This window comes from Coffea eugenioides, chromosome 6 (assembly GCF_003713205.1).
Source record: "Coffea eugenioides isolate CCC68of chromosome 6, Ceug_1.0, whole genome shotgun sequence".
In the NCBI taxonomy this organism is placed as follows: Eukaryota; Viridiplantae; Streptophyta; class Magnoliopsida; order Gentianales; family Rubiaceae; genus Coffea; species Coffea eugenioides.
Genome location: NC_040040.1, coordinates 2,389,010 through 2,459,211, shown reverse-complemented (window position 1 = coordinate 2,459,211; position 70,202 = coordinate 2,389,010). Strand labels below are relative to the sequence as shown.

Below are 70,202 nucleotides of genomic sequence, written 5' to 3'. Positions count from 1 at the left end.
AATTTGTTTTGAGAATTTTGATAGTACGAGTTCTGCTTAGACCCAAAATTCTAGTTTAGGAGGAAGTATCATCAAAGATATAATAGGAAAAAAATAAGTTCTATAACAAATAAAAGCATATTAAATGTAAAATAAAAATTCAATAGATTAAAATTGCGGATAAGAAAAATTTTAAAATAAAGAAAAATATATACAAAAAAAATGGTGAAATTAAACTGCACCATTCTATTTACTAACAATATGAGGCATTCAAAATAATGGTTAAAATTTTTAATTTGTATCATATATATATACATAATCATTTAAAATTATGTAACATATACCGTGTTACCTTAGTTGCTTTTTAAAGTTATAATAATTAAATCAATTAATAGTTGGTTTGTTACAAGAAATTTGATTAAAAGACAACTTAATGTTTTCATAATTGTTATTCAAAAGTAGTGCTGATTGTATGGTAAAGTAGATACTAATAGAAACTTTTGTAGGGAAACTACTTGTTAATTTGGTATAGGACACTTTATCAAAAAGAAAAAAAGAAATTATACAAAACAACATAAAGAACCACTGATAATTATGCTTAGGAGGAATCAAAGTAATATAATTCTAATTTGACAACTAAAATTACAGGAAAGATTTTAAAAACATTTAGGAGGCGGCTGCCATTGCCCATCTTTCCTATGTCCGCCCCCGTCTGTTCATCCCCTTGCCCTTGTTTTCTTATGATAGATTCGGATATCTGCCATTTCCAATTTTGTTGCCACCGCATGTTATGCACACTAAAATAGTAAGTATAGATGCTAAAATAACAAATATAAGGCTCTGTTTGGATCATTGAGTTTTTCGAAAATTAGCTTTTTAAATACTATAAAAAATTTTAAAAAATACTCTAAAAAGTAGTCTTAATTTTTTTAATATTTAAAAAATATCCCAAAATATATTCTAAAAACTCTACTACTCTTAAATATTCCAAAATATACTCTAAAAACTCTGTTACAATAAACTTTTTAAAAACACCCTAAAAAACTGATAATTCAAACAGAGCCTAAGGCATCAACGTACAACGATAGAACTAATAATTATTGAAAATTAGTGTGTTTGGATTGTAAATTATTTGAGATAATTTTGTGAAAAAAGTATTGTAGCACTTTTTTGACATGATATATGTGAGATAAAAAAGATAATTAAAAAATATATTGATGATTCAAGTAAATCAGTATATGTAAATAAGAAGGTTTAAATAAAGTGAAATAGAAAACAATCCAAACACATCGGGCCAGTCATCAATTGTGTGATGTAAGCGCTTTACGAAATGAGATGAGAAAAAGAACCTTTGACACCCCCAGTCCAACTAGGCAAGATGATGACATGACGTGTAACATGGAGGTGGGATTGAATTGGATAACAAAAGTTTTTGTCAAAAAGAAAAATGGTTAACACAACAAACAAGCAAACATGGAAAGACAAAATCCCACTTCAGATGCCCCATGGAGAGCATAAGAGATAGAGAGAGACAAATGTGGATGCTTTGTTTATATTGGCGACGCCATGAACAAGGATGTGCGAAGGAAAAGGGAAGGATTGAAGACAGGGGATCACTTTTACGCCTCATTGTCCCGTCCTCAGATACATACTACATTGCTCTGTAATATTTTTTTTAAAATATATATTTCAAATGAAATTTCTATGCTAATAAAATTGTAGAAGATGTGTCCTCTGATTATATGTATGCGGGGGCGTGCGTGTGAATATACATTTTTTTAATAAATTTTCAAATGAGGAAAGACAGCGGAAAAACACAGCCGCGCAGGTTCAGACGTGAATCTAGAGCCTAAGCAATGTGTATTATTTGAAATAATTACTGTAATACTTTTTATGATGTGATGTATGTGAGATAAAATGGTAATTAAAAATATAAAATAATTGATTTAAAAAATGTGTTTATGATGCAAACGAAATATTACTTAAAAAAATTTAGCCATTTGAGCGTGTTTGAATTGTATTTTTTTTTGGCAAAAAAAAAATTTGCTTATGTGCATTACAAACATATTTTTTAACACACTTTTTATTTTTTCAATTATTTTTTTATTTTATATGCTTCATCACTCACAACATAAAAAAAAAAGTGCTACGTTAATCATTTCCAATAATGTCTTAACCAAAAGACACCCATGTAATTAATCATGTGCGACAAGCATTACTACAGTGGTAGTTTGGTCATTAGGGGTAGTACATGTCATTGAATGATAATTTCCACCCTGGTGCCCCCACCAACACACCACCACGCAGCATCCAGCAGCTATGGTTGCTTTCTCTCTTTTTCTCTCTCTCTCTCGCTGACTGTCGCACGCCATGTGAATAAATGAGAGTTAATGGGCCCGCGTGATTTTTAACCGAAAGAATGTGGGCCCCGACATAATCTGAGAGGACCGAGCAGCGAGGAGGACCGGAAGAAGCCGGCGAGCTTATCTATCTCGTGAATCAGCGGCGGGTGGGTCTCGTCTCAAATCTCAAAACTCTCCTTCCAGTTCCAGGCTCGGATAACCTTTCCTCCCACTGTGTGCTCAAGGCAAGGCCCATCATTTCATTAAGGGTTAAATGCAGAAAACCCCCTGAACTCTCATATGAGTTGCACAATACACCCCTAAATATGTTTATAGGCACTTTGCACCCAAACTCCACTGAAAAGTAACGGATATTTACACACCGTTTATTTTATGACCCAAATGACAACTTTATCCTCAGATATAACTGAACGGACAAAGGCACCCTTCTTCTCCTCCAAACCCATTATGTCGAGTGGAAAGTACAAGGCAAAGTTGAATCTTGAGTTTGCCAAAATTTTTTGCCTTTTACTTACGATCGAGGAAGAACCAAGCCGAATGACTGCAGAGGGTAACTAGAAGTGGGCAAAAGACGGTTTGAAGAATCTAAAACAAGTGGAATATTTAGAGTATCTCAGCAAATCAGGTCATATGCAAAGCCCTAATTTTTTCTTTATTTAATCGACTTTTTACCCTTTTTGTGTGGATCTGGATGCCCAAACTTATAGTTTTATGCCCTCATTCTGCTGGTAGTTCATTGTTGTTTTTTACTAGTTGGTTTTATGTTCTCCTCGCCATGATAAATGAATGATTGAGAGCAGTGGTCGGCGGTACACGGTGAAGCTTGCAACTTTTTCCCTTTTGTTCGCCGTTGCTTTCAATCAGTAGTAGAGTTCAAGTTGTGTTGTTTAACGATTGCCACTGGGTTTGTTCCGACGTCTAGCATTCATGGGTGAGTTTTTATTATTACATTTTTTTTCTTCATTGTTGCTTTCTGAAGGTGAGATTTTGACTGTTGAGTTTTGCTATGCTTTTTCCTTTATTGTTTCAGGCTTTTATTTTTTTGGTATTTCAAGTAGCTCAGAAATTTGTTCATTTTTCTCTGTAATTTTTTTTTTTTTAGTCTTTCATTTGGTTGTTAGCTAATTTATTGGGTTGGCTTTGGTTTTTTAATTTGTGGCTTTGCTCTTGCGCATCTTCTTTTCACTTTTTTTTTCTTTTTGTTCACTGTTGGAACACAGCTTTTATCTGACTGCACTTCCCTTGGTTGAGGCTTGAGAGACCATTTGTATTGCTTGTGCTAATTTAGAAGTTTTTGCTTTTATGTAAAGTATTTTGAGTCAATTATTTTCACCATGGTCAAATCATTGTTCTACGGTTGGATGAAATATTTTTTGAGATAAAGATAAGCCATATTGAAGGATTAGATCACTTGAGCTGCAACTATGTGGACTGTGTTCCATGTGAGTAGAAGAAGAATTGTGCATCTGTGAAGAAGAGGAAATACAAGGGGGGAAAATGAGAAGTGATGGTAGGTGGTTCTCATTTATATTCACTGGAAGGAGGGCAATTCTGTCAGCAAATTCAACGGACAGAAAGTGGCTTCCACGCGTTTTGTTTCACCGTGAAATGTGTGAACGATCGTTTTCTCAGGGTGCAAAATGCCTATAAACATATTTCGGGGTGTTATGTGCAACTTCCATGAAAGTTCGTGGGTGTTTTCTGCATTTAACCCTTTCATTAATTCATCCCGCACTCAGGTTCCAACCCTCATTTTTCCGTATGCTCAAGACAGATTTTTGTAACTCACACGGTTAATTAACTTTGTACAACTTCGTAACTACAACCGTGCAAATTAGATTTGTTTGGATGGTAAATTATTTGAGATATTTTTACTGAATTGTTCATAATGATCTCATGTAATGATATCCGTTTCTGTTCAGTAGAGACTATAATTTTACAAAGTAGCTAACGGTGAGTTACAACCTGGTGAGTTATATATATATATACACACACACACAAATACAAAGAATCTAAGACGCTAGAGAGGCTATGCGGTCTAAAGTCTATTCCTATTCCTCCATGAACGAACACATTCATGACAGGACGAGACAGTACTGGACACCCGCACGCACGCACGCACACATGGCAGCGTAGGTAAAGTGCAGGTCTCAGGCGGACGGGGAAGTGGGTGTACCCTTGCCTTTTCCCCTGACCTGAGAAAGATGTTGTTAGATAACGTAAACCATACGCAGCAGACACGAGTGGCACTCATGTAGTAGTAGTAGTAGTTACTATATGGTAGTTAGTAATCACCATGCAGCAGGAGCAGGAGCAGTATTTAGTACGGACTGCCATCCGCCTCCGCCTTTCAAGAAGCCCATGACGCGGTATTGAAGAAGCCATGGAGATGAGATTTGGAGGGGTGAATTTGGATTTGGGTACGGGAACCGGGAAGCGAAAATTACCAATACGGTCTCTCACATTCTCGGAAAAAACTTTTTTTAGCCGCTCTTATATTTAAAATCAATCAAAATAGTCTTTCATATATAAAATTTTGACCGTTTGATCCCAAAGTTTTTTTTTTTTCTTACTTTTTCTGCCAAAAAAATGTATTGTTAAGACAAAATAGAAATAAAATTCATTACTCTTCACCCAAAAAAAAAAAAAATCCAACCCCTCTCTCCATTTTCAATCTCGATAAGCCTATTTCTAATTAAAAATAACCAAACCGCAAATCCCAATAACAAAACTTTGGCAAATGCACCTTCATAAAAGGTTATGATGAAAATGTCACAGGGATCAAATTGAAAAAGGGTAACAATGATCGAGAAGTACCAATGAATCATCACACACGATAAATTTTTATCTAAATAACGTAATGCTGTGATTGTTGCGTGTGCTATGTAATATTAGGGTAAGACTACAACTTGCTTAAAGTTTTGTTGTTGGTAAATTGGGGTTTAATGGTTGAGAATTAGAAATAGGGTTTGGTGGATAAAAATTGAGGGAAATGGGAGGTCCTTTTAAAAAAAAAAAATTGATGAAAGGAAATGAATTTTGTTTCCATTTTGCTCTTAAAATTATGGGTACATGAGATAGGCGTGCATTTTTATATGAGTTTTCGGACTAAATGCGCAAAATTTTTATATATGAGAAATAATTTTTGCTGATTTTAAATGTGAGGAACGGGAAAAAAATTTCTAAAAATATGATGGACCAATTTGACAAATTTTCTTCTGCTAAATACCAATTAAATGACTAGCCACCGCCACGAGCCTACGGTAAATTAAAGAGGCTGGGAGCCCAAGTGTTACTTCTGTAGCACTCTTAACACATACGGTGTTAGTACAAAAAAGTGTCAAAGAGTAGTACTTTCAAAACTTTTTTTTCCAATTATTTTGAATATAAATGGACATACAAGTATATATATATAACTATGTATTCTCCTTTTCGATATATCACTTTCATGTTGGCTTATATGCTAGGGGAATGCAGTAGGGTTTTTTTTTTTTTTTTTTTAAATACTCCTCCACTATGGAGTATAGCTGTCAAACAAACCCATTTAACTAAATTTATCAACACCTGCCCATGAATAGATGGGTATGAGTATCTTAAATTTTTGCATATGAGTATAAATGGATTACTCAATAATACTCATTTATTAAATATATATCATTAGGTAACCCATCAAACCCATTTAAAATTGTCTTCCCCCAAACCTCCTCTCTTCCCCCCCTCCAATTTTTTTTTTCCAAATTTTTCATTTTGTCATAATGTTAACTACTTTTGTTTCATTATTAGTATTATTATTACTATTTGTTGATTTTATCTTATCATTTTATTTTCTTTTAGTTTGTTAACTTACTCATTTTTCAGCATTACTAATTTATGACAAGTTTTAGCTTTTTTTCATACTTTTCCAAAATGAAAATTTAAATTTACACACGAAGAAATACTAGAGGTTCAAAATTTTTGGATTAAACTTTTATGTTAATTTTTATAGTACTTAGTTCAATTTTTTATATTCTTATTGTTTAATTATTAAATAGTATGTAATTTTGCGACATAGAGTACAGATGGAAAAAAATTTGATAATTAGGTTTATTGAGCATTATAAGTAAATATTTAAAATTAATGATGGGTGTAAAGAATGGTATAAATTGATAACTTAGTTAACAAAAATGAATTTACAAAAATTTAAAATAAATGGGTTATAAATGAATAATTGGGTTACCCAATTCATTTTTTGACTTACCCATTTATACCCATCTAATTAAATGAGTATAAATGGTTGACTCATTTATATCTATTATCCATTTTATCCAATCCAAACCCGCTCAAATCATCCATTTTAACACCTCTACTATGGAGGAAGGAAAAGAACCCAAAAGGATCACACGGGAAGTAAAAGAGGAAGACGCCACCTCCAATCCAAACTACTGGCTGGAGCGGTGGACAAACTCCAGGGGCTTATATGAGGGCATGGAATAGCTCAGAAAATGTACAAGGAGGTAAAATACGTGACCTGTGGTGTTTGATCCATTAAATTGTCGCTTTACTTTCTTGGTCATGAGGCCGATTTGAGGCATGCATGCAGGAGGGGGATGTAGTGTTGGGATTGGCAGGACTCGGGACCATAGTCATATCCTTTTCTTAGCGACTCCCCAGGAGACACAGTTTGGACCAACCCCTCCCACTTCTCTTCATTATTCCTTTTCCCTTGTTTTTTCACTCTTTACTATAATTTTTGAACTTTGAACCATCCTTTGTTTGTTTTTCACCCAAACTTTCGCCAACAACTTGATAGGTAGGAAGAGCATTTTACCCCGACTTTTACTTGAGCCCATCCAATAATTCATTCGAGTACAAAAAAGCGGTTTGTTTTAACAGTTTGCGGTGATGGATCAGCTCATCAAATCTCCTGCTTTCCGTGGACAGAGCTGGAAGCTTGCACCCCAGTTACCTGTACTTGGAACAGCAATCGAGGGCGAGGGGGGGAGCATTTCCTTTCTATTCCCTAAGTTTGAGAGCCGTTAATCGGCCATAGCCATGATATGGTGGTATGTGATGATGGGATTGACGTTGTTTGAAATCATAATAATGTATGGTATTCTAAGCGAAGAAGAGACGTTCTACCAAGAAGTTAGACAACTCGAAATTTTAATCTTTTCATCAATTACCATCAAAAAGTGACCTTGTTTGGATTGAAGCTTTTCAAATAAAAATTATTACATTTTTTATTGATCACAATTTTTAATTATTTTTCTTATTTTATATACATCAGATCAGATTGCTGTAATATATATATATATATATATATTTACAAAAGCTTTAGAAAATATTTATCTAGAATTTTTAAGCCCCAAATTGGCATAATTTTATCCATCGCTTTTCTTTTAGATACCATGCCACTAGGATAAAAATTTTCCTAGTAGTAAAAACCGTGAGGAGTCAAGTCGTTGGACTGTGGATCCAGTGCTCATGCCCCACCCCCGCACGCTAGGTGCACCATGAGGACATATATTTTGTCTTTTTTTTTTTGGTGTTTTTTTGGTTGGTCGGAGGATAACCTAAAAATGGAAACATTAGCCGAGCTGAGCCGAAGAATCCTAAATTCTCATTTGTCTTTGCCTAATCGAACCAAGCCAAGCTGTGGGAATGGAAGCGTGTTCCCGCAGGGAGGCACTACTGTGTGAAAACTGAAAAGAGGCAGGTGGTGGAATATCGGTACCCACAAAATGATGGTAAATCCGTATGAAAACCCCACAAATGATGGAACTCAAAAATTTGGGTGAAAAATAACAAAAGAGACGAAAAAAGAAACCTGAAAAACAAAAAGGAAAGCAGACGCCTCCAGAAAAACCCAAAAAATAAAAAGGTAAAAAAATAAAAAAGATAAAAAGCAAAGAAAGCGAAATGAGATTATTGTGATTTGTGAGGGAGAGAGAGTGACAGAAACAACAGAGGAGGGGAGACATCTCTAAACACAAATGGAAAGAGAAAGCAGGGAGAGTGACATCCATCTCCCCAGTCTCAGTGATGGCGTGATTTACTTTTGCTTTTTCCCTCGACAGGAATCTTTGAAAATCGAAAGCACCCCCCAAAAAACAAAAGATGGACCCAAAAAAAAAAAAGAAAAAAAAAACATTTGCTACCTCAGATTTCAGAACTAAAGTGAAAGAGGTTGTTTGCTTTTGATTTGAGCGCTCCGCCAAAGTGGTACTACTACTGGCAAAAGACTCTGAGTACCCGCCAAGAGAAAAAAGAAAAGCAAAATCAATTGTCACGCAGCAATGGTGGTAACAGTCTACGCACTTTGGATCTAGGAGTTTTTTAAATACATTAAAATTTTAAAAAAAGTAGTATAAAAGGTATCCTAAAAATAGTCTAAATTTTTTTTAATATTTAAAAAATATTTCAAAAAATATTTTAAAAACTTTATTACTCTTAAATATTCTAAAATATTTTTTAAAAATATCTCAAAATATACTCTAAAAACTCTACTACAGTAAAATTTTTCAAAAACACCCCAAAAAACAGGTAATCCAAACAGAAGTATATTTTTATGGATTTAGAGAGAATGATATTTGCATGGTCTTTTCAGAAAAATTTTAACTTTTTTTTATGAAGATATTTTTACCTTACATGTATCAAATTATTATAGTATATTTTTTTACAAAAATTGCTAAAATAAAAATCCAAACAGGAGTAGTTAACACTAGTGTGTTTGGATAGGAGATTATATGAAATAATTATTGTAGTACTTTTTATGATTTAATATATGTGAAATAAAATGGTGATTGAAAAAAATAAAATTTAAAATTATGTTTGTGATATGAGCAAATAATTTTTTTGCCAAATCATGATTATCTAAACACACTCGCTCAGTTAAACCAAATTATGGCGTTACAGTTTGCGTATTGTTTGTGAAAGTCAACTTCGTTTCTCCATTTCCAACCGTTTTGAATTACATTAAGCAATTGCTGAAAAGACTACCATTCTTTAAAAAGTATACCAATATAATGAACTTAATACATTTTAAGCAGTAAATATTGAAGAACTTTCAGTTTAAGGCAAAAGATTAGTTCCACAAAAACGAAATATAAATGCTTTATTATCACACGAATAACAAAGGGAGTGTTTATATATCAAAATTATCTCAAATAATATTTCGCTTGCATCACAAACACATTTCCCAACCTATCTTTTTATATTCCCAACTACTTTTTATTTCACATATATCACATCAAAAAAAATGTTACAGTAATTATTCCAAATAATATTTCAAATAATACAGTATCCAAACAAACTAAAAGTCATTACGTGAATGGTTTATCTTTATGGGTTTGGTTGACTGGTGCCCATGAAATGCGCATTAAGAGGGATTTTATGTGTGCATTATTTTGGTTGACAAGTGAGTTTGAGGAAATATCTACATGGCAATAAGAATGTGTTTTAAGTTAAATATAACTTAGATTGACCAAATGTTTGGGTTGTCAATTGGGTTATATGAGCCAAATTTTAGTAAGCTTGAACTCAACTAATGAAAAGGTAAAGTATTAGGGCTTTTTATGTCCCATTTGGATTGTTATTTTTTGAAATTTTAACAGAAAAGTAGACTATATTGATTTGATGCATATAATATAAAAATGTATTCACGAAAAAAGGTAAAAAAAAAATTTCTTTGAAAAGCTACAATCCAAACAAGGTTTCGAGCTCACATTACAATACTCATGCTCGGCTCACATATACATTGGGACTTTGAGCTTAATTTGAGCTTGGTCCAAATTTACCATCAATATATAATAACTATGTGTTTAATATTTATATTTTGTTGTGAAAAAATTATAACATTATTATTATTAAATTAAACACATTATTATTTATATATACATGATATATGTAATTATATAACTTAATTTCACAAGTTGGCTTCAATCGAGCTAACTCTTAATTAAATCGGGTATCATATTTAGGCTAAATTTTTCTTGGCTTACTTATATAAAAAGTATTGATTCCAAAATTTTCGGTCCAAATGGGCAAATTCATTCATTTAAATACCGGTAATTATTATTATATATATGTTTTTGTAACGATAACATTTGTATAATCTAATTCATCATATTTTAAGAGGAGGAGTTTAAAGAGAACGTATAAAGGACTAACAGGTTTATGGATTCGACTAGATTAAAAAAATGTTCTGACACTTGTTTTGAATTTTTTCATTATAGAAGGGGTTTAAACCCTCCTGACCAATAGGTGGCACGGAGTCAAAACTCGGTAGTTAAATACTTGTTAATGAAGTATTATTAGTCGCTTCTTATTTACTCTCTCTGTCATATTTTGATGGTCATAGTTTTTTTTCACATAATTTAAGAAAAAGTAGTTAACTTTGTTGAGAAAATAAATTTAGATTGTTATTTTTCTAAAACACCCTTACATTAAATAAAGTACAACTTTATATTAATCATTCATGGAAACTTGAATTAATGGTTTATGGGAATTTGAATTGATGATCAAGAAAGAATCAATCATCGTTTTATATTAAATGGGATAGGTTATATTCAATAATAATTTATATTAAATAAGGTAGTTTATATTTAAAAAATTTTTAAAAAATTATATTCTTTAATTGAGAAGTAAATTATAATTTGAGACAAATGAAAAAGAAAAACAGGACTGAGGGAATAATTATTACAAAATAAATGGACTATCAAAATGTACTAGCAGTCTAGCACTACAAATCTCTCTGTCTTTGGATAAATAAATGGATTGATACGTAGTACTATTTTGGTGGGCGGTGGAATGGGGAAGTAATTAATACTGTCCTGTGTCCAAGAAAAGAAGCCTCCCGAGCGGGCCGCAGGCATTGACACTTGTGCCTACTGCTCAAATGAAATGCGAGTGAAAGAGGAACAGTGGTGGAATGCACATTGAATGCAGCAAAAGGGATAAGAAAGTCTATTCACGGCTGGAGGAGTGTCCGTAGCCAAGAAAAAGCATCCTAAGGGAAAAGTAGAATTTGTTAGAGAGAGAGAAGGGTGAAGAAAAGGAAAAGAAAAGCAGCCTACTAATTAGTGAGTGAGATTTTCCCTTTGATTCTTCTTCTTCTTTAATTTCGTCCTCTCTCCTCTCTTCTGTTGAAGCCTAATTTAATTAGAGAGTCTCGAGTGTCGAGTCCTGTCCTGTCCTGTCGTCCTCCTTTCCCTTTCCCTTTCCCTTGGGGGAGTTTTGTTTTGTTTTTGGGCCTTTGACCTCTCTCCCTTCAATTCTCTCCGTCTCCTCTCTAGACTCCTCGTTCCCTCGCTCTACTCTACTGGCCGTTAGAAAAGAAAAAAAAAAAAAAGGAAGAAAAGAAGGAAGGGAAAAACACACAAAATCACATTCACACGCACAAATACACGCACAGACCCAAGAATCCTAACCAAAAACATTCTCTTAAATTCCAGAGTTAGATGTAGCGAATTTATGTGAATGTAAGCAGTTACAAATAGTAGTATGAGCAGCACTAGACTGGGCGGCATTTCGCACTACCACCACCGGTTATGAATCCCACTGCTGCTGACCCAGCACCTCCGCCTCCTCCTCCGCCGCAGCCTCCGCGTTCCTCCTTCAGCTGTGACCGCCACCCTCAGGAACAATTTACCGGTTTCTGCCCCTCCTGCCTCTGCGAGCGCCTCACCACTCTCGACCAATCCTCTTCCAATCCTTCTTCCTCTTCTCGCCGCCCTTCCACCTCCTCTTCCTCCGCTGCCGCCGCCCTTAAATCCCTCTTCTCCTCCTCTTCCTCCAAGCCCTCCGCCTCCTTTACCACCACCACTACTAACCCCCCGCCACAGCCCCCTCCTAAACCCTCCAAACCAGCCTCATTTTTCCCGGAGCTCCGCCGCACCAAGTCCTTCTCCGCCTCCAAGCACGAGGGCCTAGGCTTGAGCTTCTCCGGCGCTTTCGAGCCTCAACGCAAGTCCTGCGATGTTCGTGTCCGCAACACGCTTTGGTCCCTTTTCACTCTCGACAACGAGTCTAAAGTCACCACCTCCGCCAAACCCTCTACCTCTTCCTCTTCTTTAAATCCTCAACATTCCATCCTCACCAAAGATACCCATGATGATTTTGTGAACAAACCCGTTTTTGAGTCCAAAGAAGAAGGAGAAGGAGAGGAGGAGCCTCAAAACGACGAAAGTGAATGCAGTTACGATAGCAGCAGCAGCTGCAACAACAACAACAACAATAACAACAACATCGGGTCTGATGAAATCACCCCTGTAGCTGCAATTCAGGAAGCTCCTGTTGTGGAAGAAAGAGGAGACATCAATTTGGAGATCGTGGAAGAAGAAGACGAAGAGGTGGTGGATTTTAGTACCATAAAGCCCATGAAAGATCATATAGATCTCGATTCTCAGGCGAAGAAGCCTTCTGGAGGAGGCGGAGTGAGAGAAATTGCGGGGAGTTTCTGGTCAGCTGCCTCAGTTTTCAGTAAGAAATGGCATAACTGGAGGCGCAAGCAGAAGATGAAGAAGCGAAGCAACGGCGAGTTATCGGCTACATTGCCTGTGGAGAAGCCCATTTCCAGGCAGTACAGAGAGACTCAGTCCGAGATTGCGGATTATGGGTTTGGGCGGCGTTCTTGTGATACTGATCCTCGGTTCTCTCTTGACGCCGGGAGGATTAGCTTTGATGATCCCAGGTACTCGTTCGACGAGCCTCGGGCTTCTTGGGACGGGTACTTGATTGGGAGGAGTTTTCCGAGGATGCCACCCATGCTGTCCGTCGTGGAAGATGCCCCAGCTGTTCACGTTTCGAGGTCTGATTCTCAGATTCCGGTGGAGGAGCCCAATGTCCTTGGGATGAATTGCCCCGTTAATGACGATGAGGCTGTGCCGGGAGGGTCTGCTCAGACTAGGGAGTATTATTCGGATTCTTCTTCCAGGAGGAGGAAGAGCCTGGATAGGTCTAGTTCTATTAGGAAGACTGCGGCTGATGTGGTGGCGGAGATCGATGAGATGAAGGGGGCTTCTAATGCTACGGTATTGCCTGCTAATCTGGACTGTATGAATGGGACAAAGGTTATAGTTGCCGAAAGGGATTCCAAGGATGCAAACTCAAGTTCTTTGAGGGATGACTACTCTGAGACTTTTGAATTACGTAGTCTGAGAGATAATGCTTCGGTGGTTGGGAATGGAGAAGGAAAGGGGCCAAAGAAATCAAGGAGATGGAGTTGGAAAATATGGGGTTTTATACACCGGAGAAATGGTGGAAACAAGGATGAGGATGATGACAGGGATAGTAAAGCAAATGGGGTGGAAAGGTCATATTCAGAGTCTTGGCAGGAGTTAAGGCGGGAGGGTAATGGTGAAGTGAAAGATGGGATCAATAGAAAGGTGTTTCGGAGTAACAGTAGTGTGAGCTGGAGGAATTCAAGTTATATTGGGGGATCATTTGGAAGTGTGAGGAGATTGGGGATGGAGATGAATGGAAATGGCAAGAAGAGGAGAGACGACTTCATCTTGGATAGGAATAGGAGTGCCAGATATTCGCCGAACAATGTGGATCATGGCCTCCTGCGCTTTTACTTGACGCCCCTGAGAAGCAGCAGCCGCAGAGGTGCTCCGGCAAAGAACAGGCAAAATGGCTCTCATACAATTGCAAGAAGTGTACTTCGGCTATACTGAGACTAAGGTCCTGAAGTTGTTTCTTTGGTTCCTTGTTCTTGTTTTGTCGTCTGATCTCTACTTATGTTGTCCATCATTTTTGGCTTTATTACTGCATTATAAATTATCTTGGTCATGCTAAATCTAACAGTCTGGCGTCCAGAATACTTTACCAGTGAGCATTCTATCCTGATACTGTCTTTAGAAATTCCTTATCATGAATGTTACCCTTAACGTCCATACTTCGTCATGCTTGTTCTGGTCCCAAGTGGTCACCTTTCACTGTTATCTGTACGGTTGCTGATTGGTCAACCCCATCGGGCATTTTTTTGTTAGGAAGTAATCATTCTGTGTGAATTTTAAACCACTTATAGGGTGTTGTAGCGTCACAATATTGGAACAAATTATATCAGTCATCCCTTGTTGATGTGGAATTCGTAAAAATATGGTGATCAGCAGAGAATTTTCATAGCTCATGGTGGTCCATTTTCTAATTTCCAAGTTGTTCTTTGCTTAATTTAAATCTTTGTGCTTTGCATATTACCAAGAAGACACAATGAATCAATGTGCGTATTCCAAGTTGGGTGATGTTAATGTGCTGAAGGCATCAATTGATAAACAAGAACTGGTCAAGGAAAACATAAAGGGAACTTGTGAATAAAGACCAAGAACACCGGTCCAAGTTCAACCTTCAATAACCACTTTAGAGACAAACTCGGCCCTTCACGTAAGTGAAGGTCTTCTTTTGCATAGACGGGTCTCCAAATCTAGAGTGAGCTTGAGGAACAGCTCGTTTTGGGAATAACTTTTCTAAAAGGTCCTTGAATAATTTGCACTTCAATATCCTGTACTCTACTTGTTTTGGCAAACTACTGAAGCCGGTTTCTGGGTCCATGCAACTTGGACAAGGTTAATTAATTTAATCTAAATCCTTATGCTGTGTTTCTGTAGTATGTGGATCTTAGAACTGTCTGTTGCGTTTTTCATCATTGCAATTTGTTTCTAAGGCAAATTAATATTTGTTTCTTACTCCATTCAAAACAATAAATAGTGGACATCAACCCAAAATATAAAATCTTTTTATGTATCGTGTCAAGGCAGTTAACTTCTTGTCAATGGACATGGATCATGATGAATGTGTGTTTTGGACTTTATTTAATGCCGTGATAAATTCTCACACACACACTCTCTCTCTTAACGTATGTTTGATTTTTCCCAATATGTTACAGGAAGGCTGGTTTAACCTTGTCCTGCGTTTAAGGGAAGTCGGTGCATTCTTCTTGATAGCAAAGTTGCGGGCGGACATGAAGTTGGGCATGCTTAAAGGCTGAAGATCGTCACTCCAGTCTTCCCTGTATCTGTGGTAAGAGGGTGTCTCAAGGTGAATGAAGGTGGTGAATAGCTATGAGGAACAGAGCATATGAGGAACTCGGAAGGCAAAACTGGTTGAAAAGAGACTACTTAGTTGAATCAGGCATGTAGGCGGATCAGAGGGAGAGGGGGTCCACAAGGCATCTCTTCTTCGCTTGATTTCTGTTATCCTTCGACATGTTTGTCTAATTATTTTTGGGGTTGGGCGGGGTATATGCGTTTTAGTTGCAATTACAAGTTGATGAGGGGATATATTGGAGGATTTGTTGAAAAATGTGATATACAAGTATTTTAGCGCTGATTCCTCTTTCTTTTTTATTTTTTTTTGGTTTCTTTGGGATGTAAATATCCACCTTAATGTTGCATATTCTCTGCTTACTTTGATCTCTTTAGCAAAGGCATTCCTTAATTGCACCAATAGTGGAGTTCTATACGAGAATTTTGGAGTTGGAGAGTTATACGGTAAAGGACTCGTGATGCGCTATGCATAAAAACTCGTTTCCATGTTTGGTGAAAATTTCAGAAAAGCAAAGCTGTAAATTTATTTATGCTTTATGGCTCTATTGTGATGAGGGGATGCTACTATTCCAGGACTGTAATTTCACTTCCTGCATGAGCAACTGTTTCCCGGAATTTTTTTTTGCTTCATGTGTATGCCGAGGGTTTGCTAGTCTCTTTATAATTCTTGAGATGGGAAGTGATATTTGTACTCTCAAACTAATTTTTCTCACGCCTTGCTATCGTGCCATGGAGTGAGTGGATTAGAGTGTAGCAAGTTAAAATAGTGGTGTGAATATCACACTTCCCTTTGAGATTACACCTCACTATTAATTTTTAATCAAGATATCCTTTGAAGGCAAGTTGATCATAAAGTGCTATAAAGATGCGAGCATTATTTAGACAGGATAGAGTATTATTTGAAATAATTATTATAGTATTGTATAATATATATTTTATGATGTGATACATGTGAGTTGAGCTTAAAAAGATGATTAAAATTATCAAAAAAATATTGAAAAAAACAAGTATCATCTCAAATAATAATAATATTTGTATCCAAACACTCCCCTAGTAACACACCCCATGCATAAAAATTCCTCCCATAGAAAGGTTAACAAAAAGTGAAGATGTGTCTAAAATGGGACATGAATACATGACGATATTTTAGCTTCACAAACACCTTTCAGATGAAAATGTTATGTTAATCAAAATAGTAGGCAGCTAAGAGGGATGTTTTGAGTATTATCATTCTCCATCTACATTAACGGGAAATGCCTTATACATCTGTAACACTTTTATGGCCCATTTTCTCCCTCTCTCAGAGCAAGGATTTAGCTGGTTCTTGCATTACATTTAAGTACTACAATCGAGTAGTAAGCAATAGTTCTGTACTGGTAAAAGTTGTCTTTGATAGGCCTTTCCCGGAATAGAAAGACGACGGTGGAGTCCATCCATCCCACCAATTGTAAGGGAAAGCTACAAGCTTTTGACCGAAAAGAAGATAAAAAAAAAAAAAAAGGGGTGCTAGTCAAAAATAAGAATCAGATCAATGAAAAAAGGAGGAACAAAAATCAAAGCCAGCAATTATCACTTGCCTAAAATCAACCGAGAATTTTGTTCCTGCTTAGCGCAAAATCAGAGGGAGCAAAAGTAATGAGCAAAGAGTATCGTCTTACGATTGAGATCATGATCATGTTCTTCTGTCGAGAAAAGCTCTCGCGATCAGAGTGTAAACTCGCCATTAAAAGTCAAAAAAAGTGGCAATTGAAAACATCCCAACATGATCCGTGATGGCGGTGGGGGGTGCTGCATAAGGCATACTTCTGCTAAAGAAAAGGAAAAGAGGAGAGAGATGGGAGGAAAAGAAAGAAAAGTCGCAAAAGAAACGAGATAAGAAAAAGAAAAAGAAAAAGAGAGAGGCTCGTTATCCGATGGAATGTCTAGTTCCTCTCCTTCTGCTGCTGTCTTCTTCGGTCTGGTGGCTACTGCTCTCTTTTTTTCACTCTAAGGTCCTTTCCGCATTGAATTTGATGGCAACGTATTTTTTCCGGACGCGGGCCAGCAACTAAATAAATAAATCATTCGCCATTTTAATGTTCTGTTCTCAACATTTCACACACTCTCCTTCGGCCGGCCTATTGGCTTCTTCTTCTTGGTTCGAGAGATCTTTTCTTTTCAACTGCTGCTATTATTGCAAATTCAGGATGACCCATGCTGTTGTTCCTAGTACTGCATTTCGCCATCGTCTCAGGCTCACACTCGTTTGTGAATTACACTACCATATCATATATAGCTCACAGCCATTTTCATTTTCTTTTTCCTTCTTATTTTGTACCATGAATAACTTTGGAAACAACCTCAACCCATCCCCAAACCAACAACATTAAACGAAACACTCTTCTGTTCTGTTCTTTTTATCTTTATCAGTTTTCTTTTAATCAATCAAACCACAGCCCCAACCCAACCCCCGACCACCCTTTCTCTTCCTTTGGGTCTCTCTCTTCTACCCCTCTTATCAAAATACTTCTCCTCCCGAGTTAAGTCGATGACCCTTTTTTCCCCTTTTCTTTTGAATTTACAAACGTCAACGCTTGTGCATTCCTAGCTAAGCGGAAGGGGATTTCACTCCTCAGAAAGAAATGTCAATCTTGATCAGAAACAGTGCAATAACACACGCTACGTATGTTTTTAACCATAAGTGCAGGGCTTGTACTCTCGATCAATAATAGTTTACATAAAAATTTTAAAATCCTTTTGGATGCTCCGCTTGATTACTAGAGCTCTGACAAGAGTTGGAACACGCAAGACCAGTAACAAAACGAGGAATGTAGGATTTCTAATGCTTAAATAGAGTTATATTCATACCGTTTATCAGACTATTTTGCCTAATTTTCGTTTTGTAAAAACTCTAAACCTTTCAAGCAGGATAGAGAAAAGGAAAAGATTGAGCAAAGGTGCTCATTAGATTCCTTTCTGTCTTGCTTATTGTGGATAAGATTGATGAGCAAAATTTTTTTTTCTTCCCCTATAGATGAATAACTTTAGTATCGAGGTTATTTTCTCAACTTTGGGCTATTTTACGGCCGGCAATAAAGTTGGACGGTACTGTTTCACAGGTCATGGTAAGGATTCCAGTTTCGGTTTCATGGGGCTCTCGATAGCCATTTTACCGATTCCGGGGGCTCATTATCCATCTAAACTCCCGGTTATGATTTATTATGATCATTGAAGGCCTAGTTAGTTATACAAACTTTAAAAAACTCATCCATTGTCTCCTCCTTTTGACAGTCGAGGGAATTAGTTGATCTCATCTTTGATTCAAGGACATAATGGGAGCAAATCTAGTAGGACTTTCAAGTCTTTTTTCAACTTTGCAACTGCAGGACGTTCCTGCGGAAGAATCATATGATCAACTACTACTGCACTCGTGACAATCGATCCTCATGTAAAAGCCAACTCTATGCCAAAACTAGCAACTAGTCAAGTTGGCCTATGTATGGAAATTAAATTGGGGAGTTTAGGTGCTGATATCTGTCAAACCCATGGAAAATTCTACTGATCGCCTGGATATAAAGGGAGCCCAAAAAGTTGGGTTGCAACATCAGGTTGTTGCGCAGCCAACTGCTCCATGAATATACATACGTCCACTCTTTAGTAACTTCAGAAGGCTAAAAGTGGAGTGGCTACGAAGGGTGACGCAGGAATCGAGCTTTCACGTTTTTGCAACCGCCGATAGGAGCGTTGCCTTCAGATTTTCGCTGAAATCCCAGGTAATTAGAGTCTTCCACCTCATCCTCATCAGTGTCGACTTGGCTGAAAGTCGACCGCGTCTGCAGGCTCATCCGTCGAGGAATGAAAACGTTCAAATAATAACTAATAATTGCTCTTCGTGATTTCGAGGGAAAGCACTTCAAAGCATGCTTCAAGAAGTCCTTTCCAGTTGAGTTTAATTTTGTTTTAGCAAGTAATTCAAAATCACGCTGTTCCTCTGATGTCCATGATTTTGAAACTGCTTCCCCGGCCTCGTCAAGCTTCCAGCTGAAAAATGCCGGACCAGCATCACATAGCAGGAGTAGCCTTTCCTCGAGAATATGGCGTCGAACACACTCGACCGAAGCAGGGGACAAACAAGAGCAAGATTCAGGTCTCCCTTTACCAGCAACTCGAGTAGTGATTTTCATTTCTCTGCCTTCAATTGGCCAAATTCGGGTACCCAACCACCTTGAGCTATCAGAATCACAATCTTCATCACAGCAAGGGCCAGTCCAATTTGGAACCTCAGCCTGGAATCGAGGCCCAACAGGGACAACCATTTTTTGAAGATTGTCGCCAATGAAGTTCAACAACCTAATTGATCGCCGAGTTGGCTGAAGATGTTTTTGATTGCGATCATCAAAAGCGCCTAATTTTGAGCGCTGACCAATGTCATCCATATTCAGAGGAGGAACTTCAAGGAATGTCAGGTTCCCAGGACTTGCTGGGTTTGAACAATTCACTGATTCATCAGAATCGACTAAAGAAAACACATCCTTCCAAAAGGGACTGCAGTTTATAGGTTCACACATTAAGGAAGATTCTGAATATATCTGCTTCTCCAGAAAATCATCCTCAAAGGTCAATAAACTGTTTGAACTATTTGACTCCAAGAGAACTTTTGGGTCAAAACTTTCAGCAGATTCAACTGAACTCAAGAAGCATGAAGCGGAAGATGCATGCGAGACCTGCCCTCTGCTCAGTTTTGTCCAACATTGTTGGTTAGATAACTCTGAACCATAACCAGGAAGAGCTTTTAACAACTGCTGCAGTTTCCGCTTTCTCTGCAAATGAGTAGATAGGTGCTAAATTCCATCGGTGAAATCAAATAAAGAAACTACCCTAAAAGAGAGGAATATGTACTGAAAATTATGAAAGAAGAAACTTCACTTGTGAAGGATCTTAATCATGCACAAGCAAATTATAAAATGGAATGTCATAGAATCTATGCCTGGATAAAGTTTTCTACTGCTTTGGGAATGGGAAATACATTCATGTTGCTATTTAAAAGTTTATCATCCTTGGCAAATTTCAGAATAGGTAGCTTATTGGAACTCTTGAACAAGCTACATGTACAAAGTAAAAATCATTAAAATTAGTCCATGCTTTAAGGCAGAAAAGGAAGTTAAAAAGACATTATCTCATAAATCAGAAGTATCATCTCATATATAAAATATTAATAATCTCCTCCTGCACCCCTAACCCCGCTGGGCGGCCCCCGGGGGGGAGCCAAAAAACAAAACTTAAATTACAACAGTAACTGATCCATTTTAAGGATCAATGCAAGAAACAACTTGGAAATTTGACTTATGTCCAATAGCTCATGAAATAAATTTAAAAAGGATGCCTTAAAATAGCAAACCCTTCTACTTTAGAAGCTCTGCTAGATAGATTGAAGGGGATTCCTGTTATAATAGCAGGAACCTAGGCCAGCTTTGCACTTTCAGTGAAGGCGTTTAATAGCTAGACTTCAAAGGTTGTGTGGCAGCTACATATTTCATAGCCATCTCAATAAATGAATCCTTTATACAGTGCACTGAGACCACAGCAGTGTAAATTGGGGCATTCTCCATCTCACAAGTCAGAAGATGAAGGGATAAACCAATATAATTTTGAGCAAAATCTAAAATAGATGTTAAAAAAAGCCAAGTTGGCATTACAGTCATGAATGCAGGTACCACCTAAGGCCTATGCCAAAATGACAAGGGCAGACTACAAATTCCCAAATTTGGGAAAAAAACACAATGCTTTGTCAGTAAGTGTGACCATCTTACAGCAATCTCTGCTGTATTAAGGGATGAAGGTTATCTCATATAAAAAGTACCATCACACACCAACCACAGCCCCACTCCCCCCCCCCCCCCCCAACACACCAACACCAAAAAAAAATTAAAACCAAATTTCTGACACGTGAAAAGGCATTAGTTTATAATCAACACACTAATGCAAAAGTTTTCTTCAAACCACATTCTCCCAACAACTAAAAAGTCTTGCAGCGATTGCATAACACTTACCAATAGCATCCTGTACTGTAAATATGGATAGAGAATTTCATGTGAAGTTGCATTAACAAAGCAGCTTATAATGGCAGTAAGACACCCCCAAGATTTTGTGAAATCAAATCGTGAAACAAAATGTAAACACCTTAAGACAGAACTAATGATTCTAAAAACTATTGAAGACTCTACAAAGTATATTTCTATTGTTTGGACCAGGTATCGGAAAACTTTTGCCTTTATGCAAACAAAAACATGTGAAGTCAATCAGCGAAAAAGAAAAAAAGGTTAAAACCTGACAATCTTAAATTGGAGAAAGCAATAGAAATAGAAAAGCACCTTCAAGAAACCATTAACATTGTGTTTGTTTGCAAGGAAAAGTGTGGAAAAGTTAGTTACTTCCTTCATGCATGTTTGGTTGACATGAAAGTTGAAAAATTTTCTTTCATTTTCCTTCACTTTCCTACATTTTGTGTCCTGCAAAATTTGTAGGATTTTGAAGTAAAAAGGTTGGTTAGATACAAAAATTATAATAACTGCCAATAACTGTCACTAACTTCCCATCTTCCCTCAAACTTTTTCTTGACAACCAAGCGTAAACTGGAAAACAATTTTCATTTTCTTTTACTTCACTTTCCCACCTCTATTCAAACAGATATTCTTCATAAGGGAGGGACAAAAAGAATTAACCTGACACTTTTTAAGAGAAATTTTATTTTGTTCTTGTATAACACAAAAAACCCTGTTCAATATATAGTTTATTACTAAACCAATATATTGTTGCTTGCATGAAGAGAAAATTGCACCTAAATTTTATTAATGAAACCGTGCCAAAAGATTCATTTTTCAGGCTATAACTTTAGCATTTTCTGATATCAATCCTCGTAGGCACAGGCAAAAATAACTTTTGCTGATGGCTCCATGTGCAACAAATCCTTCGACACGCAATCAGTTACAGCAACAAGAGAGTATAGAGAGGAATTAACACAAGTACCTATACTGGTAGCAATATGATAAAAGCATTTACAGTACTTTGTTCCTTAACAAAAGAGTTAGGCTATGAGAAACTTAGAAGAATGGGCTAAAGATCGTTAACGACCCGAGAGACCAAAAGGAATAATAAGAGTGGATGAAGGGTCCAGTTAGAAGTGCCAAAGTCATCTTATAAAATGACGGCTCGTCTTTCTCTTTACAGAATTAGGTTCCCCTGTGGCCCCTTCGCCATTGGCAAACCATCATCGTTTGGGTTAGAGACACGGTTATGAAAAAAGATTTCGGAGGAACAGTTATGTGAAGAAAAAAGTTGTCAACCAACTTTCCAATTGTACAAAACCGCACAAACAAAAAGGTATCAAGGAAATATTCTTGAAAAAGTAGCAGAGTTCAAATCTCACCCGAGGAAATTCCATATCAGCCATAGCCATAGCCTTGCGCACTCTAATAGTCTGATTCCACAAGGGTCGAATTTTGCTCTGTGAATATTCTGAATTACAAGGATCCAGAGCCAGTCCTTTCAGCTGAGCTACCAATTCTGCATCCGAGTATTGTCCGAAAACTGAGCTTTCTTTCATAACCTTGCCAGCTTCCCGTAAAGAATCTTCACTGTTGCTGTTTCTTCCCTCCCTCCTGGCCGACAATTTTCCAGTCATCTTAGTCTCGTCGACCAAGACGTTGTCGGACTTGTATACTCTCTCCTAAATCCAACCCTGAAATTATAGAAAAAAATATACCCAGCATTGTCATAGCCCAGCAGTGTTTTGGGTTCACCTCGTATACAACAGATCTCAACCTAGGAAGGAAACATATCCCAGAAAATACATAATTACTGTAATGCAGTTCAGCCCATTAAATATTCGATTTGAGTGAACGTTAAGCTCATGTTTTCCCAGTTAAAAAGGAAAAAAGGCTTTCCCAGTAAAGTGAAGTTAAGGAGTTGCAATGTTTTATTCTTCACAGCACCCAATCTCTCCACTGCACAAAAAATCATAAAAACAAAAACAATAAAAACAAATTATAAAATCAATTAAAACAAAACCGCATTTAGCTATTTAACCCAAGGGAAAAAAATGCTAATAAACAAGAACCACAGCCCAAAAAAAATAATAATAATAATAAAGCAAAGAAAAAAAAAAAAAAAAAAAGCCCCCCACACACACAGAGAGACGGAATAAACTATCAGGTTGGATTAATGAAACCCTAACCCTAACGTCGGAAAACAATGGTCACCCGACAAATGCAATTACACAGAGACTAAAGAGCCCTATTTTTCTAATAATTGAAGCTACCAAGAACAATTAATAAATCTATATTTATACATGCATATAACCGCGTAATCTTCTATACTTCAACGTGTGGGTGTTTGGGTATATTTATGATGCAGGGAGAAAAATTGACGATGGGATCTAGTAAAGAATACGGGGCTACTGCAGACACAGTAATTGAAGTTATGTTTTGGTTGATTAGAGCTACACAAGTATACTCTATCATCTACTTGTATGCTTTATTGTAGTACATCTTAATTATGCATCATATACATATATATATATCTAAATAAAGAAATAAACTATGGAGTATACAAGTTTGGGATATCAATGGTGGCCTCGCTGGATTTGCAGCGAGGCACCGAGCGGGCGTGTGTGGAGGGCACGGGAAATAATAAAACAAAAGAGAAAAAGAAAAGGTCGGACCTCAGGCGGATTAATTGCGACTTTTCTTACGGCACTGTCCTCCTTGTTAGTGGCCCTCTTGTTAGGCGCTCGAATTCCATCCAACCAGGTAATGCTTGATCGGATAAGTTAAAAAGTGAAAATCATATATAAATACTCCAATACGTATTAGCTTGATCCCTTTTACGCCTCTCATCATATGTATAAAATAGTTAATTACAATTAGTAAACTTCATTTTTCAATTTATTCTTTAATTTTTTTTAATCTCATTTTATCCCCTATCGGATAAAATTAGTCCTCTATCATTCTAATTTTTTCTCTCTTTTGTATTTATTTTCTTTTCCCTTCATTTCTCCTTTATTTTCTCTGTCTCTTTCTTTTTTGTTTACTTCTTCCTCTTTCTTATAAGGAATTTCATCTCCATGATTGAAACTAAAAAACATAGGTTACAGAGATTTGTGTTTTTCTCAAATGATTACAAAAATATTCAAACCCCTTCCCTGAAATACCATTTTTTGACCGTGCAATTCTTCTACTTTTTCCCCTTCCTATTCCAATTTTTCATTTTATTATCAAGAGAAGATCACAAGATGAATCTATAACTTGATTAACGATCATTGATTGTAATTTACAACATATGACATAATATAAAAATCAAAATTAGCTTTTAATGCCTTTCAAACCTTCATCCCAAAAATTTAATTACAAACTTCAGATAAAATTTTCTGTTCCAAAAAACCTAATTACAAACTTTAGATAAATTTTTCTGTTAAAATGAAGTTTTTTGTTTAGAGGGATGAAAGAGAGAAGAAAGAACAAAGAGAAAAAGAAATAAATGAAGGGAAAAGGGGGACAAAAGATAAATAAAAAGTCAAAATAATGAAAGAATAATTTTATCCTATAGGAACACAAGTGATAGAATTTAAAGATTATGAGGTAAAGTGAGAAATGGAATATAGTTTAAGGAATTAATTATAATTAATCCTATATAAAACCATAACTTTCGCTTCTTACATATTGATTTTGTACCTTTTATACTCCTCACACGTGATATGAAATGATGATCTCTCACAATTGAACTTATTTGGCAGATAAATTTTTTACCAAGTTTATTTGTTACAAGCTTTTTAAAAACTTTAACTACAGTAACTTCAAAAAACTTCTCAAAGTTTTTAAATTATACACTTCAAAATATTCAAAAAAAAATACACTTCAAATATTTTTTTAAAAACTTCTACAGTAAGTTATAGTAAAATTTTAGATAAACACCTAAAAAACTCACTTAACAAATGGGCCGAAAAGTGCATATGTCTTGCAAACTTTAAGGGCAAAATAAAAAAATCGCAAGGGAAAAAGGAAAAATTTTATATCGCATTTCTTTCTTCTTCGTTCTATCTTTTTAGCCAAGAATGTAACTGTAGCCATGACAGCCTAATATATGACACCTAATATATTACCATATGATCACGGTTAGACAGATAACTATAGATATATATTAGGGTTAATCGCACTTTATCCCCTTTAAGTATAGGTCATTTCTCACTTTACCCCACAATGTTTGTTTTTTCTCAGTTTACTCCCTCCGTCAGCAATTGCACGTTAAAAACTTCAAGATGCCGAAATTGCCATTGGGTAGTTAATAGGGCTCCGTAGTTATTGCAAATTGATTTTGAGTTGGATGTGTGCATTTTTCATGAGCAGTTCAAGGTGGTGCATGGTTTTCTACTTGATAATATTTCTGTTGAATTGTCACTTTCATAGTCTCTTAAGTATTTCCTTCCTCCAGCACCTAGTTACCCTCACTTTTTCAATTTCATCAGTTGAACACTTAAAAAGTTGCTTAGCACTTTTTCCTCTTTAAAAGAGATTTTTTTCTTCCAAAGATTCAGACTATCACTTTTTGAATAAACATAAAAAGTTTGATTTCAAAGAACAGCAGAGTGAATTAGCTATCTGACATACTGTGAATTTTAACTAATCCTCAGGCTAACATAATCCTCAGGCTAACATGACAGTTCAAAGCCTTCAGAAACAGTTTGGATTATTCTAACAGACCCACGAGTACTAATCCAACAGAGCAAAGCAGAATATGAGCAAAAAAGTTACAGAGGAGGAAATTATCCATTAGGAAATCACAGATGTTTCAAACTAACCTAAGCATCAGCCAGTAAACGTGCAAGAAGCTTTCTCACCAACATAAAATTCAAAAAATTATATGCTTCTTCTTTTTCCTCCTCTGCTTCTTCTGCTAAGAAGCGCAAATTCAAATTCCACTCCAATAGTAAGGCCTACGTCCAGTACCACACCCTCGTCGCCGAGGAGGGCTCCAATGTCCCTCTCCGCGAGTACATCAATGCCGAATTCCTCAACCCTGTGCCTCCTCCTGACCCTCTTTCTTCTGAACCCTATTTCGACCTAGGCGACGTCGTCGCCTGCCTACTATAGGGACGGCTGGTGGACTGGTATCGTCACCGCTCTTCTTCTTCAGCACCACGACGCCGACCGCCACTACCACCACAAGCAGCCCCAGTCCTCCTCTCTTCTGAGGTTCGTCGTCACCTTTCACAATCCACCCAACGAACTTCACTTTCCTCCTTCCCAATTGAGATTTCACCACCGATGGGTCAATTGCACCTGGGTCCGACCCGCAAAGCAGGTGCCGTTTCTATTTCTGGTGTCGTTTCATGTTCTTTAATGGAGGTTTTGCTAGGAATACAGAAGAAGAAAAAGGCTGATAGAGGGGAGAGAGACTTGACCGACAATGACAAAAAGGAAGGAAACCTTTTGTCTTCTGGTTTCCCTTTTCTTGTCCCATGTGCCCGATGGAGGGAAATTTCCTCCTCCATTGTTCCAGGGCAATTTTGGAAATTTGTTTTTATCCGTTTCATAAACCTTTGACATATGGGTATTTTGGGTTGTTCATTATTTTCTTAAGGGTATTACTGTCTTTTTATTATTCTGTTAATCTCCGTTAGAGTTGACTGTTAGTATTTGGGATAAACTGAAGAAAAACAAACGTTGGGAGGTAAAGTGAAAAATGACCCATACTTAAAGGGGATAAATTGCGATTAACCCTATATATTAGCCTCAACCATTCCCATCGTCCCTGGCGCACGATTACGGATATGGAGACTTAGAACTCGGGATGTGTTTATGTCAGAAGAATCTCAGCCGGCACTGGAGTTACCCCGTCCTCGTCATATCGCACAGGCGCTAATCTTCAACAGCAAATTAAAGAAGAAACGACCATGCTATGATGAGACCACGCATTCCTATTGGTAACCCTTCAGTTCTCTATGGCTCAACTGCCCAAAAACCTCACTTCCAAACATCTCTTAAAGCTCCTCAAATCCGAAAAGAATCTCAACTCAGCGCTCTCTCTTTTCGACTCTGCTAGTCAACACCCGGGTTATACCCACACCGCCGTCGTCTTCCACCACATCCTTCGCCGCCTCTGCCTTTCCAACTCGAATGGGAAACTTCCGCCTCGCATTGGCGAAATCGTTGATATGATCCAAACCCAGAAATTCCAGTGCTCTGAGGACGTTGCATTGACTGTGATCAAAGCGTATTCCAAGAACTTACTCGTCGACAAAGCAGTTGAAACTTTTCAAAACATGGTGGAAATCTTTGGGTGCGGACCCGGTATTAGGTCGTACAATACTCTGCTCAACGCTTTTGTGGTGTCAAATCAACTGAGCAAAGCGGAGTTGTTTTTTAGATCCTTTGAGACAATGGGGGTGGCGCCAAATTTAGAAACCTACAACATTTTGATCAAGCTTTCATGTAGAAGGAGGAAATTTGATAACGCTAAAGAGCTGCTGAATTGGTTGTGGGACAACGGTTTCAAGCCTGATGTGTATGGTTACGGGACATTGATTGATGGGCTTGCTAAAGTTGGGGATTTGCGCAGCGCCTTGAAACTGCTCGACGAAATGTCTGAGAGGGGTGTGATTCCGGACGTGACATGTTACAATATCCTAATTAATGGTTTTTTCAAGAAAGGGGATTTAGCGGGAGCTAATGAGACGTGGGAGAGGATGATAAGGGGATCAAGTGTCTATCCAAGTGTGATTAGCTATAATGTTATGATTAGTGGGTTGTGCAAATGCCGAAGGTTTACTGAGGCTCTGGAGTTGTGGAGCAGAATGAGGAAAAATGAGCGGAAAATGGATTTGTTTACATGTAGCTCGTTGATTCATGGGCTGTGTGAGTTAGGGAATATAGATGGGGCAGAGGCAGTTTTTGCAGAAATGATTGACACTAAGGTGTTTCCTGACGTTGTTGTTTATAATGCAATGCTTAATGGATATGGCCGGGCTGGGGATATTAGGAGGAGCTTTGAGTTGTGGGAGTTGATGGGAAGGGAGGGTTGTCGCAATATTGTTAGCTTCAACATTTTTATGAGAACTTTATTTGAGAATGGAAAGGTGGATGAAGCAAGTGCACTTTGGAAGCTCTTGGTGGAGACTGAACTATCTGCTGATTCTGCAACTTATGGAACTTTAGTTTATGGGTTTTGTCAGAATGGACTCCTTTTCAGGGCTTTGTTGGTTTTGGAAGAGGCAAAAGATAAAGGAAATGTTCTTGATGCTTTTGCATATTCAGCAATGATTTCTGGGTTATGCAGAGAAGGTACACTAGACAAAGCAGTTAGGGTGCTTGCTCAGATGATCAAATGCGGCTGTAAACCAAATTCCCAGTTGTGCAATGCACTTATTGATGGATTTGTCCAAGCTTCTAAGATGAAGGATGCTCTCAAGCTTTTACACAAAATGAACAGCATAAACTGTTCCCCAAATATTGTCACTTATAACACGATTATAGATGGACTGTGCAAAGGTGAAAGGTTTGCTGAAGCATATGAGCTTGTGAAGGAAATGCTGGAAAAAGGATGGAAGCCGGATATGATTACATATAGCTTGTTAATGAGAGGTCTTTGTCAAGGCTATAAGATTAACTTGGCCCTTAACTTGTGGAGCCAAGTTGTCAGCAAGGGTTTGACGCCAGATGTTACCATGCACAATATAATGATTCATGGCCTCTGTTTGGCTGGCAAAATTGACGTTGCTTTACATCTGTATCTCAACATGAGTCAGTTGAACTGTGTGCCAAACCTTGTTACTCATAATTCTCTAATGGAGGGCTTTTATAAAGCCAGGGACTGCAAAAATGCATTAGTCATCTGGGCTCGCATTTTGAGAGGTTGGCTTCAGCCAGACATCATTTCATATAATATCACCCTCAAAGGACTTTGTTCTTGCAATAGAATGTCGTATGCAATGTCATTCTTGAATGATGCTTTGAGTAAGAAAATTGTTCCTACCATAATCACTTGGAACATACTTGTCAGAGCAGTTCTTATTGAACGGGCTTCAACATGATCTTGGTTCTAGATCTTGAAAAGTTAGATTTCTAAATCTTACTGACTCTTATTGGCTTAGCCTCCTTGTTTTGCTTCTTTTATTGATTGATTAGATTTAATAGATCACCATTTCGATTGCAGCTTGAGTCTCATATGGTTAAACGTTGGTGTTCGAATTTATGTGAACTCCACTCAAGCAAGACAAGTTCCTGCTATCGGTATGCAATAGTTTGAAGTTCATATTGCAAGTCAACTCTCTCAGGTTCTCAAGTTACCTCCTGGATGTGAAATGACAGATATTACAGACTATATGAGCATTACTTTCTTTCTTCAAAGAAGTGATATTTGAATAGTGTTTCCCAAGATTAAGGATCTACTGCTTTTCGTGTTCTGCATCCTAAGATTATTTTGGTCTTGCAGGTTAGTTGCAAAAAGCATTGGTCATGTCAACTGTGAAGGCACATTTGCGTTCGAAGTTCCTAGAATCTTGGTATCCAAGTCACCAAACCCTTATTCCTGTCATAAATGCATATAATTCTGGACTTCTTGTCCACGTGAAAGTTGCTTTGAGAGTTTGTAAGGCATAAGCCATTATATGGTAACTGTGGTGAATTTTTGGTTCAGGTACGGATGGATTGAATAGATGAATCATGTCTACTTACAGCATTGGGCTTAAGGTTTGAGTAGGTTGATAATTTTTCCTGGAAGTTTTGTTAGCAAACTGATTTGCACTTAATTTTGCAGCTTCTTTGCTGAACCAGAGTTTAGCTGGCCTAAGTGATAGTAGTACATGCAGCAATTTTAAGTGATTTGTTACAGGTCTGGAAGCTTCCGCTTTTAGTCTTTTTCAATTCACATATCCTTCATGTGTCTTGGTTGTATTCTCATTGGTAAATTTCCATTGGAAAGCATCAAAAAAGAAGGTTTGGTGGTCGTAGTGGGATCCTCCAGAACCTAGCAATGATGCAAAACTAAATTTGCTTGATGTATTAGCCCCAAATGGTAAGACCTTATTTGGGGTTATAACTCATGCGACACTCAAATTGTTTTCTCTTAAACTGCTATAGTGAAATCAAATATCTCAGTGGTGTGGGGAGAAAAAAAATCACTCTTTATCTATTTTGCTTTTGTTTTGTTCTGTTTTTTCTGTCTCTGACAACATCATTTGCTCGTAGAGGAGTTGAGAAAGCAAACCCACCAAGATTGCTCCAAGAACTGCTACCTTACGCCAGTCAGATGATGAAGTGATCGACGCATCACAAATTCCAATAAGTACCAAGCCTATTAGTGCAAGGTAAATGTTCCTCCTAGTTTTAGACCCAGCATTTTCCTTGGTAAGCTCTCTAAGCTTCATTCTCTCCTCCTCAGCTCTCTCTTTTCCAGGGGGTGTTTTCTGGCGCAAGTTCTTGAAGAACAGACCTTCGTTTCTGTCCTCCTCAATTTGGCCTTCGAAATCTGCCAACTTCTTCTCACTTTCTTCAATCTCCTGCTTATTCAATTCTGCCGATTCTTCAAAGGCTTGCATCTGGCTCTCTATGTTTTCCATTATCTGCTCAAGAAAATTAGTTGAAGTGGTTATAAGTTAATTTCCTAGTAGAAATTATGTTCTTGATAAAGAAGAGATCAAACAGACCCTGGAGCCAGCTTCATCAAGTTCTTTGAGAGCATTTTCACCTATTTGATCAATTTCAGCATTGGCTTCTTCTGCAAACTGGGTCAGATATGCGGACCTTTCATCTAAGTAATCAGTAAGACGTAGTTTTTGGGCTTGCAGCATTGCTATTCGGGCAAGCAATTCCTGCTTTCTTCTATCTCCTTCAGGTGGCGGTGTTCCCGAATCTGATTCGTTTGCCTTGCATAGGAGGAGGTTGGTGTACTTCCTCTTGGAGTAATCTCTTCCTCGGAGTAAAGCGTGCTTGTTTGGAGTAAAAGGGGATTGAAATGCTTTTAGGGACATCATATTTGCTGTCATCCAAGTAAGAGAGGAAGAGAGAGAGAGAGAGGGAGGGGGCAATTGTGCAAGCGCTGCGGAGGCGTTTTGAACCTCTCATTAAGTTGCATTATCTCGTCGGCAAGACCTCTGTCTGACTTGTATGGATTTGTTTTTATTGGTTTAAAAAGCAAATTTGATGCTACTCCCTTTGAACAACGGCTCGTTTATTGGTCATGACAAAAGAATTGAGACTTTGTAGGGCAACGGTTCAACTATTGTCTCTCATCTTGATTCTTGTTCGTTGAACTTCAAGAAAAAGTGAGGTCTGCTCAAAATATTGTGCGGACAAAATTACCGAAGTTTACTGCTGGTGATTGCTTAATTGAAGTTAATGGAGTTTTGTGGTAGGGTTCAGGTGTTGCAAATCTAAGCTGAGGCAGCAGTCAAGTCGTTTGGGAAACATGAAGATTACGTGGAATTTTTGAGTCATTTGAGAAAAGGGACTTTTGAGTCGTCCAATTTGGAGATCCAAAAAATTAAAAAAAAAAAAAAGAATTAGACAGACAGCTTTTGAATGTATATATGTTTTTGACAATATTGCTTTTAAATATATAACTGCAGTTAAATGGCGATGAAGCAATTGATAGACCGAAGAAATTGTGATAGAAAATACACACTATATATTTTTATTCAAAACAGATTATTTCATATTGATGCTGCGGTGGCGACCCCTGTGTAGGAACAGCAGGCCGCCGTCTTCCCATTAGGAAAAGGTAAACCAGTCATAAAGCCATAAACTTGAGTGTACGCGCATGCATGGCAGGGCAGGTAGCCCACTGTTTACTTCAGACCTATGTTTTGAAATTCGGACCATGACTCGGACAAGTTCAGTGATCAGGGATCAGTGGATTCATAACATTAAAAATTGACTATAAGTGTAGTGAAAATTCATTTTCACCATCATATTCCTTGCCCATCAAGTTCATAAAAAAATAACTTAATTGTAAACTCAACAAATGATAATTAACATCAACTAGTTAACAAGACTTTCAAATAAAACACAAAAATCAAAATTTTAAATTTATTGGCTAATGTTCTTAAGATTCAAATGCATATTGTATATTTTTTCAAGAGAATGAACAAATTGAGGCTCATTTGTAAAAATATAAAGTCAAATTTGCACATAGAAGTTTGAGAGTGTATTTACGATTATTTAAAACATCGAGGGATTAAAATCAAGGGTTAATTCCACTTTGTCCCCCCAAACTTTGGACGATTATCCACTTAAATCCCTAAACTTCAAAATGGGACACTTAAGTCCCTAAACTTATAAATACCTCACACTTAAGAAAAATTGTTAACAAATCCTGAATGCCGTTGGTGGTCGAAGTGTCCCATTTTATAAGGGTTTAGGGATTTAAGTGTCCCATTTTATATGTTCAGGGACTTAAGTGGGAGGTATTTATAAGTTTAGGAACTTAAGTGTCCCATTTTGAAGTTTAGGGATTTAAATGGATAATCGCCCAAAGTTTGGGGGGACAAAGTGGAATTAACCCTAAAATCAAATATTTAAAAAGTTGAAAAGCACCTTTTTTGAGAGTGTATTTACGATTAATGTTGCAAATGAAAATCAAGAAATATCACAGGAACTTGTATAATTATCCAAAATGTTCAGGGAGAAAAATAAGATACTGAAAAACTTAGGGGGTCTAACTCTAATTCATTCTCTTGTGGCCTTTATTTCTCAGCCGTCTGACTCTCTGTTTCATGAGTTTCATCTTCCAATTTCAACTTAGGTCTTTTCCTCCGCTTCTTTTTGTGTCAAATTTTTCTTCCTATCTAGTTCCATGGTTGACTTTCTTGTCTTTATCTAATCAAACAAAAACTGCAAAGTTCTTGTTCTTTTACTTTCCCTTCTATCTCTTTGTTCTTTTTATTTTCTTTTTAGATTTGTTTCTTCTTTTCCTTATTAGTTTTCTTTAAGGAGTGTGGATGGAGCAACTTCTCCATTGCAGATTCGTTCCGCCATTGATTCATTTGAAGATTTGGGGAGTGAAAGGCTGAAATTTTTTTTTTTTGCCTAGAAAAAATTTAGAAACTTGGGAAAATAGAACCGGGCTTTTTGGCAGATTTGGTTTTCCAATTTAACCCCAATTGGACCCGGTTCTTGACCGGATCTCTGCCACCCGATTTTTTACATTTACTCGGATCGAATACTCATCCTGTCATCCAAATCTTGATTTAGCCGATCGGTCCGGTCCGAGCTTTAAAGCACTGCTTAACACCATCATTGACGGCTCACTCAATGTCTATTTCTTTTTTTTTTTTTTTTTTACGGGAGATTGGGTTAGGTCAGCATGATTGAGGAGGAGCGTTTCCATCTCCCTCTTGAGGTGCCATGAACACGGCTATTTGATCAAACTGGTCTTTAGCCACAATCACGTCCAAGACAACGGAGATCAAATACATACTCACATTCATATTTCATGCAGAAAACAGGGAAAAAAAGAAAAAGAAGAGAGAGTACGGACCGTGTTTTGTAGCTTTGGTAAAATTCACCAATAAATTACCTTCTTCCACTTCAAGATGGTTTGTAACGTTTTCTGGTGTTTAGTTTGTTCTGTAGTTGTACCCATTTAGTTTGCCGGGGTAGTGTTATTTGCAAGGGCCACTCATACATCTTCAAGCCTTGTGCAATAATGAAATCCAAAAGAGGACTCAGATGGAAGTTTATGTCATTCTTTCCGTGAGTAGGTAAGGCTCAAAATTGAAATTACTGGAGTCATCCCAGCGAGATTTTTAGAGTTTTCATCGCTATAAAATTCAGGAAAAGATATGAGAAGGGATGGAAGGGTTAAAAGAAAAAAGGGAACAATTCAAGATGGGGATGAAAAGGGATAGGAGGGTTAAAAAAAAAAAAGAAACAACCAAAAACGAGTAATTTCAATGGGGTTGGGAAGGGATAAAAGAAAGAAACAACTCAAAATCAAGTACTAATTTCGAAGTGAGAAACAGAAAACCAAGCATTTTTAGCATTTTACTGGTTTATTAATTAGGTTCGTGGCTTTGTTCGGCACATCTCCGCAGTAAGGGAAAGTCAATCTGCCACCTTAATTAAACTGTGGAAACTAAAACATGGTAATGATGGCATCACCACTAAGAAGGGACGATAAAGTCCGCCACCAGCTCATGCGAAAACAGTAAGAATCAGTTTCAAACGCTAAAACTCAACCACAAATAAAAATATTTTAGGATTTAGTACAAGTACCAATCATCATTGTGTTCAAGGATCCATCAATCAACCGGGAAGGAGGTAGATAAAATGGGCTGATGAGACAATAATGAGTGAGTGAGTTAACCAAGTAATCTGATGCTAGTTGGCTTAGCCTTAGCGTTCAAACTATGTACATATGATGTCCTCATGGCGGTGGGAGCTACAAGAAACTGACTGATGCATACCTGAAAGGAATTTGACAACCATGTAGCAACTAAATCTAGGTGTTGCTTAGGAAGGGTATGCTACCATTCTCCCTTTTTGCTTTCATCTCCCAAGCTGTCAATAATCGTATCATACGTACTTGGAATTCCCAAATAAAAATTACTAGCACGTTATTAACAAGTTTAGTTTTTAATATTGATTTTTTTCCCCCTCAAAGCATAGGATGCCAAATTTAATCATTAAGCATTATTGCTGGTTTCATCCGTCGAGGATGGGGATATTTAAAGCCGATCAAGATAGAAGCATTAACGAATTCTCACCTGATGATTTCAACTAGGGTTATCTGCAACATAATGCATGTTAATTTCACAACAGAGCATCTGCAGGATTTGTATCTCGTTTAAATGAAGGTGTTAAATTTCCATCATCTTGAGTTCACCCTTCCACATCTTTCTTTCTCATTTCCTTCTTAAACTATAAATAAATAAATAGTTTATATAGACAATCACGCATTAACAGGCTGGCAAGCATAATCTTTCTAAAAGTTCGAGGGAAAAATTAAGATAAAAGAGAAATGGTGCAGGGATTCTGGTTTTGTGAAGGGGACGGACTGGCAATTTATATATTTTCCGGACTTCTGGAAGAGACATTCTGTAGTTCATTTTAATCGTCCCCATTTTTCTTTTTTACTATTTTTTTTATAGGGTTGTCTCGGGGTGTTGGGGTGTCGAAACCGTTTGAAAAAGGGCCGAAGTAGGAGCACTTTTGAAAATGTAATTGCGAAGTCATGCAAGAAAAACAGGGATTAAAACCAACCTGAATGAAGTGACGAATTTGATTCTAGAAATGAAAGGGGACTATTTGCGGACTAACTTTTGAATCTCTGTTACCATGAATGCGTAAGCAAGCACTTTTAGACTTTGGCAATGTTTCACCAACCAATTGAGATGGTCCCTCGGACCAGATCACCAGCTGATTTCTGGATTGTTTTGCTGGTCACCCTAGCTTAATGCAATTTGAAGAAACATATTAAACTAGTCAAAAATCAAAATTAGTGACTGGTTTACTAGGGACGTTTTAGCTCCCGCACCCCAACCCCCCCAACAAAACAAAACCAGAGCCCAAAAGAAAAATAGAAATCTTTTGAAAAGTGAATTTCAGGATGCTTCGTCAAAGTAGAACTAATCGTAGGGTAGAAAAGTTTATATGTTAAAAAAAGAAAAGAAAAGAAAAGAAAAGAATGGTGTGTGTTTAATTTGTGATTTGCATGAAATAACAACCACGAAAAGCAAAAAAAATAAAATAAAAATAGAGGGGAACAAATATATCCACAAGATTTAGAGCAAGCTAAAGCAATTGAGTTGAATGGTTCATATGTCCAAGTCATTAGATGAATAAGGGTGGGTGAAAGGATGGCAGTAAGATTAATTTATGAAATGGAATTGGTGCAGTAGATAAAAATACTTTATGTAATATGCAAGAAACGATAGGCAAACGTTAGTTTTCTGAAGAAAAGCTTGTATTTCAAGGATCCACGAATGATCCATCCATTCACCTACTGAAGATAGAGGACTGGGCAGCAGGCAATGAGGCAATGACCTTTATCACCTATATAAGGTTGGTTAGCCAGTCATGGCTGACAGCCCGAGCGCAACCGCAACGACGCTAAAAACCACTGAAGTTACACAGAGACAAGACAGCAAAGAAGACGTAGATGGGTGGCTACTCCTCCTCCTCGGTTCAAATTTTGATCCTGGCACTTTTCTTATTTCCCGCACTTGTCCACTGCAGAGTTCGCCACTACAAATTCGATGTAAGACAACATTTTTCTTTTAAAATGCCCACACACACACACACTAAACCAGTACTTCAATTTGACGTAGATCATACTTATTGCTGCATGCCCATGCAAAAATGTAGTTTTTTTCCCTTTAAATGCATATTATCGACATGAATTTTAGACTGAAGAAATCAAATTGGGCAAATGTACTTCAGCATTAGTTATCGAACTTGTATTTGAATTTTTGAAATAAATCCCGCCGGGATGGAGGGAATGATGACCCTTTTTTTTCCCCCTTCTGGTAACGAATTTTCAGAAAAACGATAGTATTTGGTAGTGAGAGCGTAGGGTGGTGCAAATTGGGTATTTAGTAGTCTCTCCAACGTAGGCCTTTGCAGCTGTAATTTGGTTGGGATTACTTCTGTGAGCAGGTGGTGCTGAAGAACTTCACCCGCTTGTGTTCAAGTAAGCCCATTGTCACCGTGAATGGAAAGTCCCCAGGACCAACTTTATATGCCCGGGAAGATGACACTGTTCTCGTCAGGGTCGTCAACCATGTCAAGTATAACGTATCAATCCACTGGTAATTAAATCAAGAATCTTGTTTTAGTTGGATCAGTAATGTATATATTATAGTGGTAAATGTTTTGGGATGTCGTATATTTGTTGGAAAAACATGGCAGGCACGGTGTCAGGCAGCTTCGGACAGGATGGGCAGATGGACCTGCATACATTACACAATGCCCAATCCAGCCAGGGCAAAGCTACGTATACAACTTCACAATCACAGGCCAAAGGGGTACCCTACTTTGGCACGCTCATATCTTATGGCTGAGGGCCACCGTACACGGTGCTGTGGTCATTTTGCCTAAGCGTGGTGTGTTGTATCCATTTCCCAAGCCCCATCACGAAAACGTTGTCGTATTAGGTGAGAGAGCTATGTCAATTATCACCATTTTTTTTCTTTTCATTTTTTCCTTTTTCGTTTTTTGTTTTTACTTCACCCCTGACCATACTCAGTCTGAGGAGAAGAACTCTAAAAACCCTCCTCTAATACAGTACCCTACGTTATATTCAGTATATGTAATGTACACTGAATTCCAAGCATGCAGTCCGGTTGCACTAAAATCAGGGATGGTGGAACTCACCAGTTAAACTTCGAAACTACTGCAGGTGAATGGTGGAAGTCAGACACCGAAGCAGTGATCAATGAGGCACTAAAATCAGGGATGGCTCCCAATGTCTCTGACGCTCATACCATCAACGGTCATCCTGGAGCTGTCGCAAACTGTTCATCAGACCAAGGTGGGTTCACGTTGAGCGTGGAACCAGGGAAGAGCTACTTGCTCCGAGTTATCAATGCTGCACTCAATGAGGAACTCTTCTTCAAGATCGCAGGACACACAATGACAGTGGTAGAAGTCGATGCCACCTACGTAAAACCCTTCAAAACCGACACCATCCTAGTCGCCCCTGGCCAAACTACCAACGTCATCGTAACAGCTGACCAGTCCGCTGGCAAATACATGGTTTCTGCCTCTACCTTCATGGACTCTACCATCGCCGTCGACAACACCTCAGCCACAGCCACCTTACATTATTCAGGAACACTTTCCAGTTCCCCTACCACCTTTACCACCGCACCAGCACTGAATGCTACCCCGGTCGCTAACAAATTCACTAATTCCCTCCGAAGCCTTAATTCCAAAAAATACCCTGCCCAGGTTCCGCAGACCGTGGATCACTCCCTTTTCTTCGTGGTGGGTTTGGGGATTAACCCGTGTCCTACTTGCAAAGCCGCCAACGGTAGCCGGGTGGTGGCCAGCGTAAACAACGTCACCTTCGTGATGCCAACCGTAGCGCTGCTCCAGGCGCATTTCTTCAATATAAATGGAGTCTTTACCACCGACTTTCCAGGGAATCCGCCCAGTCCCTTCAATTATACGGGAACGCCTCCAGCAAACCTACAGACTAAGAATGGAACAAAGGTTTACAGACTGCCTTACAATGCCACGGTCCAGGTGGTTTTGCAGGACACTGGAATCGTTGCCCCTGAGAACCATCCAGTCCATCTCCACGGCTTCAACTTTTTTGCTGTTGGCAGGGGTCTAGGGAATTTCAATCCCAAGACAGATCCCAAGAAATTTAATCTCGTTGACCCCGTCGAGAGGAACACCATCGGAGTACCAACTGGTGGATGGGTGGCTATTCGATTCCGAGCAGACAATCCAGGTAATGTTGAACCACCATCTATGTATTTATTTATTAGTCTTCTAGATATATATATTTTTTAATTTACATCATCGTTTTATTTTGTATTGAAATATTGCTTTAATTGTGTGTATTCTCAGGCGTCTGGTTTATGCATTGCCACCTAGAGGTGCACACGACATGGGGGCTGAAAATGGCATTCCTGGTTGACAATGGCAAGGGACCTAACGAGTCTCTTCTACCACCTCCCAGTGATCTTCCTAAATGCTGAGATATCAGTAGTACATCGCGAAGACCAAGTCAGAACATGAATAAGAAGAACACAAGAGGAGGCGCAAGATGAGTTAATTAGTACAGATTTTCTTTCGAGATCCCCTGGGTGTACATGTCTTTTGAGTAGAGGAATTTTTTGCTCAAGAGATTTTGGTAATTATGCTAAAGGGATTGTATCCAAGTGCTTTTTAAATTTAATCCATGCAAATCATAGCAATGATTTTATTTTATTTTTCACAGCAATGATTATTCCCACGGTGTGCATTAACTATTCTTTAACCGGAAATACTAATAAAAAAAAAAAGAGAGAAGCCAATCAACAACACCAATTTATTATCGTCTTGATTCATATTAATGATTGAAACGGGCAAAATATATTCGTGTCTTGATTCATAACATTGATTGAATGGGGTTATATATCTCTCTCTCTCTCTTCTCTAATGGGAACTGCTGACCATATAAAGGAAAGGAGAAATGAGAGGGATTGAGAATCAAACCAGAGGCGCAAGTCTTTTAAGGTTTTTTCTTTTGTTTGTTTGTTGGATTAATTTGACTTTGTATCCCTCAAAGTCAAATATATTGGGATTTCTACTCTAATCTCTAAATTTTGATATACAGCGCTCTAGTTCTTAAAATATAAACTTTATTTCACTTAAGTAAAATTATTGATGAAAGACAATTTTATACCTAAGTAAGATAAGTTTTATACTTGAAGAACTAGAGTGAAATAAATATTATACATTAGGAATCAAAGTGGAATAGATTTTATATTTTAAGAAAGGGAAATTTGCCAAATTGGTCCCTAACATTTATCAAAAACACTTTTTTAGTCCCTAACATATAAAATCAGCCAAAATTGTCCTTCACATTTAAATTGTGATCCAATTTGGTCCTAATGCTCGTTTTTGCTCCTTTCTCCGGCTAAAAATAGCACGCCCATTTCACGTGGTCATATTTTCAAAGGCAAAATTGGAAAACACAAATCCCAGATCCACTGGGGACGATCCCTGACCTCACGATCTTTATCTTGCTTCGACTCTCTAAGGATAGGTTCACCACAACGGTGACTGAGTTCACCTGAACAGAAGCATATTTGGAGGTGATCAGAGGCCGGAGAGTCGAGAGTAGACACGCAGTGTAGAGATTCACTCGGGATTCCTCGTGGGTCCGGGCTAGTTTCCGGAGGGAAAGCAGAGCCTCCTCTTGCTCGAACACTTAAGAGCTCCGGAGCTTGGTCATGAACTTGTCTTCTTCGAGGGAGCTAGAGTGACACAAGGACTCAATATCTGAGGAGGACGAAGAAGAGCAGCAACAATAGGGGCGGGTGGCTAAAGGTAGAGGAGTGGTGGGCCTGTTGATGACAGTGGCGGCCGTCACAAATTCCTTGGAGCTGGCGGAAATTTGACTAGGCGTTCGAGTCAGCTCGGTTTCTTGGGAAGAGAACTTTGATAATTGATTATTAGGCTTCTGTTGGGAACGGGAAGCGAGCAATAAGGTACAAAATGAGGTTATGAGCGGAGCAGAAATCGAAGGGTTTGGGAGGAGGGGTAAAGAGAGTAAAATGGCACCAGCAGAGAACATCGGACTTGAGGGCGAGGTTAGGGATGAGGGTGGAGAAATCGGGAACAGAGCTGTCGGGGAGGGTGGGCCTGAAGTTGAGGGACTCGCAGGCATCGATGCAGTTACGCTCGAAGGAGTGGCCGGAGGAGACAATAACGGGGTCAACCATGAGGGAGCCGGGATGGGGCATACGAATTCCAGAGGAGGTTGGATTTTTTGCTTTGGGGATTTCTCAAAGTGGATTTTCCACTTGGGTAGCTGCTTCTGCTTGGCGCCACTGCCCATCTTCCTTTTCCATTGCTGTTTTGATCCTGAAAAGGTTTTCATATGTGAGGGATATTACGGATCGATTGGGAGATTTCAAATCGGGTAGGTATTGCCGATGATGATAATGATAATAGCAGTAATCTTATCAACTTTGAAAGAGGAATTGTATTGCTGATTACAATTGGGGACATGATGATGATAAGATTCTACCGCTAGCTGATGAATCTCTCTCTCTCTTTGTCTCTCTCGGTGCACAAATTGCTACACAATGTAACAGACTAGCCAGTTGAGTAAAGCTTTTGTTTTCCAATTTTGCCCTTGAAAATATGACCACGCGAGAGGGACGTGCTATTTTTAGCCGGAGAAAGGAGCAAAAACGAGCATTAGGACCAAATTGGATCACAATTTAAATGTGAAGGACAATTTTGGCTGATTTTATATGTTAGGGACTAAAAAAGTATTTTTGATAAATGTTAGGGACCAATTTGGCAAATTTCCCTTTAAGAAATAAAGTATGAGAAATCGCATACTTTAAGAACTAAATCGTCATGTTTTAAAGTTTGAAAACTAAACTAAAATTCGAGCGTAGTTAAAGCATGCAAAGTAAAATTAACCCTCGCTTGTTTATTTTCGCTTTCTGCCACAAAAAAAAAAAAAACGCTCTTCTTTTTCTGTGTGACTTGGGATGGAGTTCTGGGTCTAGGCCTTGGCAGATGGTTGTTGGGCCAGGGTGGTTTGATGTATGGGGTCCGGAGTCCAAAACACTTGTCTGGGTTTAGGTGTGGTTTAATTCAGTGTATCATAAGAGCCCAAGCAGATTTTCGGCACAAATTGCGTCTATTTACTAAGTTGACCACGAGAACGGAATATAATTACAGAGAACACGGGATATTTGCGGAAAGAACGCATTGTAGAATTCACTCTCTTGCAAATCCTCTTGGCATCAAATTCCATCAAAATGTTTGCGAAGTGCGAGAGCCCCGATATTCATCATGTAAATATTGAATACCTTTTCCAATGCATACGTACATATTTATCATTGTTCACATTTAAGCATTTCCTTAGTTTAAATTTAGCACCTTTTTTTTTACAAGAAAAATGCAACTTTTATTAAGAGGTTTGAACTTTCCTAAGTTTAAATTTACCACCTTACTGCATTTTAATACTAACGTACAAGTCTTTCTAGAATATTTTTCGCTTAATTGATGAGTGGTGGGTTTATTCGACTCACCCATTTATACCTACTTAAAAATAATTATACATTTAAACTCAATTTTTATTGAGTATTAAGCAAATAAATTTGAGTTTCTTATCAATCTAATAACAATAAAATATCATTATTTCTTGTCAAACAATATTTTAAAAATAAAAAAATAAGTAGAATTTTAAGTGAATAAATAGGTAATTGGGTATATCCATACCCATTTATTAAAATAGCATAAATGGATGCCCATTTATATCCATTTAATTGGATTGATCTAATTATTCGATTATGACCCGTTCAAAATCGTTCACACATTTGGAACATTTTTCACCGCACAAAAAAACCGGAAAAAGGAGAAGCTAATCAAAAGTTGGATTTCGATTGGAGAGTTTAAATTGATACCATCAAGTTCTTCAACCTTTGTGACGGTACGTAATAGTATAGTGACATCTCACATTTCCTATAGAGAGCAACTCCAATGGCATGTTATGGGAAGTATAACACCTCCCATGACACAAACTTATTACACGACTATCCATTGTTGTTGTGGAACGAGCATTACACGCATCATCAAAATGATGGGTGTAAATGCTATTAAAAAGGAGGAAATAGTGAGTCATTTTTTTGCAACGGATAAATTTGTTAAACATAAACAACAGTTAAAATTTCATAGAGCTAGTTAACATTCAATTTTTTTTTTCAATGGTCATTTTTTGGTTCCCTTTATATAAACACACAAGACACCCAAATTTTTTTTCATATTTTACTATCTTATTATATTATTTCTCTTACTCTCTCCCTCATTTTCCTCAACCTCTTTGCACAATTTTCTAAAATTTTAATATTTTTGTGATTATGGATGAAAATTTTAGTAGTTTTAGAAATATGTTGAATACTCTAAATATATAAAATTCATCTTCAGCACAAAAACCACCAAAATTTTCCAAATTACCCAAATCAACTTCAATCGGACTAGGTCGAGCATATTTGGGAACGGTTCAGACTTCGGAGGCAATATAACAATGAAAACTAGTATTCATTATGTTATTATTTGTATTTTATTTTTTGAAATTATGTAATATTATGTTATGGAGTTCAATTAATTACATAAAGAATTATTAATTAAGTATGAATTATTATGATATTCTCACATTTGAGGTATTACATTGTTGTTTAATAATTACATAATTATTTTTTAGAAAATAACAATATATTATTTTTTGAGAGATAGAAAAAGATATATTGTTTAAACTCAGAAATTAATAATATTATTTTTTAGAAAATAAAAAATCCAAAAAGTAAAAAAAAATTAATGAAAGATAATAATTTATTTTTAAAAAAATAATGAAATTATTTTTAAAAAATTATTTATTTATTTACAAGATATGAATTGTGCATTATTAAAATAAATATTTAATTTGATTGTGAATCCATACTATTATAATGTGTAAAATGTAATTCATTATAAATAAAAATATAATAAAAAAGAGTGAAATACTACGTGGTTACACTCTGTAAATGCCCTAAAGACTAGGCAACCACTCCTTAGTAGGTAGGCCGTAAGCGTGGTAGTAGCCGTGGGAGGTGAGTAATAAATAAATTAATGAAAACGCCAAGCTGTACGAACCAAGCGGGGGCCCGCATGACCTCATCACCTAACCACATGCCTTTTTTTTTGGAAACGCGGTAGTAGTAGGAATCTTTCCGTTTTTGGAAATTCTGGCCGAGCTCTTATACTTACTATAGTAGTATGCTGCTGCTCCTCACTTTCAGTCCCAAACAACGCCACTGGGTCAATGTTTCAGATTTTTTGCAGAAGTTGCTCCAGCTTAGAGGTCAGGGGTAGCATTGGTAAAAGTAAACACAAAGGCTTAGCCCCCACGTGAATGGGCTGGTGGTTGGCGCCTCTTCCTCGGGACCGTTAGGTCCTGGGGTCGAACCTCCGCAGCAACATCAGTTCCTCCGTGCATATATCGTGCTAGGTCTGATTGGGGCGTTGGGCTGGGCCGGAGTGGGATTAGTCGGGCCGCCTTTACGGACTTGACCCGGACACCCACTCCGTCAGGCAAAAAAAAAAAAAAAAAAACACAAAGGCTTAAGTTATTATTATTATTATTGTTTTATCAATTTCCTTTAATTGTAGTACCGGTTAGTAGTGTAACAAGTTTCAACAACTGGATTGAAAGTAACATGATTTCATTTTCAAATACGTATCATTCATTAGATAATTTAAGATGGCAGATGAGCAGACCATAGAGACTACTGCAGAATAATAATAATAGTAATATAAAGCTACAGTTTCACTGCATTCCAGAGTATTGAATTAGTGTATCTATATATGCTCCCACGGGTTGTTCGGGCGGACTTCGCGTTCCTTAGTTAAGGCGTCGGTCCTGAGTTCGATTCCAAGTTTGGGCAGCTCGGGGTAACATTCCTGAGGATCGGTGGGGCCCGCTCTCCTCGGGGTTGGTGGGATTAGTCGGGTGGTCTCGGATACCCCCAACTGAAAAAAAATAAAAAATTAGTGTATCTATATATATATATATATTTTTCGAAAACGATAACAATTGTATAACCTATTCTATCCTAAATTACAGGGGAGAATGAGTCTAGAGAAGCTTGTGTAAAGAGTTAGCAAGTACACACAGACTTTACTAAATCAAAGAGATGCTTTTCGAACCACTCTTAAATTTTTTTCATTATAGATGGAATTTGAACCCTACTTCCTTGGTGGCCACTGAGCTAATCTCAGTGGCTGAATTAGTATATCTATATATTACTCCGCAACGGATCTTCTGTCCCACACTCTGTGCCATTCTCTGTCCCACTTTTTATTATATTGCTATTTCTCTTTCATAAACATCATGTTTTAGTTCTTTTTTGTTTCCTTAAGATCCAATAACTATTAATTCAGTAATACACAAAATTTAACAAACTCAAAAAATCAAAATGCATAAAAAATGAGATTTTTTATGCATTTTCTGCTGTATTTTTTAATTTTCTATTATATATTGCTTTTTTGAAGCTGTTGTATTTATTTTTTACTGAATTAATAGTTATTGAATCATAAGTAAACAAAAAGAACTAAAACATGATATTTATGAAGGAGAAATAGCAATATAATAAAAAGTGGGACAGAGAATGGCACAGAGTGTGGGACAGAAGATCCGTTGCGATATTACTCTTACTTTATCATCTAAGCTTTATTTCGTACGCACAGCAAGTACATTGAATCCCACCATAGTGACTGTTTTGTTGATTGTGCTATATTCTTATTGTCTTCGGGCGTTGCACATTTAGAAGTTTGGGCGAGTTTGCGACCGTACTTATTTATGCATACCCAATCCTCTTGACTAACGCTAATATCGAATTTACGTAATTTGGAGAGCCCATCATCCTCTGTCTCCAAATAATTTGGAGACAGATCCATCGTAATTCCAAAACAAAAAATAAAACCCGGGAGAAGCAAACATTCCTATTTCATTTCTATTTTTTTTTTCCCTTTGAGATGAGTCATATTTCATCTCATTTCATGTATAGCTCTCCTTTTGATTGTTATATTTGTTTTTTTTAATAGACTTTTTAGTAGCGTTGGTTTGATATATGAAAGATCTAACGTTATTTTTTTCTGCATTTTGCACTTTATTCCAACCATCAGCCATAAGTGTACGTCCCTGTTACCATCCCTAGTTTAATCCAATGAAATGAAAGGTACGAGTGAGACCAAATAATAAGATAGAACTTTGACCTCGAGGGTAATTCTGTCCCAAGCAGCAAATTTTCTGTGACATTATAGGAAGTGCACTGGCAATAGCAACGCCCCAATTTTATAGTAAAGAAATTGGAAGGAAACCGCCCAGCACTTACTCGATCATTTTTACAAAGCTTTCCTTGAATCGTTTTTAATTTTATGGCTACACAGGAAGAGATGAATAAGCTAAAACATGGGGCAGATCAGGAGCTTCAGCCGTACAAAAAAGGGGATAAGAATACCTACAATTACACCACCGCCATTCCCAAGCCACTTCCAACTTTCTCATTAAGTAAGTATATTTTTTCTTTTTTTTTTTCAGCCTTTCAATCACAATGAAAATTCGCTATTTTGCTGCATCCGTTTCAGCAAATGACAGAATTGTCTCTTCGGGCTTTTGATTGGCCAGCTTGCTTCTTTGCCTCCTCTTCACCTTCTCCCTCTTTCTTTTACCTTTTCTAAATTGAGATTTTAGTTGATGAGAACAATTTTGCATTCTTTTTGGGTTGGGCAGCAGTCGCAACCAATTCAGCCAATCACACCTCGACGACCTCCATCTCCCTGGGTCTCCCACCGCCCCATTTCCTTAATACTAGCATAGGTGATCTGGTATCACTTGTCAGCTGTCTGTGGATCACTACTTTTGGTCGCAGAAAGTACAATTACAAGTTGCTGGATCTCTGCGCTCCCAAGTGCTTTTGCTTTCACTTCCCATCCCTTGAGCACCTTGTGGAAGTTTCGTAGCTAGCTAGCAGAGTGCTAGTTTTTCTTGGTTCCTGTCCATCTACGACATACAACTCGAGGGAGAAGGAAACCTTCCACCCAGAAAGAAAAATATAAAGGGAGAAGAAACCCTTTTTCACTTTTTACTGCTCCAAGTCTTTTGGGAATTGGGATCTCCTTGCTTCTTTTCAAGTATAGGTATAGAACTAGCATCTCTTTTCCTCCATTATGCCTTTCTTATCTAAGCATCCAAATTGCAGCTCTATGAATGAACTCATAGGATGTTTTTTCGACTTTTTGGTTTCTTCAGATAGCTTGCTCTTTTGCCTATTCTCTGATTCTGTTCTTGGAGCTTAAACGCTCTCCCTTTCTGTTCTCAAGTGTTAAGGAGTCTTAGGACTAACGTTGAAAATGGGGTTTTATTGAGGGGTGCCCTATCTTTCTTGCCTTTAGGATCTCATAAAGTGCCCTGATGTTTGCCATTGACAATTTACTAACATCTACTTTTTCCAAAGCATATTGAATTCTCCTTGGGCTTTGGAGAATTGAGGGCCCTTTTCAAGATTCCCTCACCTCGTATAACCGTGTCCAAAAGGTATTCAGATTCTTTTCACATAATGCCTGTTGATTAAATGCTCATCTGGCCCTAGAACCAGAAACCACTACTTCCTCCGCATTTCCTCTCTGGGTTCTCCCGAGGAATTGTTTCCTCGGCTAAATTTTCCATCGATTCTCTCTTCCAGCCTTTTTGTCGCCAAAATCTTTTTTTTTTAGCTCCGATGAACCGAGGGATGGAAATTCTCTCTCCCTCGCCCTATCTCGGGAACTCCAGTTGGTTGTTTGAGGAAAGCAAAGGAGCAAAATGGACTCCAGAAGAGAACAAGAGGTTTGAGAATGCGCTGGCTTTATTTGACAAGGATACCCCGGATAGATGGTTCAATGTGGCCACTATGATCCCGGGTAAGACCGTGAGTGACGTGATCAAACAATACAGAGAATTGGTTGACGATGTTGGTGACATTGAGGCTGGTTTAATACCCATTCCTGGGTACACAGGTGACTCTTTCACGTTAGAGTGGGTAAACGATCACGACTATGACGGCCTGAAGCAATTCTACGGCCCAGGGGGAAAGCGAAACTCATCCAATCGCTCTTCTGATCATGAAAGAAAGAAAGGTGTTCCCTGGACAGAGGAAGAACACAGGTGATTTAGCTCCAACGCCATATAGCCTCGTCTCCCAGTCTTTATTTTCAAACTGCAGCTTAAACATGCCCAGATTCTATGGCTTATAGCTTCTTTGTAGCGCTTAATTGAAATGGATTTGATTTTGAAACCGGATCATCAAACATAACTCGTCGAAGTATAGAGTCAACTAGCTACAAGATTTGGAAAACCAGGACCACCAGTCAGTCTCTTCGTGCCGAAATTTTGTTTAAGATTGTTTTCAAAACCTCAAGTTGTTGATTTTAGATATTCTTTCTTCCCCTCCTCCTGGCTAATAGTAATACACGAATTAATCTATTGATTTTGAACCGTCAGGCAATTTCTTTTGGGTCTCAAGAAATATGGTAAAGGTGACTGGCGAAATATATCTCGCAACTTCGTGACCACTAGGACGCCGACTCAGGTCGCCAGTCATGCCCAGAAGTACTTTATCAGGCAGCTTTCTGGGGGAAAAGATAAAAGGAGATCAAGCATTCATGATATCACAACCGTAAATCTTGCTGAAAAGAAGTCTCCCTCCCCTGATGATGACACACCTCCATCGACAGATGAATCGTCCCCAGTTCTTCAGCCATCAGCCAATTCCGATATGAATGGTATCTCCAAAGCATTTTACGACTATAACCCACCAAATCAAGGAGCAACCATGGCATTCCACCTTTCAAACAGCAGCACAACATCAACACCTCATCAGATAATTTCATATGGACAAAGGCCTAGTGATTGTAACACGCATGGCATTGCTTTGCATGGATTCCAGTTTGGAGATGACAATTCATTTTTTCAAAGTTAAGTGCCGCAATGCATCATTTAGTCGATGCAGAATGGAAGCCTATTTTACAAGGTTTTGTTTGTCAAAAAGGATGTAAATAGCGTGCATGGACGGTAGTTTGTGTAGCAGACAGAGATAATCAGAGGCCACACTGGATTTTTAATTAGGTCATTTAAAAGGGTCGTAGCTTGAAGGGAAGTTCATCTTCGTCTGCTATCCTCCCTACTTTCTGGCTTCGTCCTCTCCGGACGTTCGCATACATAGCTAAGACTGCGGCATGGAAAAAAAGGGCGTTGCTGTGCTTCGCTTTTTTAATTAGCAGGTGTACACGTTCCAATTCCAAACAACGTTGACCTGACCGAATGTCATCTAGATGATGAACCTTCCACCACATGATTCAAGGCTTTAGAAGCTGTTGGAATTGGAGTACTTCAATTAAAACTTGTCCATATGATTTTTCAATCTAGGATGACATTCGGAACTCAAACTAGATTTTCTCTGCCGACTTCTGGTAGGTGTCTGTGGAACAACATTTGTTATCCACAAACAATTCATCAGCACCCCAATAAAATGAACTAAATCTAGCCGGTCTTGGTCTTATCTTATCACTTATGTGTGAAAGTGAAAGGTCCATTTGCGCGTCAAACTCCACGTTGTCGTCTAAACAGGAAGAAATCAATAAAATGCATACAATTATTAAGGAAACAGTACAAGGGCCTGGTTGGGTTGGGAACGGGGAACGCTATTCAAATCTCTGGCCTCGGTGCCTATCCATCCATCCATGAAGAGAACCCAACTGCTTCTCCTGCTGTTGTTATGACGAGGCAAGAGCGGACTTAAGCATCCATACCCATAATTATAAGAATAGAATCAAGTCTGAGAACCACTTCTGATCTGACCATTTTCCCCGGTCACCGACCCGACAAAGACAAACATCTAATGCTTTCCATCCTCATCTCTTTTTTGGTGTTGTCTTGCTGGCGATGATTCTCTCTTTTGCAAAAAAGAAAGCCAAAAAAGATTAAGAGCCAAGCAGAAGATTCAACTCAAGTCAATTGTTAAAATAAGAAACTGCAAATCCACATGAGTGTACTGTGAACAATACACAACTTTTTATACCCCTATACATATATATATATATATATATATATATATATATTTTGGCAAATGTTTACGATAATTCTGGCCATGAATCCAATTCTATAGCAACACCACCGTCCATGGCAATGATTCCCTTCTTTTTTTTTTTGACATGGTATTAATATATATAAATTCTCACTCAAAAGATAATCTAAATGCTAACTAAAGATTCTTGCTTTGCAAAAGTTAGCAAGTATCGTGTTACCAAGACGTCCTGATGTGCATTTGGCCCAGAACCTCTCCTTTCGGGGAGTGAATTTGGAGCTATGAATTCATCAGAAAGTGAGTAAGTAATACATATACATATAGTCCCTAACAAGCCCTTATTACTACTATTCTGAATCAGAAGGAAAGAGGAAGCGTTTTGTGATAATCTGGCAGGCAGTAAACGAAACATGTTCGATGTCCTTTGAGTCCCTAGCCTACCATGTTCTTTTAATTTTAGCTTCCAGCCAAACCACCACTACCATGCCTTGCACAACGTTGAGCTATGCAATTTATGAATTGAGAGTCGGTTTCCAAGAACTTTCAATCGCCAAAAAGCTTCATGATTTGTGCTTTACTGCAGCAATTATTGGTTTGCATGCATGGTTTTTTCGCTATTAAAGTCCGCTGTTTCTGATGGTAATGTCGCCTAAAGCAACTTGCACTTGACAATTCCAGGCACTAGCCAAAGCCAAAGAAACTAGCCGAAGAATTGAGCCCTGCATCAACAAACAATAATGTGACCACTCCTACAAACCTTTTCAGCAAATGACACAACTGCCCACTCTTTCCTCTCTAAACTAAAGATGCACTTTCAGCAACTTGTTGCTTTGGAAAAGCACTTTGGCACTTTATTCTAAATTGATATACGCCTGTGAAGCATATTACGACCAAATCCTGAGCCTCACAGCCCAAATATTTCTGTGATCCAAATTCCTTTACCTCATTTCCTTCTTTCTTTCTTTCTTTTTCTTTTAACAAGAGATTCTGATACCTTGCTTCAAAATGATAATGGTATCCCATAAAAACAATACATCAGCAGAGCTTCTAACGTACGACGTATCGCATGCATCATTGCAAATAAAGATTACAGACAAGGGAAAGAGCACTTTTTGGACTTCTCCATTATGCCTCTTTCTCGGCCCACAGATGCACGAGGACAGACAGACACAACAACAGTAGGAGATTTTGTCACATTCTAAGGAAAAGGTACGAAGAAGACTTCGAAGTGCATGGGAGATGCCACAGCCCATGTTTGAATAGGTAAGAAGGATTTTAGTATTAGTTTTTTAGAAAAAAGTTTAGTTAATTTGAAAAAAATATGTTTAAATACAAAGAGTATAATAATTGTGTATATTCACGAAATATATTAAACGTATTTTAAGTGCGCCAACGAGGAAGTCCTTTCAAAGTATATATATGCTATAATACTGCAAGACTGGGAGTTCAAACGATTATTTATTAGCTTCGTAAAGAATGAAGGTATTCTGCTTCCTTCACTGTGGAGGCCAGCAGTATCACTTTTGACCTTAAGCCACTCTCAATTAGTAATAGCATAAACAAAAAAGAAGTGGCTGTTTTTGAAAAAATACAATTTTTGACTGTTATTTTGGATCAGGAACAAGTATGATTGGGATTTTGATCCTATGCGTTCCATAATTTGGTTTGTCATCATATAAAATCTTTTTTTTTTAAATTTTACGGGTAAGTTTTATTCCTCCATGCCGATTCGATGTATAAACATAACTTAATTTATAAACATTACACAAAGAAAATTGTTGTTAAAAAAAATCAAAATTTCAGAGAAATACACACAGCTGCACCAAACTAAACAATACCTGCCGTAATCACTAATTGTTGTTTAGTGTTATATAATCAATACAGACTGAGACCAGTAGAATTATCAGAAGGTGAAACAGAGTTACACTACTATTAAACAGGGGGGTTAATCGGCCACATTTAAACAGGCAACTTGAAAAGAATCCAACTGAAGTAAGAGGATGGCTTTCCCTAAAAAAAAAAAAGAAAAAAAACTAAGGATGGCTAGAGGAAGAAAAGCTCACCTCTAAACCAGAGGCGTATTATTGCAAACCTTTTGAATTTATTAATTACAAATCCAACTTAGGTACAGAGTAGGCATGAAGGAGTTTTCTGCATACAGTCAACGGGGAGAGAGTACCTTTAATAGTGGTGGGTGACTTTTCTTTTGGGGATTCATAATTTGATCCAAAAGTCGCCTGTTTGGGCCAACCAGACAACAAAGGCCAAATTCTTCGTGCGTATGCGTATGCGCGTGTGCGTCTTTCTTTTTTCTTTTTTCTTTTTTTTTTAAATTAAAAATAAATACTAATAAAGAATAAAGAATAAAGGTCTCAAGACTCAAGAGGAGGATGGTGCCTTCACCAATAAAACTTTGAATCGAGCCAAGCAAAAGGAACCAGAAAGTATAATCATAGGTTAAAAGGAAAAAAGATAAGTGAGACCCCGGCCTGCAAGGTAAATGGGCCAACTTTCAACAAATAAAAGGTATTAATTATTGGAATAAAGTAAGGATTAATCTTTCTTATAACAGTATACACACTGTCGTTGTAATTGGATGAATGATAACTATATAAAATATGAATTTTAAATTCAATTTTTACACACATATTTTGAATCAAACGGTGATAGTGTATACACTGTCATACAGTATGCGCGTTCTTTTGTTTATGTGCAATCGGCTGAAGCCACGACCGCTTATCATCTCATATCATAGTTATGTCGCGTATAAGTTGACATACATCCAAATTATGAAAAGTGATTTTATGCATCTGTTCCAAACTTTCCCTCGAGAGAAGGACGAAGATTTGAAGGAATTGTACTGCTAAAGAGCATCAAGTTATACGGGCTCAAAATATTGGACCAGGGCTGGCCCATTTTTGTGCCAATTTAACTTGGGAACTCTCTTGCCCAAAGCATCCTGGCGGATTTCTGAGTGCTCTTGTCCTGTGTCCACTCTCCCACGGCAAAAATTAACCAGAAAAAAAAAAAAAGTGTAAAATTCACCTAAAGAAAGAAAGCGAAAGGTGAAAGTGTGCTTGAGGTTTGGAACGAGTGTCAGCAATAATTAAGAATGATATTTCAAGTCAAACAAGCAGTTTAGTCATAAATCACGCAAGGTTCTTTTTCATCTTTCCAACTCCTTCATGATTAAGGGAGTCAAAAAACGCATCATAATTAAGTTCATTATTAAGTTAATGAGGTTGATAAGTTGGTAAACTTTGTCTGCTTTGTTGGGTCGAAAAGACAAAAGCACGACCCATTCGACCCGACAAACAAACAAAACAATAACTTTTTTTAACCCACAAAAAATAATTATAATAGCCGTTATGACCACGACAACATTTATCATTTATGCATAGGACTTTGATTCCACTTTTAGAATGATATAAACTGAATGTTGTCTTGACAATGATACAGTATGACGGAAAAGGAGTCAAGAACTAGAGATGTATCTGATGAATTTATGCTGTTAGTCGTTTTTGTCTGCAACTCCTGATACATTGTATGTGAGGTAAAACAACTTTTCAAATAATAAAGAAACACTGAGATTTTAATTAAAGGTCTTTTTATTTAGATATTTTAATCAATGAGCTGAAAAAAAATCAAGAAATGCCGTTAACAGGGGGCTTCCTACTCCTAGCTAGGGGATGGCGGGGTGAGGAGGGCCGCCCACTCTCCAACATTCTCAAAATCCAATAGAAAAAAAAAACTTTTCAATTAGTTTCTTAGCAAAATTTGATCATGCCCGGCCCCCTCAATATTTGTATCAAAATCATACTCAGCCCTGCTCATTCTCCTGCTTGCTTAAATTTTGCCCGCAACCCTTTAATTCTTTGACCTCCTAACAGCAGCCAGCTGAATTGACCGAGTCGGTTTCTGCATCCACAGAAATTAAATAAAGCACAGGAGAAAGACACCTTATCCAAACAATTGGTGCCCCCATGCTCATTTTAGAGTGGGATGACAGTGACAACTGCCGATGTCTGCAACCAACTAGAACAGGACGGGATCTGGATGACTGTTTACTTTTTGGGTTATCCGGATTCGGAAGTTGTCCGATTGGCGAGTTGGATTTGTTTTTATTGAATCTCAAGGCCCCAGCCCTGCATTTTCTTTTTTGTTTTCTTTTCACAATTATAGCCATTGCAAAGCAGCAATACTATGAGAAAAGCCAGGCTGCTTTGCCTCAATGAAACAATGGCCTTGTAGTAGTAGACTGTTACTTCTGGCTGACATTTTAGTCCTCCTTAAATTGGAAGCGGTACAGGCCAACGGTTACCTCCTACCATTCCTCATCCGCTCCTCTCCTTAGATTTTGGAAAAAAAACACGAGTACAGACCTCAATATTGAAAAGATCCAAAAAAAAAAAAAAAGAAAGAAAGAAAACAGTGTGGAATTAGGGCATGCAAAGCCAGAACAGTAAAAGTGCAAACTTGTGTTGAATCTGACTCCGATCTTTGGTGCATGCAACTGGAATGGGTGAAGAGTAGGGACCGTTATCAATCATGCGTGACTGACTGCTCACATACATGATACCACTCCCTTCAGGATTCATCAATTTTGGTCCGGTACATCTGTACGTGTTCAATGCGGATTTTGCGGCTTCAATGATTGTCAATTCCAATCCTACTAGACGCCGTGGTTGTGGCTGTGGTCGTGGTCGTGTTCTAATCATGGCATAATGACAGTTTGCTGTATTTATCTTATTTTCAATTTTTCCCCAAACTTTTACTAATATTTCACCCCATAAAATTCAGTAATCTTTATAATAATCCTACAAATCCTTATACGTGTTGCCCAATTGATGTTAAGTCTCGATTGGTATCGAACAATGAAAACATTAAGGGTCCGTTTGTTTCGGGTGAAAATATTTTCCTAATTTCCCGTGTTTGGTTGCACAAAAGTTACTGAAAACATTTTCCTATGTAAAATATTTTCACTCATCTTATGGAAAACAACTTCCCTTCCCAACTTCCTGAAGTTGTTTTCCGAAAATGAAAACATTAAGGGTCCGTTTGTTTCGGGTGAAAATATTTTCCTAATTTCCCGTGTTTGGTTGCACAAAAGTTACTGAAAACATTTTCCTATGTAAAATATTTTCACTCATCTTATGGAAAACAACTTCCCTTCCCAACTTCCTGAAGTTGTTTTCCGAAATGCATGCATCTGCCTGTAGTATGTTCCAAACTTACTGAAATCATCTTGCAGTATGTTCTTTTTTTTTTTAAGTGTAAATAGGAAGACTCGAACTCAAGACCTCTTCCTTACACTCCCTCTCCCGTACCACCCAACCCTCCCCCTAGTATATTCAAAATAAAAAAAAATCTCATCCTGCTCATCCTATGCTAGTAATTAATTATGTATAATAGGGACATTCTTTTCTAGAGAAACTTTCAGCAGTGAGAGTGCAAGATATATGTCACAATAAGCATTGCATGTGATTGATATTTGACACTAAATGGCCAGCAATTTATTTATTTGCTTAAGAAAATATTTTTATTCATATATACCTTTTTTCAAGATTTTTTAAAGTTAAACAATGAGATAAATTTTCTTATTTTGCATGGGAAGAAGTATGTAGTTATAATGTGTAGAAAGTAAAGATAGAGATAAAAGTGAAAATATTTCAAAAGTTAAACAAACATCAGAAAAATGAAGTAAGAAAATATTTTCAATAAGCTAACCAAACACCTGAAAATGATAAAAGGGAAATGATTTTCATGGAAAATTACTTCCACGGAAAATATTTTCCCAAGGAAAACATTTTACTTCCAACCAAACAGACCCTAAAATGTGAATGAACTTAATGCCTTCTTTTTCTCGTCACTAAACAAAAATTAATGAACGTGAATGATACATTTGATTGAACAAGCAACCCACTGACTCATCTCATCCTTTTGGGTGGATTTTCGTCCGGCCAAATTTGATAACACTTACGATCGTTTCACGGAAAAGAAAAAAGAAGCAGGTGTATGTAACATTAGAAGTTCGAATTCCACACTTGTAATTACACTGGACCACATTTCGCCTTTCGTGCATGTACCCAACTCACCTAACGATGCGTCTGCAATTGTTTGGATTGTGATTTTTTTACCCAAAAAAAATTGTTATTTTTTTTCGTGAATATAATTTTTAATTATCTTTTTATCTCACATGTATCAAATCTCTATAACACTTTTTTTTTAACAAAAAACTCATGAAAATAGCAATTCAAACTAACCCTTAGAGTTGCAGATAGAGCTCCTGAGACATGAAATCAGTTGAATGCTTCTGTTTCTATTGCTTTTGGCCAACCATGAAACTATTTTTTTTTTTTTGTCGCAACGATAACAATTGTAAAACCTATTCTAATCTAGTCCAAAGGGAGGGGAAGTCGACGGAAAACTCCGTCGAAAGAAGCCACCCGAAGGTGGCAGCCACAATTAAGTGACAACAGTTGAACACCTTCCCAAGACTTAAAGAGGCTATTGGCAACCGTGATTTGTTTGGATTGTAAGTTATTTGGGATTATTTGAGATATTTTTACTGTTGCACTTTTTGTGATGTGATGTATGTGAAATAAAAAAATAATTGGGAAGATAAAAATGTGTATTGGAAATTGTAATGATGATGTAAGCAAATAAAATTGGGTAAATAATGCTCAATCCAAACAAACCAGCATGTTTGCGTCGTTTTGCTTAAAGAATAATTTGAACAGCAATTTATCAGAATGTGCTTTCTAACTTGGCGAGCAATAAGTACTCTATATGCCAATTGCTTAAATAATTTATTTTTGATAATTCGAGGAATTGTTATGTAGCAGTATTAGATTACTTTGTGTCGTTTTGATTAGATACTCTGAAACAGGCAGAGGGTTTGTTTGTACAGACGCAACCACGTATGCACTGGATAAAGATGCGGGACGAAAGTTGCTGATCAGATGTACGTCTCCGGCAGCTGAAGCTAGACGGTTAGTTGATCGGGATAGTTTTCAGATTCGGTTGAACCTGTATCCTTGCCAAAAATGATAATTAGATGGAAGAAAATACAACAACAAGCTGATGAGATGGAGCCGTCCGCCTCTTTTGCCCTAATCTCAATCTCACAAAAACAAAATGTCACTAAAATCAAAATACTACTAGTAGCCGCCTTATCTAATTAGTACTGAAAGTAAATATTTGTTTTGCCCATAATTTGGCGCCAGATATCAGAGCGGCCAAAGTGTGCCAAATATTAGATGTGTGAATCACAACCTAATTACGTTGATATATTCAAGCAAGTCCATTAATTTGAAATAGATATTCAATTAAACTCATTTAATTGGTGGGTAGTGGATTGACTCGATTCATTTATTTCTACTCATTTAAAAATAACTATATATTTAAACTCAATTTTTAGTGAATGTTAAGCAAATAAATTTTAATTTCTTACTAATGTAATAACAACAAAATACCATTATTTCTTGTCAAACAACATGCAAAAAAATAAAAAAAAATAGAATTTTAAGTGACTCATAAATGGATAATTAAATATACACATATCCATCTAAATAAATGGGGATTCATTTATACCTATTTATTTAAATGGATATAAATTGAATGATCTAATTATACCCATTATCTGGTTACGACCCATCTGAATCACCAATTTTGACACATCTACCGAATACCTTGTTTGGATTGGATTTTATTTCCCCAAATTTATTTACTTACATCATCATTACAATTTTCAATACACCTTTTTACCTTCCCAATTACCTTTTTATCTCACATACATCACATCACAAAAAGTACTACAGTAAAAATATCTCTAATAATTCACAATCCAAACAGACCAACGTAACACCAAAAACATTAAAACTAGTCATCGCATTAATATCTGAACGCATTAATTTCTTATTCTGCCAACGATTGATGCGAAAAATGTTGTCAAGACCAGTCTCGCAAGATCTTTTGAAGGTAGGCCAAGATAAGAGGAAGTCCAAAACTAATCTGGCATTTTATCTTTCCAGTTTCCTAAGGTCTCTTTTTTTTTTATTTTTTTCCTTAACGAATAATAACTTGGAGTATCTAGATATTTAAATGCTCGTCTCCTTAAAATTAGCACAACTCCTCAAAGTGTCTATAATCTACTACTCCCAGAATTCTTGATCGGCAAATTTTATACATAACAAGTAGACAAGGTGGGGGGCATCCACGCACGAATTAGGCGACTCAGGGGTGGATTGTTGGGAGTGGCCAGCACCCGGCGACGTAAACAAATTTATGACGTCGAACCGAACCCAACCATCCTCCGGCTGTTCAGGTTCATGAACGTGGACAAAATGTTGGCTTCCGCATCATCTCATCGCTGATCACTGAAGCCGGCACAAAAATCCTACATTTATTGGCTCTGAAGGTCGTCATATTTTCTGGAAATATGACTGCGGACGCTTGGGTGCGTGATGCTATTGAATTGTTTATCTTCAGCAGATGGCCGGTGACTTTGGCTCCCCAATCGATCCAGGACATCTTAGTTGACAGGTCTGGTTGATTTTGTTGCTTGTCTAATCAATCACCAGTTCCGGCCGTTGGTGATTCTTTTTTGGCTCGTGTCTAATCTCTAAGCAATCTCTGCCCCCCATCTTCTTCGAAGGAGAGGCAGATGTTTGTGGAAACTTCACTTTGACGTGGACTTGCACTCGACTAACTAACTTTCCCAGGTAAAAATAATAATAATAATAATAATAAAATAAACTCTCACGTGTTTCATAAAACTCCGTCGATGTATGTGCCGTCTCTTTCAGTTGCGGCTCACGAAGTGAGACTAGCGCTAGTACTTTCTTTTGAAGAGTTTAATTAGAAGCTATTTCTTCGTAATTTCGTCTGGTTTGTAATGAAAAAATGTGTGTATATATGGACGGTTCATCTAAAATATGGGTTATACGATTTGTCTTTTAAAGAAAGAAATCAAAATATCACTGTTTGCAAATTTTTGACCGGGTCCAACTGGGATGGATACATGCGCCTCACCCTCTTTCATTTTATTGATATTTCAAAATAAGAATGAATTCTGGAGTGTCTGGATAGAATATTAATTAAAATAATTATTTTAATATTTTTTATGATGTGATGTATATAAGATAAAAAAATAATTAAAAAATATAAAAAGATGAGTTGAGAAATGTGTTTATGATGCAAGCGAAATATTATGTGAAATAATTTAGCTATCCAAACACACTAGCATGCTCTTTTTGTAATGTGATATATGTACAATGAAAATGTAGTTGAAAATATAAACATATGAGTTGAAAAATATGTTTATGATACAAGAGAAATATTATTTGAAAAAAAAAAGGTAACTATATTTGGATTATTAAATTATCTCAAATAATAATTCGTTTACATCATAAACATATTTTCAATCCACCTTTTTATATTTTCAACTACTTTTTTATCTCATATACATCATATCACAAAAAGTGTTATAGTAATTATTTCAAATAATACTCTATCCAAACACACTCTATGTTTTCTAATTTAATATTTAAAAAAGTAATTTTTTAAAATCTTAATACATATTTATCAAGTAAATATTTTGAATTTAAAAATATGTGTAAATTCATCAATGTCATATCATTTAGGCATAATGATTAATATATTTTCATAAAAAGTTGAATTCCCCTAAAAGCGACTCTGATTCTGATACTATAAGAGTAGCCACTGGAGCAGGTCCTTTTGTAAGAATAGTAAACCATGACGCGACTTATTCTGGATATGGACAATTAATTGCAAGAATACACGTGGGCACGCCAAGGAGTGAAAACACATGCGTTGAAGGCACTTGCTTATATTCAGCGTTGCGGTAGAAAGCCGAAAGATATCACATGGTCTAGTTTCCACTTTCTGGGACATTTCTTCTTTTTTTTTTTTTTTTTTTTTTCCTTTTTCACGGGCACAAGAACGTCCACCAACATATCATCGAACACCAAAACGTTTTAGCTTAACACATGTTAACTGTTGATCTCAAATGCAGCGGCCAGTTTGTCCTTCAACCACAGTTTCTCTTCTTTCGTTAGAAAGAATTGCTCCGACTTTTGTGGATAAAGTGTCGAGTAACTCTTACATACACTGAAAGTGTATATATAATTATCATTGGATTCATAATACATGTACAAAAATTAAATTTAAATTCAAATTTTGCGTAATTTTTGTTCATCTAATCCTGACAGTGTATACACTGTCAATGAATGAAAAATTAATTCTAAAGTATTTAGAAGCCCTACTAATATTTACCTGAGAATTGATCTCAGCATGCGAAAATGATAGTGATTTACAATCTAATTTTATGTCAATTCAAATTTAAAATTTTTCCATGTCAAATGAGTGCTTAATAAATCTTTTATAGTTTGTTTTCAGACTTTAACCCCTTTTTTCCTATTATAATTAAAGAAAATAAATTTAAAAAATTTGATTAGCCCCATATTAAAATCATTCACTCCATTGCAACTTTATCACTTTATCCCATTTTACTCCTTGATTAATAAATATTGATTTGTCAAATTTGAGAAATAATGTGATGATTTCTATTTTTTAATCATTTACATAGTGACATTTTTATCATTTTCTTTCTAGGTATATACATAGATTTGTTAACACATTCAAATGATATATCCAATTATAATCATTTTTTAACCATTTAACCTATTGCAACTAAATCAAATTTTTTAGCCTTAAACTTATCCTATTAAACAATTATTCCAACCAATGAAATAAACATTCCGACACACAACGTTATCTAGATAATTTTTTACATGCTCAAAACTTCATTTGGATAATTTTTCATATAACACGTATATCAAAAAATGCACATAAAATAAATTTTTTCTATGAATTTTAAATTAATAAAGGGGGTATTTAGATAAAAAAAAAATTTTGAAATTTTTATCAAAAATTTTAAAAGAAATATTTGTTTAAACAATTATTTTGGGTGGTCATCACAAAAAATAGTAGTATTTACCAAAATTATACTCAATTATTTTTCCGTTACGACCATAATTCTAACTTTTTATTTGAAAAAAGAAGCACACTTAAAAAGTGAGACAACGAATCCTAAATAATAAAAGGAATAGAAATATAGGAATGTAGGGTTGGGAAGGGTAAAGATGAGATAACGAATCCTAAATAGTAAAAAAGGTATAAAGATAAGAGTATATGGTTGAAAAGGGTAAAGTCAAGGGATCTGTAGCTGTGAGTTGGGATGAAACTATCAAAATGAGTGATTTATGTGAATTAAATGGATATAGTTTTACATGAATTTGGTTATTTTACCCATTTACATCCGCTGCAAGTTTTATTTATTTTTTCTCCCATATTCTTTGAGCAACAAAATAAGATATCATTGTAATCAATAAAAATAAAAACACATTATATTAATAAATATATTTTTAACTAAAAAAAGTTACACAGAAGAATCAATGGTGGTGAGTTTCAAATTTCACACTTTACAAGAATTTCAAAATAATTTGGGTGTGAAAGCAAGAAATCAATTAGCACTTAATTAGTTAATTAAAACTTTGATGGAAGGTATGGAGGAAGTATGATGAAATTTAACAAAAATTAAAAAAAAAACTTTAAAGAATAGGAAAAGAACGTTAAATATGGCTTTGCAAAAAGTAGAATATAATTATTGTATTGGTAGTAATTTAAATTTACTTACTAATAAATTTGAATCTATGTCTAATTTAATTAGTTCTAAATAGGTAGTCCCAATCTATCCATTTAATAGCTACTAGTTAATCGGTTTAATTGGATTGTCCATTTACTAAAAACTTTTATTGTGTTCATCAAGCTAGAGAAAATCAAGGTCTCGTTCGGATTGCTATTTTTAAGAGCTTTTATTTAAAAAAATGTATTGTAGTAATTTGATATATGTAAAGTAAAAAAGTAATTAAAAAATCTGTTTACAGAAAATATAAATATATATATATATTTTTGGAAAAATTGGCTTTCCAATTAAACTGAAACCACCAGCAGGGAACACGGAAACATATATGAACAGACACATCAGGTAGATGGCTAGATCTACTTTATCCCCTTACCATGAAATAGACAGACTTTTGTACCCGCGAGCAAGTCACATGGCAATTCAAGAAAGCGCATTAAAATCGAGTCCCATGACAAAATTGCTAGCGAAAAATAATGAAAATACCCCGCAACCACCACACAGTGGCCTGCCCGCAGCTTGGACCTTCCTTTTCTTTTCTGCTAATAATCGGATGACAAAATAATTCAACCATCACAAATGATGATGTCCCAACAAAGAAAGAGAAGGAAGATAGGTACAGACGACTTGCGTCGACTAACCACCCCGTCTATCTTCTTAACTGCCAAAATGCATGAACCCTTCCACGCCCGTACACAAACTGTCTCTCTCTATATATATATAATCCCCTCTCAGGCCCCAAAATGTTCCATCCTGCGCTTCTAGTAAAAAATCCTCATCACTCACTCGCTAGTCGCTGCTCACTACTACTTGGGATTCCATTCCCGGGAAGAACATAATCACTGGAAAAAAGGGAGAGATAAGATGCCAACAACTGCAGTTCATGTAGTTTCCAAATGCACAGTCTACCCGGAATCCAAATCAGCCCTATTCCCGTCCTTAAAGCTCTCCGTCTCTGACCTTCCCATGCTCTCTTGCCAATATATCCAAAAGGGCGTTTTACTATCCCAGCCTCCCCTTGACGCCGCCTCTCTTCTCTCTCTGCTCAAGCTCTCCCTCTCCAAAGCTCTCTCCCACTTCCCTCCCCTCGCCGGCCGCCTTCATACCGACCCTCACGGTCACGTCCACATCCTATGCAACGATGCCGGCGTCGACTTCGTCCATGCAAAAGCCTTGCACCTCTCCCTCCCCACCCTCGTCCCTTCTGATCAACTTCATCTTCATGACATCCCGCCTTGTTTCCGAAAGTTCTTCCAGTTCGACCACACTCTCAGCTACGCCGGTCACCACAAACCTCTCCTGGCTGTGCAGGTCACCGAGCTCAACGGCGGCCTTTTCATTGGTTGCACCATGAACCACGCCGTCGTGGACGGGACCTCCTTCTGGAACTTCTTCAACGCCTTCGCTGAGGCCTGTAAGGGGGCCAAAAGGACCTCCAAGTCCCCCAACTTCTGCCGCGAAACCGTGTTCACCTCCCCGGCGGTTCTCCAGCTCCCGGCAGGCGGGCCTTCGGCGACATTTTCCGGTGAAGAGCCTTTGCGGGAAAAGATATTCCATTTCAGCAGAGAGGCAGTTTTGCAGCTGAAATTGAGAACCAACAAGACTTGCAAAATGGGGAGTTGGGTGGCGGGTGACGGGGAAAAAGGCGGCGGCAGAACTAACGGAAAGGTAACGCGCAAGTCTTTGAAGCCCGCGACCGATGAGATCTCGTCTTTTCAGTCCCTGTGCGCGCAGCTGTGGAGATCCGTGACACGTGCGAGGAATTTGGATGGGAACAGAAGGACGACATTCAGGATGGCGGTGAACTGCAGACACCGGCTGGAGCCGCGGGTGGACCCGCTCTACTTTGGTAACCTGATCCAGAGCATCCCAACCGTGGCTTGCGTGGAGGAGCTGCTGGGCAACGACCTATCCTGGGGTGCGGATCGGCTGCATCGGAATGTGTTGGCGCATGACGATTCCACGGTGCGGCGGGGCGTCGAGGAATGGGAGAGTAATCCAAGGCTGTTTCCGCTGGGGAACTTTGACGGCGCGATGATCACCATGGGAAGCTCCCCAAGGTTTCCAATGTACGATAATGATTTTGGGTGGGGACGACCCATTGCAGTGCGAAGCGGTAGGGCCAATAAATTTGACGGCAAGATCTCGGCATTCCCAGGGCGTGAAGGAAATGGGAGCGTCGATCTGGAAGTTGTTTTAGCACCAGAGACTATGGCTGGACTTGAGAAGGATGTGGAATTTATGCAATATGTATCCTGAATCCTGACCGACTCAATTCTAGTGTACTGTACTCCTCCAGAGGCGCGTCTCCTTCTACTCCGTCCACCTGCATCATGATTATTGGACAAAATTTTAACGGACGCAGGATTGCAGCCAAATTTCCTTCTCCAAAAAAGAAAACAAAAAAAAACAAACCTCAGTCGAGAAGGAGAGAAGAAATAAAAGATTTTTTTTTTTTTTTTGGTGTTTGAAAAAAAAAAATACCGAAGAAAGGATCTTGAAAAAGACGTACTACAATATAGATATAACATCTGCAAATGGGTGTGATAAATCATAAACATCTGCAAATGGGTCCAAACAAGTTAAGGATCGCCAAGAAAGAAATCTGCAATTGAGCTAGCCATGTAAATACAATATTTATATTAGCCTATATTTTGCTGATGATTAAGTTGGATTATATTGCTACGACTGTGCTTTTATCTCATCCTCGTCCTGTTCAGTCTTGGTACATTTTTGTTCTGGAGTTGCCTTGACTTCTAATTTTCGGGTGTGTTCTTCTTCATCATGCTGCTTCCTATTTTATTATACCTCTCTCTCTCTGTTCTCAAGTGTTCTTCATCTTTGCCATATTCTCGGTTTTCTGGAGGGCTGGCGGAGAATTTCAAGTCAACATTTCATTGTTTTGGAATCAACTCTAAAACATCGGTAATCTTGTTTAGGGTTTGTTCTTTATGAATACCAAATTTAGCGCAGTTTAGATGTTATGACTAAATCTTTCTTAAACACACTAACATTGGAGGACACCTGGAATGGTGCCCACCATCCTATAGTATCAACTAGGTAGCACAACTAGTGAAGAAGATAAACGGAGGACACTTAGAAATTAATTGGTCTGGTAATGGTTGGACCCGATTCAGAAGACGAGGCTGCTGAAGAGATTATAAGCCTGAATGAGTTGGCACTGAAAGTTTCAGACGGATCTACCCTAAAAAACAGGGAGTCAAAGTTTCAGATCAATCCTGGCTTCTTTAATCCAATAGGAGGCCTCCAACGCTCATTTTTCTTGTAATAACAGTCGAAGGTCTCTCACAAGTCACAGGGCAATATTATATACTTTGTTTCACCTTCTTTTCATCACAAACTAAATTGAGGGAGCGGTCATGGAAATGCTGCTCCCACATTAAACACTTATTATCTTCCAAGGAAATTAAAATTGCTAGCACACATTAAAAATTCTGTCTTCCTACGTTCATCACACTAAGCTTACATCTACTTAAAATCATCATATATTTAATCAATGACAGCAGAATTGACCAAATTTTCCAGCCAATATTGTACAACTCAATACACAGCCGCAATCAGTCACGCATTTATCCCCAATGTCTTTTCGATTACACCAAATACTACCTTTTTCAAGAATATCTTGTGTCTGAACTTCACGAATCATGCGGATCACCTGTAGTCAACCTCTGGTGCTTGAAAAATACGCTTAAATAACCATTGAAATGGCCTTAGTAACTGTGCTCTCTTCTTCCTCCAAAACCAAATTGCAGCATTGTACTGCTCATTGCGTATCTTTCGAGTTGCAGCCCTCCAATCAAACTTCTCCATCTCTAGTCTTGCAGCATTTCCAATAGTTTCTCTCAATTCGAGATCATGTAACAGGGGCTTCAGCTTGCTCAAACAATCATCGACATCTCCAGGATTAAATAGATACCCAATTTTACCTTGCTGATCCTCAGGAATTATGTCTGGAATTCCTCCCGCACGAGCAGCCACCACAGGAAGTCCTGATGACATTGCCTCCAAAACAACGAGCCCAAGTGTCTCTGATTCTGAAGGCATAATAAAAACATCTCCGCTAGCATATGCCTGAGAAAGCTCCTCACCATGTAACATTCCCATGAATACAGCAGGCATGCCTCTGAACATGTTCTCTAGCTCCTCTCTGGTAGAAAATAAACGAAAAGAAAGCATTTTAACCATTCCTAACTTCCATACTTCAGGTGTTCATATAAAGTTCAGTATAAAGTTTTAAGTGTTCGGTATAAAGTGTTCATATATATGTATGGCGAGCATAAGAGCAAGAACTGTTAAGACAGCCATTTATTAACTCTTTATTTTTATGTAGTGGGCAGGTTAAAGAAATAAGCATGTCTCGATATTTACAAGCAACATTTCAAACAGAAATTTCAGAATTTACAAGTGTGACATATCAAACGTGAACTTTTTAACAAACATTACTGCAATGGCTCCCAATCGGAGTCCTTCCATCTCCTGAACCACCAAGACCTACAAATTTCCACAAGGTAAAGTGGGACATAGGACAAAGATATAGCAATTATCTGCCTATAATCAGATATGGGATCCCATATGTTCTGGCAGACAAGCAGCAGACATCACTTATTGACTCTTAAGTCTCTGCTAGTATGTGCTCTGAAATGAGACAACAACATTTTGTTCACAGAAGATGCACCTATAACATTTTTGGGAGATCAAGCAGAGATCATAGTAACTCACCTGTATGGCCCGTCTCCAATAAAAGCTATTCGTGCTTCTGGAAGCTTGTCCATGATCCTGTTTCCAACGTGTTTATTTCAAATGCCAAAATTTGAGCACATAATCTAGGTTTTGAAAAAGCTAATAATTATAAAAAGAGTGAATAGGTACTCAGTAATCTCGAACTTTTTGATCTTGGTGCATGATACAGATGCACAAAGCACGAAACCAGGATATAGTAGGTGAACTTGGAAGATGCAAGGAAAAGTTAACAATCAGAAAAAACAAAAGAAAATGATGAGCCCCATTTTTGTTATGCAACCAAGCAATTTTTCAGGGCCTTGTTTAGTTTAGTCTTCCCCTTTACAATTTTGGGCAGTCACTAAAGATATACATATTGAGTTACTTTCCCTGCCCAAGGTATCAAAGGGTACCAAGACAGATCACTTCCTTTGTTTGGGGAGGGGTGGGGGGAAAGAAAAAGAGGGAAAGTCATCATCTTTCCCAGAAGACGCAATCAACTGAAGCTTCATGGAGTACAAGTGCAGTACCTTTTTAGGAAATCCAAGCTCTTCTCATATCCAAGTCGGCCAACATGAATTATCAATGGTTTCTGAGGTTCTCCACCACTGATTCATGAAAATACAGTAATTAATACTAAGTTGAAAATCACCACTAGTCATTAACATCAAACTAAGTTTACCTTAGTTTTAATCGCATCTCATCAGAATGGTACCGCGGATGAAAGCTCTCCGAATCCACACCCTTAGTCCACAGACGAATTCTATTTGCTGAAAATTAGAAAATACGTGAATTTCCATTTGAAATATAGTAAATAAAGAAGAGGATGAGCCTTTATACTCGTATTAGCAACTGGGCACTCCAGTTAAGTAGAGTGGTAGTAGTATCAATATTCATAACAAAATACAAAGTAAATAATGTTTCAGGAGAAAATGGAATAGGGTGAACATATCTGCATAAAGAACCATCAGCCAATCTGAACATGTGAAACTTTACCTGCTGTCACCTGAGCAGCTTCAAGATCCTTTCCAATTGCAGCAGATGGTACCAAAGTAAGATCAGCAGCTCTATGAAGAAATTCTGAATCAAGGAACAGAATTGTAGAGGAGATGTTCAGATTTTACAATTATTAAAAGTATATAATTCATTAAATATAGCAAGAAAGAGAGGCGACATACTTATTATTAACCACATAGGTTTTACCAGCCAACTAAAGGTGTATCTTGGTATGTACCTGCAAACAACATTTTATTCAGCCCAACGCACCAAACTTGGAAGCGCAGTAGATTGACAAAAACGAACCTGCAATTTGTTGTAGATTCTCCCCGCGCCCCAGCCCCCTTCTCCCAACAAAAAGAAAAAGAAAAAGAAAGTTTTGCTCTCTACCCGTGTACGTGTGCATGTATGCCTGTAATGCTATAACTTATCAATGTTATTCCCATCTCAGCCCAACACCTACTCTGGGAATCAAATTTATAAAAATGACCCAGATGCAACTTACACCGGAACATGAGTGTGGTAAGACATCACTATGGGCACGCATAGTAGTTTTGCTATGGCAAGAGCACCAAATACCTATCATAAGAAAAGAAATGTCAGGTATCTGAACAAGCTAGATGGTAGATATCGGACAAAAGTCAAGCAGCAATATCCAGCGTAGCAAATTAAGAAAAAGAAAATTACCATGACACCAGGAGATGATGCATGTATAATGTCTGGCTTAAACCTGGCAACTTCTGAGATAATTCTAGGGCTCAGAGCAAGTGAAAGGGGCACCTTTTTGTACCAGGGACATGGAAAGCTGAAAAAAGAATTAATCACCATCAATAAATGACAATTTCTAGGGAAGAAAAGCCATTGAACTACTAGAAAAGCGAAGTGCTTCAATATCGATATAATTGCATCACTCACTAAAACCAAAACACATGAAACTAATAATTACTACCTCCTTGATCCAATCAATTTTGCTCCATAAAATTCCTGGGGTACTCCTTCATGCGTTGTCACAACCATCACCTGCATCATGTGTCAAGTCATTTCAGTACAATATGAACTCTGCACATCAAAACTTCCACAGAAACTTTGCCAATATCTCTATTTTATACATAATGTTGTGTGCAAAGAGCCAAATGGGAATTACGGCAGAGTTATGGATTAGAGGAACCCCATTTCTAGTGAGTATTATACCCAGATTATATGAGCAATTAATTTAACAGCTGACACCTAGCTCCTACTCCATCTGAGCTTGACTGGTCAAGTTATAGGGCCTGCTCTGAGATGATATGCGGGCTTCTATATATGAAAAGGCAAAGTTGCGCAGAAATACCAAGCATCAGAAAAATGTTAAGAACATACCTCATCTCCCAATTCGCGTAGATATTTGATGAAATTCTGGAACCGGTTTTTATAGCCAGAAACATAACTGCATATACAACAACAAGAAGATGGTCATTTCATAGCTCCATAAGCTAAAAAGCAGGAGATACAGAAGCCCCATCCATTAGCAGTATACTAACAACTTTTATGCATAGATGGACACATACACAGTGTGGAGTCTAACTTTGTGATATGCTTCGTGCACTAACAGAGCAGAATAAAAAATTCAAAAGAATTTTACCAAACTTAAGATGCTCATTGTCATGCCAAGAACTCAATCAGACTCCATGAGAATGTGCATTATTACCCATATCTCTATAATAATTAGCATAAACTGCAATTCACATCTTCAAGCAGTCAAGTCTGTGGAGTGACTTTTAGTCGTTATGAAACAATACTGATCCCTTTTTTCATCTTAAGTTGATTGTAACTATGAGATTTTAATGAATCTAGCAAGCGTTCAACTATCAGGAGCTGAAACTTCTTGATCAGCAAGAAACATTGGAAGAATGTGGGAGATATAGGGAGTTCCAAAATAGTGAAGCAGGCTAGTTCCCCATAGCACATCAAGAACTGTATGTTCAATATGCTCTCAGCACATGTAGAAGGAAAAATAAATTAAAACTTAAGGTGAAGGCAGTATTTGGTAATGAATGCATCGAATGGAATTCACATATGAGTTAGCTTCCAAAAAAATATTCAAGGCAGAACAGCCAAATAACTAGGAAATGCCGAGTAGGATGGCTGTATGTCAAGGACAAATTGTTATGCCTAATTTGCACAATTAATGGAACAATTAGTGTCTAGCACATTGCGGTATGAACCAATTGATATGCATAGAAGTTTTCTCAAGGCAGCTCCCAAAGCAAGTGAAATGCAATGTCAGCACAGAAATGCTAAAATCAATAGTCCTAGATAACAATGAGGTACAAGAAATAACCCAAAATTACAGCAGTTAACCTAAGCCATCAAGTCATCAACTAGTCATGACATTATTGAACGGATCAAGAATCTAGAACGAGTCCATTTTAGTAATAGCTGGCAGTAAATGAGTAGCATGCCATATGCCATAAACGACAAAACGGAGTGAGCAGCTCATTTGTGTCTGATTCCTTCTTCATTTTCATCAATCAAGCTTCAGCTCCTAAACAACTATGCATAAGTATACGTACGACCTAGATCACTCCACAGACATGTAACTTAATAAAGCCATAGAAATTTGCCATAGCCTTGTGAAAATTCGAATTAAATACGTCATAACAACCGGCATTTAGACACTCTCTCCATATGGCCAAAGTAAACACCATTCTCCGCAAAAGCATCAAATGAAGCACTAGCAGCTGCATACTTTCGCAATCAAAGTCAACGTACTATCAAAAAAAAAAAATTTAAAGGAATCTTTAGTTGATACTACTAGCACAACTCAAAGTCAACAAAGAACAACACAGCAACATTTCCCTAATGTGAAAGAAATTGATGCTCCAAGAATTGCAAGAGACTCACGAAAAGGGAGAGGGCTCAATAAAAAGCGCAATTCGCCTGGGCCTTGAATTCATCTCAGATTCGAGCAAGGGAGGGGGACTCTCCTCCTCTTCCTCCATGTATTCTGTAATGGTCATGTTGCTGTTAGCTGCAAAAAAGGGCTTCCTCTGCCTAGCCCTTTTTAGCCTTGCAGCAGCTGCGCCTTTCTT

At 37.5% G+C, this 70,202-nt stretch overlaps 8 protein-coding genes across 13 annotated transcripts in view; 5 read left to right on the top strand and 3 right to left on the bottom strand.

Moving 5' to 3' along the window:
- Nucleotides 1–11,509: 11,509 nt before the first annotated feature.
- On the top strand, nucleotides 11,510–15,764 carry LOC113775145 (protein OCTOPUS-like). The gene is made up of 2 exons (XM_027319904.1): nucleotides 11,510–14,003; nucleotides 15,205–15,764. Exon 1 carries the CDS (start codon nucleotides 11,870–11,872, stop codon nucleotides 13,994–13,996), a length of 2,127 nt encoding a protein of 708 aa, XP_027175705.1. The 5' UTR covers nucleotides 11,510–11,869; the 3' UTR covers nucleotides 13,997–14,003; nucleotides 15,205–15,764.
- Nucleotides 15,765–18,633: 2,869 nt separating this feature from the next.
- LOC113775507 lies at nucleotides 18,634–24,096 on the bottom strand. Its single transcript, XM_027320414.1, has 3 exons — nucleotides 24,063–24,096; nucleotides 22,770–23,081; nucleotides 18,634–20,163 (listed from the first exon to the last, which is right to left on the bottom strand). Exons 2-3 carry the CDS (start codon nucleotides 23,022–23,024, stop codon nucleotides 19,030–19,032), a joined length of 1,389 nt encoding a protein of 462 aa, XP_027176215.1. The 5' UTR covers nucleotides 23,025–23,081; nucleotides 24,063–24,096; the 3' UTR covers nucleotides 18,634–19,029.
- Nucleotides 24,097–27,174: 3,078 nt separating this feature from the next.
- LOC113776133 (pentatricopeptide repeat-containing protein At3g09060) lies at nucleotides 27,175–30,668 on the top strand. 6 transcript variants are annotated; one of them, XM_027321226.1, is made up of 4 exons: nucleotides 27,175–29,448; nucleotides 29,549–29,625; nucleotides 29,828–30,226; nucleotides 30,583–30,668. In XM_027321226.1, exon 1 carries the CDS (start codon nucleotides 27,339–27,341, stop codon nucleotides 29,424–29,426), a length of 2,088 nt encoding a protein of 695 aa, XP_027177027.1. In that variant the 5' UTR covers nucleotides 27,175–27,338; the 3' UTR covers nucleotides 29,427–29,448; nucleotides 29,549–29,625; nucleotides 29,828–30,226; nucleotides 30,583–30,668. The 6 variants fall into 6 exon arrangements, with proteins under 6 accessions (XP_027177027.1, XP_027177026.1, XP_027177028.1 ...); XM_027321225.1 differs by having other exon boundaries at nucleotides 29,549–29,669; XM_027321227.1 differs by having other exon boundaries at nucleotides 29,549–29,897; nucleotides 30,032–30,226.
- On the bottom strand, nucleotides 30,363–31,932 carry LOC113776135. The gene is made up of 2 exons (XM_027321230.1): nucleotides 31,041–31,932; nucleotides 30,363–30,956 (listed from the first exon to the last, which is right to left on the bottom strand). The coding sequence occupies exons 1-2, from the start codon at nucleotides 31,377–31,379 to the stop codon at nucleotides 30,513–30,515; spliced, it is 783 nt and encodes a 260-aa protein (XP_027177031.1). The 5' UTR covers nucleotides 31,380–31,932; the 3' UTR covers nucleotides 30,363–30,512.
- Nucleotides 31,933–36,435: 4,503 nt separating this feature from the next.
- LOC113775070 (laccase-4) lies at nucleotides 36,436–39,273 on the top strand. Its single transcript, XM_027319801.1, has 5 exons — nucleotides 36,436–36,592; nucleotides 36,991–37,142; nucleotides 37,243–37,487; nucleotides 37,733–38,791; nucleotides 38,911–39,273. Exons 1-5 carry the CDS (start codon nucleotides 36,494–36,496, stop codon nucleotides 39,039–39,041), a joined length of 1,686 nt encoding a protein of 561 aa, XP_027175602.1. The 5' UTR covers nucleotides 36,436–36,493; the 3' UTR covers nucleotides 39,042–39,273.
- A 6,710-nt stretch (nucleotides 39,274–45,983) lies between these two features.
- LOC113773122 (transcription factor DIVARICATA-like) lies at nucleotides 45,984–49,125 on the top strand. The gene is made up of 2 exons (XM_027317666.1): nucleotides 45,984–47,752; nucleotides 48,089–49,125. Exons 1-2 carry the CDS (start codon nucleotides 47,328–47,330, stop codon nucleotides 48,564–48,566), a joined length of 903 nt encoding a protein of 300 aa, XP_027173467.1. The 5' UTR covers nucleotides 45,984–47,327; the 3' UTR covers nucleotides 48,567–49,125.
- Nucleotides 49,126–61,749: 12,624 nt separating this feature from the next.
- LOC113772872 (BAHD acyltransferase DCR) lies at nucleotides 61,750–64,099 on the top strand. The gene has a single exon (XM_027317366.1). The coding sequence runs from the start codon at nucleotides 62,260–62,262 to the stop codon at nucleotides 63,652–63,654; it is 1,395 nt and encodes a 464-aa protein (XP_027173167.1). The 5' UTR covers nucleotides 61,750–62,259; the 3' UTR covers nucleotides 63,655–64,099.
- A 612-nt stretch (nucleotides 64,100–64,711) lies between these two features.
- Nucleotides 64,712–70,202, bottom strand: part of LOC113773323 (sulfoquinovosyl transferase SQD2) — a 5,844-nt gene continuing 353 nt past the window's right edge. The window contains exons 1-11 of the mRNA XM_027317940.1: nucleotides 70,015–70,202; nucleotides 68,491–68,557; nucleotides 68,081–68,151; nucleotides 67,819–67,936; nucleotides 67,637–67,710; nucleotides 67,314–67,369; nucleotides 67,132–67,215; nucleotides 66,818–66,905; nucleotides 66,666–66,743; nucleotides 66,136–66,192; nucleotides 64,712–65,563 (exon numbers count right to left, since the gene is read on the bottom strand). The exon at nucleotides 70,015–70,202 is cut by the window's right edge and continues 353 nt beyond it. Of these exons, the coding sequence (XP_027173741.1) occupies nucleotides 65,068–65,563; nucleotides 66,136–66,192; nucleotides 66,666–66,743; nucleotides 66,818–66,905; nucleotides 67,132–67,215; nucleotides 67,314–67,369; nucleotides 67,637–67,710; nucleotides 67,819–67,936; nucleotides 68,081–68,151; nucleotides 68,491–68,557; nucleotides 70,015–70,202 (1,377 nt within the window). The 3' untranslated portion in view covers nucleotides 64,712–65,067. The remainder of the gene's footprint in view (nucleotides 65,564–66,135; nucleotides 66,193–66,665; nucleotides 66,744–66,817; nucleotides 66,906–67,131; nucleotides 67,216–67,313; nucleotides 67,370–67,636; nucleotides 67,711–67,818; nucleotides 67,937–68,080; nucleotides 68,152–68,490; nucleotides 68,558–70,014) is intronic.

Bases quoted from the DNA above. Each gene is read 5' to 3' on its own strand.
- LOC113776133 (XM_027321226.1), top strand. From the start codon at position 27,339: ATGGCTCAACTGCCCAAAAACCTCACTTCCAAACATCTCTTAAAGCTC.
- LOC113776135 (XM_027321230.1), bottom strand. From the start codon at position 31,379: ATGACAGCAAATATGATGTCCCTAAAAGCATTTCAATCCCCTTTTACT. The intron at 30,957-31,040 runs GTCTGTTTGATC...TTTCTTGAGCAG, and splicing joins TTGATGAAGCTGGCTCCAGG to ATAATGGAAAACATAGAGAG.
- LOC113775145 (XM_027319904.1), top strand. From the start codon at position 11,870: ATGAATCCCACTGCTGCTGACCCAGCACCTCCGCCTCCTCCTCCGCCG.
- LOC113773122 (XM_027317666.1), top strand. From the start codon at position 47,328: ATGAACCGAGGGATGGAAATTCTCTCTCCCTCGCCCTATCTCGGGAAC. The intron at 47,753-48,088 runs GTGATTTAGCTC...TTGAACCGTCAG, and splicing joins TGGACAGAGGAAGAACACAG to GCAATTTCTTTTGGGTCTCA.
- LOC113772872 (XM_027317366.1), top strand. From the start codon at position 62,260: ATGCCAACAACTGCAGTTCATGTAGTTTCCAAATGCACAGTCTACCCG.
- LOC113775507 (XM_027320414.1), bottom strand. From the start codon at position 23,024: ATGACTGGAAAATTGTCGGCCAGGAGGGAGGGAAGAAACAGCAACAGT. The intron at 20,164-22,769 runs GTGAGATTTGAA...ACTCATTTGCAG, and splicing joins CTGATATGGAATTTCCTCGG to AGAAAGCGGAAACTGCAGCA.
- LOC113775070 (XM_027319801.1), top strand. From the start codon at position 36,494: ATGGGTGGCTACTCCTCCTCCTCGGTTCAAATTTTGATCCTGGCACTT. The intron at 36,593-36,990 runs GTAAGACAACAT...TTCTGTGAGCAG, and splicing joins TTCGCCACTACAAATTCGAT to GTGGTGCTGAAGAACTTCAC. The intron at 38,792-38,910 runs GTAATGTTGAAC...GTGTATTCTCAG, and splicing joins ATTCCGAGCAGACAATCCAG to GCGTCTGGTTTATGCATTGC.